The 58814-nt window shown below is 34.0% G+C and overlaps 2 protein-coding genes across 2 annotated transcripts; both read right to left on the reverse strand.

Moving 5' to 3' along the window:
• Positions 1 to 21945: 21945 nt before the first annotated feature.
• LOC108983813 (cyclin-D3-3-like) lies at positions 21946 to 23873 on the reverse strand. Its single transcript, XM_018955579.2, has 4 exons — positions 23196 to 23873; positions 22899 to 23100; positions 22636 to 22766; positions 21946 to 22537 (listed from the first exon to the last, which is right to left on the reverse strand). The coding sequence occupies exons 1-4, from the start codon at positions 23712 to 23714 to the stop codon at positions 22253 to 22255; spliced, it is 1137 nt and encodes a 378-aa protein (XP_018811124.2). The 5' UTR covers positions 23715 to 23873; the 3' UTR covers positions 21946 to 22252.
• Positions 23874 to 36010: 12137 nt separating this feature from the next.
• Positions 36011 to 46715, reverse strand: LOC108983815 (protein DCL homolog, chloroplastic-like). Its single transcript, XM_018955582.2, has 3 exons — positions 46311 to 46715; positions 38736 to 38850; positions 36011 to 36451 (listed from the first exon to the last, which is right to left on the reverse strand). Exons 1-3 carry the CDS (start codon positions 46619 to 46621, stop codon positions 36281 to 36283), a joined length of 597 nt encoding a protein of 198 aa, XP_018811127.2. The 5' UTR covers positions 46622 to 46715; the 3' UTR covers positions 36011 to 36280.
• Between the last annotated feature and the right edge of the window lie 12099 nt (positions 46716 to 58814).

A 58814-nucleotide genomic window follows, 5' to 3' on the forward strand; every position in this document is an offset into this window, starting at 1 on the left:
AGATGTAATTTTGAAGATACATATACAGAAACCAATGCTAGTGCTTGACCGTGGTTGGCATCCCCTTGCTTTGACAAAATCATTATTTTTTGAGTAAAAAATTTTAAAAATAAATTTATAAATTTACTTAATATTATATAACATGTTATAATAATTTTACAATCTAACGTAATACATCAAACTATATATGTTAATTTGTAAGCTTATTTTTATAAAATTCCGTTCTAATCAAAGCATCTTAAAAAAAAAACACTTATATGGTTAATTCAATAATTAAAAAAGTCAAATAATCTAAGTCATGAAATTCAACACGTGAGTAATTAAAGCTGCAATCACAGCAAACAAGACACTTGAATTTTGTTTGATCACATATCGTTTATGGCTGGTCATTATTTTCTCAATTTCTCCCAAGTTTCAATACCAATTAATAGAAAATAATTTATTTATAAACTTTATTTTTTACACCCCAACATATTGTTGATGCAGAAACTTTCTATTTCAACTATAATAAAGAATAATTAGTGTTAGGATTTTTTTAAAATTACAATAAATCTCACTATAAGTAACGTGTTAACGTGACATTTATATGTAGCAAAATTCTGAACAATATTAATAAACAAAATTAATACGTTTTTATTCAACATCTTACTTAGGGGTGTAAATTTAAACCGAGAAACCGGAAAACCGGACCGGACCGGACCGAACCGGACCGGTTGGTCCGGTTTTGAACCGGTCCGGTCCGGAACCGGTTCCTATTTTATGAAAACCGGCCGGTTCCGGTCCGATTCCGGTTCCGTAGTTTTTGGGACCGGACCGGACCGAACCGGACCGGTTGGAAAAAAAATATAAAAATTAATTTATATATTATACAAAATATTTATATATATAATATATAATTATATGTTAAATTTTTATATATAATATATATAATTATATATCATATATGAAAAAATTTTATATTATAATTTATAAATAATAACATAAAATGTTAATCTTAAATATGAACATTTGTAATTTATTTGATCCTATGTTATTAATATAATTATATATAAGATAATGTTGTTATAATTTATAAAATAAAAGTTTAATCTTAAAGATAAAAATTTAATTGATCATATGCTTTAAGCATAATATATATATTAAATTTTTAATAATATTTTATAATAAGAATTAACACTTTATTATATGTTTTTTACATTTAAAAAAAACCGGAAAATCGGACCGGACCGGACCGGAAACCGGTAAAACCGGAAGTACCGGTTTAGGAGGGTAATCGGGGCGTAATCGGTTTTGAAAAATACAAAACCGGTACATACCGGTTCGGTCCTAAATTTTGTCCAAAACCGGACCGGACCGGACCGGTTACACCCCTAATCTTACTATAGAAACCAGAAATTCAAAAATAATGTATTTTAATTATTATATTATAAAGTTGAATGAGCGGTGCTACCATCGAGATGTAGCCCGAGAATGAATCTTGACAAGGGCATTTGGTTTTTTTTATTTATTTTGATTTATTTTTTTATATCCTTAAAAAAAGAATTATCTTGAATACCAATAATTGTCTTGAAGAGAGGAAAATGAATTCATTGGAAATAATGATGATGTGAATTGAGATGGATGGCACGTCGGAATGGACCTATCAAAGGTTAGGTACGAGTACGAATGGGCGTTAGGGTTCTCCTACTTCTCCTTCTTTCTCAGTGATTGCTGCCCCCACTCTTGCGAGTCCCCCCCACCCCGGGTAGCCCATCCCCATATTATGTTGATTTTTCCATATTTATTTCCAAAAGGTCAGGTTCTTAGCAAATATTTATAGTCTTAAGAGTATATATATCTTGCCTTTTAAAAAAAAAAAAAGTAAGTAAATATAGAACATATATAAAAATATTAATTATTTAATTATCGACCCACACTTTTTTAAAGGGAGTGCGTGATGCTTATACACTCTAAAATTATATTTATCATTACTATTAAAATTATCTTGGATGGCATAAAAACCACTCTTGAGATGACCCTTTGCTTGACCTAAAAAATCACAGAGATTGGAACCATTTCTCAAATTTCAAATTCTCCTCCCTGCATATTATTTTTCACATTATTTTGAATATTTTGGATTATAATTAGCAGATGTTTTGAGGCGACTCTAGATCTAGAAGTCTTCAAGTCCCATTTTTTTGTATTCTATCCAATATAAAGTCATCTTGGTAGGAGAAAATCTAAGATCAGGAAACATAAATCACTACAAGAAAAACGAGCTTTTGTGGTTATTTAATTGCAGCGAAAAGAGTATTTGTGATCAAAACAGACTCATTTTAACTGTATATAGTGATTTCGCTGGAATTAACTGGTCAAATATAAGCAATTTTCTTGTAATGAATGACTCCATACGATAGTGTATGGATGATGATTAGAAAACATCAATTAATTGCTAGCTATCTCCCATGTTGAGAAAAATTTATTTGAGACGATTTACAAATTAAATAGAGCTCCATACGATCGAAGGTACGTAGTGGCCAGTTAAGTCAAGTTATGAATTAATGACTCAAAAGTACTCAATTCAACACATGCAGTTCACGAGACATTTAATTAGATTAATTGATCATTTTTTGTTAGAACCAAACATACTTGACAAGAACCTAAGATCCAAGAATTAATTAATATGACTCAACCGGCCATTTTCTTACAATTACTAATTCATCTCAAATTGATGTTGTAATTGATCTCATCTGATCACATATCTAGATTTTTTTTTTTTTATATAAAAAATAGACTTCATTTCATTCATTAAAAAAAATTATATCTATGATTCAAAATTATAAGTCAAACTGTAAGCATCTTTCGTACACAAAGACTTTGCAATGAGCATTGTCTAGCTATATATTTCTCTAGTTCAGACTTTTGGGAATTTGAGTCTCACTTACTAAAGTTTATTTTATTGTGTTTCTTTATAATTAATCATAAATGAGTATTTAATTATACGAGTGTTAAATGACATCATGTAATAATTCAGTCAATTAAAACTGGAAAATCGGGATAAATAAAGCAATTAGTGAAAATCTTTTACTTTTAATTCTGTCCAGATTTAAACGCCTTACGTTACAATGCAGTCATAGTATACATAATCGTCATGTAATCATTTTAAAAAATAATAGAGTTTATTATTAAAAAATTAATTTTTTTATATGAGCCTCTAACTCGTATATATTCATTTTTTTAAAAAATAATTGTGCGGCACTTACACACTTACAACTGTAATTATCAATTTTCTAAATCAAATGTCCATTTTTTAAACTTCAAAGAATGATAAAATAACCAATTACGGAAAGAAACATATATATATATATATATATATATATATATTATCCTTTTCTAGCTCTTATCCACACACGCACATATATAACTACGATTTGGAACGTCGGCTAGGATTTCTTTTTTTGGCAATTAATGTGGTTTGCTTTGTAGTTGTAGAAGGGTTTGCCGATCTGGCAATACTGTATATTATAAGAAAAATTTTACTGATCATTCTCACACCACATATGAAAGAAGTCCTCCTTCTGCAACTTCACGTTGTTCTCCCGCTTATTAATCAATTCTCTATTTATCTGTCACAAATTATACCATCTATTTCAGCAGAAACATGACAAACTTTCCCTACGTAGGTGCCTTAATATGAACAACAATTTAATATGATTTTTTATATAATAATTTTTGTGTGAAATAATCTTTTTTATGAATACATTGCATGTTCAAGATGCCATAAATATTGAGATTCTCGCACTATGATTAAATATTTGGATAAGCATGGCATTTTCATTATTCTACACATGATAATACATATAGCTAGCGGGGGACATGACCATGATGCATGCATGCTTAGCTAGCTGGCTTCTCATGCATGCATGCATGCATGCATGTTGATCTTCATCTCAATCCCTTTTATTTAAGTTTTCGATTTCTGTACACGTAAGTTGCGTTTGGATCGTAAAATACTCTTAACTCATCTCAACTCATCATTATAATTTTTTTAAATCCCAACACAAAATATAATAAATAATTTAATTTTTTCAAATTTTAAAATATTAATAATATTAAAAAATAATATTCTAATAATATTTTATCATCTCAATTCAACTCACTTCAACATCTAAACTCACCCGTACTGTCTTTGTTTGCCGGGATAAACCTTAACCATAAACGAGTATCATACGGATCATACACCTTAATTTTTATTTTTTTTATTTTGGGGAAATTATTAGCTGGTTGGGTGATCACTGGAAAAAACATATATCTGAGATAAGAATTGTCGTGCAAGTTCGCAACACTTCACATCCCATTAATCTTTGAAAACGAAACAAAACAAAACCTCATAAAAAAAGAATCTATATATCAAGTATATATAGAGATAATGAAAACCACAAAATAAAATGGAAAATGGTCTTGTGAATTTTTTTTAAATATTTAAAATTATTAAAAAAATACATATAAAATAATATAAAATAAAATATACTAAATAAAATAAAAGAACTCCCAGCAGTAACCGCATAATCATCCAAATAAAATAAGAAAAATATTTGCATCAGCCCCACCCCAGCACACACTCAACCTATTAAGTGTAAAAAAAAAAAAAAAAAATTGATGTAATGTGTGTGCCGGTGTGGAGTTGATGCATAGCATTTTCCCAGACGGCAAATGCTGCTAACGAGAAGCAGAAGATCAGCCCCTGGCTGCATGGTTCAGGTGGGCTCTTGAGTCTTCGCAGCTATATATGCTTGCGTCAGTCAAGGCAGCTAGGAGGCGGGAACAAAAATGGTAGGTAAAAGCTGGCCGTGGGTCCGACTCCGACACTCTTATGGGTCCCAGAGTCGCTGCATTCTGGGGAGAAATATATATATATATATAAATGAAGATTAGCGTGCATTTTAAAAATGAGGATGATAAGAAGGTTGATTGGCTGGATAAGGCATTGTTTGTTTTTTAAAAACATCTCATCTCATCTCATCTCATTTCATATTATTATTATAATTTTTTTAAATTCTCACACATAATAAAATAAATAATTTAACTTTTTTAAATCTTAAAATAATAATAATATTAAAAAATATATTTTAATAATATTTTATTCAATTTTTTAACTTTAATCTCAATTCATTTCATCTTATCTCATCTCTGAAAACAAACGAACCCTAGTTGACATGAGGTGTTGGCGATGAGCATGCTTTTAGATGTGCATTAAAGCGATATTAAAAGTATTCACGTGATATCTAATTATTATTTATTATTTTATTTATTTATTATTATTATTTAATATTCTATTATTATTTCTTTTATTATTATTCATAAAATACTTAAAAATACATTCTTATCCAAATACACAATTTAAAGCTAGCTGCTCCAAATGTTTTTTCATATAATATATATATATATATATATATATGATATTTGAGTCATTGAGTGTGTAAATATTATATAATTATTTTTTAAGAAAAGTAAAACATCTAAAATTTATATAAAAATAATAATATTTTAATAATAAATTTTATTTAAAAAAAATTAATTTATGATGGTATAAATCATTACTCGTATTAATATATGTATTTAAGTAAAGGAAAATAATTTATCTACAACACATTAAACAATATATTGTATAACAATGTGTTAAATGAGGAGTATATTTATAAAATCATATTATTTTTTATAAGATGATTTTATAAATATATCCTTCATTTAACACATTGTTATATAATATGTTGTATAAAATGTTATAGGTGCATCATTACTCGTAAGTAAAATCAAAATAGGAGTGTAGAAGCTGCATGCAATTAATATATATATAGCGCACTCCCAAAATTGAGGTAGTTGAAGATGAGTCATATACATTAGCTAGAATGCGACAACAATATCGATCGGTTTGTGTCCATTGTATCTTTCCCACTCCCATTGATTTCCACTTCCACTTCGTCTTTATGCTCTTTCCTTTGGCCTCCACTGATGCGACTTGATGAACAGACTCTTGAAACCTCGTGTTTTTTGGTTCCTAAGCTAACAGTGAACCTGGGATTCGTATCTCTTTTACTATTTTTATTTTTATTTTTTTTAAATAAAGAATGACACTATGTGACACGTTATGTTAACTCAACATAAACACGACACGATAATAACGAGTTTGGATTTAGTATTAACAGGAACGGATAAAACGGATTAAAGACACGATTGCTTAACGAGTTGATAACGGGTCAACCCGTTTTGACCCATTATGATCCGTTAAGAAAGTTCAAATTATAATTATACCCTTATACCTAAAAGTAAAATTGTTGGAATTTTAATTTCAATATTTTTATTGTTTAGATTGTAATTTTGGACTTGTAGTTAGTTTTATATTTTTTTATAGATATTGTAATTTTAACATTTATATAAAATTATGTTAAACTTAATCTGGTTAAACGTGTTAATTTCATGTTTGTTCAACCCATTTACATAAACGGATTGAAACGGATCGAGTCGGGACGTGTTAACATATTTCGTAGTATTCACTAACGAGTTGTGTTAGGGTTTGAGATTTTGATACAATAAACCTAATGGGTAGTGTTCGAGTTGACCCATATAGTATAATATATATGTCCTGACGCGACATGACACTACAAGAAAAACGGTCTATTGTGGCAATTTTTATCTGCTGCAAATAATATCGCCGCAATAACCAATTATTCACGGCGATTTTGTGGGTCGACGCTGCTTCGAAGGGGCGTTATTTAGATTTACCTTTTACACCATAAAATTCACAGTTATAAAGATAATCAGAAGTTAATTGACTAATTGATAATAAATTTTTTGCCAAGTCAGGACCGAGTAAAACATCTTTTAGTTTTATAAACGAGTTACCAGATTTAATAAAAGTGTCACCAATGCGTGTAATTGTGTGAAGACTACAATCACCAATGAGTACAGCATCATTACCAAGGTATTGACGAAGATTCGAAAGCATACCTGAATTACCTGTCATATGGGCAGAAGCACCTGTATCAGCTGTCCACTCAGTATCATGAATATTATTTTCGAGGGTCATGGCAGCCAATGCTTGAGGAATATCATTGGGTTGAACAGCATGATCGAACCGGTGCCAACATTTAATTGCGGTATGCCCTTGCTTCCCACATATTTAACAGTTCGGAATACGATTATTTTCTTTAATATTTTCATGGACCGTTCCAGAATGTGGTCCGTGATTTTTGTGCCCACTGTGTTGATTGTGTTGATACCCTAGACGTCCCACTTGTGTGGCTTGGGAAAAACCACGTCCACGGAAAGACCAAGGTCTCCCTTTGCTTTTGCTTTTGCGCATTGTACATGTCGTGCAATTGGCTTCTCGTTTCAAAGCCCTGCAGCAGCGGCACCACCTTGGAATAGGAAGGCATCGGTGGCTTGAGCATGGTGGTGGTAAAGGGCTCATATTTGGGGTCGAGTCCATTGAGGAGAGCAAACACCTTGAGTTTATCACATACGGGTCGTCCGATTGCTGCAAGATTATCACAAATAGACTTAAAATTTTTGAGATGTACCTGAAGAGAAACCGAGTCCGCCTTCCGCATGTAGGTTAATTGCTGAGTAAGTTGAAACTCCATTTCTTGAGAATCCTGGGCATAGGCTTCTTGAAGAGCATGCCACACTTGATAGGAGCTGTCGAGGCCAACAACTAGACCGAGGGACTTCTCGGATAGAGTACCTATGATCCATCCACGAAGCAACCTGTCTTCCTTCCGCCATTTGAGGTAAGTAGAGCTAATTTGAGATTGTGTGGTATTTGTTGGGTCATCGTTGGGTTCATATTGGGGTGGAGGAACAAAGGTCGTGAGGTGATGCATGAGGTCTTGGCTCTCAGCCAATGCCATGACTTGTTCTCTCCATAAGGGATAATTTCTCTGGTTAAAACGAAGAGTGACAAAATTGTTCACTGAGAGAGAAAGGGCTGCCATGGGAGTAAGACTCTCTTGCTCTCACATGGCTCTAGATACCATAAAGACAATTAAACACAAGCTGCTTGACACAATGTCTCACAAAGCGTGAAAGCATATTTGAGAGCCTTTCACTATATATATTTATCGTACAAATGTGTGTATGAAAAATAGAAATTATAGTGAAACGTTACAATTGAGGAAGAATTGGAAGGTAGATGAGATTCAACCCTTTGTTTCCATATTTGTATTTTAGCCGTTGGGTATCTTTGTTTCCATGTATAGCTTTGTCGCCGTTGGGTGACTTGGGGCCGTGTATGGCTGTGTTTCCATGTAAGGCTTAGTAGCCGTTGGGGTGATTTCCTGAGTATCTTTAATATATACTACTATTTATCTCAAAAATTCAAACGGATCAGAATGGAGAAATTTCAAGATAGTAATAAATTAAGAAAAAAAACTACAATAGATAACAATGATCAAGGAAAAAGCCTTGGTGATTGCTTAATCCGAAAAAGTTATTAACGTATATACAAGTCTTTGTCGTGCATAGCTGTCAATAAAATAATAATAAAAAGAGTTTTCATACGTACAATCATTTTTGTATATTTTATTAATGTGAATGGTCAAATCAATTATTTTATATTAAAAAAATGATACAGTTAATCATATTAGTGGAATGCACAAAGAATACACAAAAGTAACTGCACATAGAATTTTTGTAAAAAATAAAATCTGATGAAAATTGTAATGATATGAAAATTGTAATGATATATATATATATGAATATATATATATATATATATATATATATATATATATATATATTAGGAATAATATGGATTTGCACATGAACTTCTAGGTTTTATCATTGAAATTGATCAGAGGCGGACACAATATAAGATTAATATATAAAATTTTAAATATCTTTAAATATTTTGCGACGAGAAATACATTTTACAAAATATATTATTTCCACATATTGATCAGGTCATAATAATGATAAAAATATTATGTATTGTATTATGTAGTTGAACCTGAAATTACTTGGCCCATCTCTGCTTTGAGAAGTGGTCATGATCAATTGAATTAATGTATGCTAACGAATTAGTCTAAAAGCTGAACTTATAGTAGTACTTACAAAAAAAAATCTTTAAAATTTTTGGAAAGAAAATGTCATATCAATCCTGTGAAAAAATTGACACAATTTGAAACTATGAAAAACATGACCACTTTCTATATCTTTTCTTCTTTTTTTTCTTTTTCTTTTTAAGTGTGTGGTGTGCAAAACGTTCGCAATATCTAATGGGTGAGCAATGGCGTGTGATGGATTGGAAAAGTCTCTGAAATTTCTCCAACCCCCACTTTCTGTCACAACAACGATGTGTGCACTGTGCTTTCCACATTAGAATAGAAGAGGACACAATATTTAATTATATTGGTGGTTAATCTGATTTCCCATCTTAATAATTAAAGAAAATTTCTTTCAATTTCAGGTTCTTTTCACCAAGTGCCTTTTTCCAAAGCTAGTAGAGCAAGAAGTGATCTAGAACTTTATAGCAGCTTGTTGCGGATAGTAATGTTAATCTGGGTTGGATTTTTTTTCGACTTATCCGAAATTCAGAAAACTATATTCAGATTCTAGATTGATATCTGGGTACCCGAATTTTTGTTTTTCTTTGTGATCAGCATGCTTCAAACTTCACTTTGAACTTCAAAGTGAAACCCAACTGAAAGACAATTCATGAGACAAAAACTTGGCCAAGAAATCGGACAAGTGAAATCAGGGACAGGGACATAATTGATCATACATTGCCTTTTGGATTTCCAATCCGTATGCTACAATCTCAACATGGAGTGTTCCTATCTATCTGCTCACGTGATGTATATAATGAGATTTCTCTCAAAGACGCATTCCAAATTAGTGAAACTTATGCAGACATACACATCGCTCTCCTAATTGAAAATTTGCCATGTATTTCCCGTTTTGTATTTACAAACTGTACACCACAATCTGGGTTAGTTAAAAAAAACTTATGCTGAAGAAGAAGGAGATGCAAGCTTATAAAATAATAATAATAATAATAATAAATAAATAAAACCTGGTTCATCCCTAAACCTGGATGAATGGTCCTAGTTGCGTAATCCCCAAACCCAACACCACGGAGTACAAAAGAAAGTCCAAGCTATATGTGCATCCACATGATCAAGCTTTGCAATTCATGTACTCTTCCCTAGCTAAAGCCAAGTTTTGATTCTCCTGCCAGATATTTAGCTACCATATATATATACATAATTAGCACCATCCATGAACTCTAATCACAAGTTATTTTAGCATGAATTTCAAGATCCATGCACTAGCTAGTAGTATGTGCAAAATATTTTCTTTTCCCCTTAGCAAATGGTAGTTGTGTGTGTGTATATGAGATGTATCATTTCAATATGTGCAACTAAAATAACAAAATTTTAGACCAAGAAAAACATCAGTCATGTAACTAATCTCTCACTTGCCATTATAGAGTGGATGCTGGAATGGCTGCGCTGAAAACAATTTTGAAGGACAGGGTAACTGTGGGTAGTACTAGTACTAATGTTTTGAATACCGTATCGGATGCCGTACATGTAACGCCCCGTCCTCAAGAATCCGGAGAGTTAACTCATATTACCTGATAATCAACTCCAACATTGCTAATATTCTTCCAAAAGCTTCAAATCAAACGTAAACACTTTAAATTTAATTAACCACACATACTCGTATATAAAATCATCAATACAGTAACCCCAAAAATTACCAACTTCTCTACATGTCACTTAAACTCACATTTCAACAATATAATTATCAAAAATCACCAATACTCATCGAAAACTTTCTATTCTTAATTCACTATTCTTAAGTCATCTTACCAAATTCTTCATAGTCTTGATCCTCAGCTGAAATATCCAAAAATCATCTGAAAATATTGGAGATAAGAGGGGGTGAGTCATCAACAACTCAGTAAGCAGAGAACATATACTAGTATGCAAACATGAGCATTTACAGATTTCAGAATGCAGAACAAAATACTTTATTTTTAGAATGCAGAGTCAGAACATGTTATCAAAAATATCAGAGCGAAATTTCAAAAATATTCTTATTCAAATTCTTTTGGTATAGCATAACTGACCACTATCGTACTAGAGCATCATATCACATCAGAGGCCATGTTTAACCCTCGTGGAGGGTTGTGGAAATCTCCATAGCTAACCGAGCAGAAACAGAATGTGAATCTTCCCCTTATTTATTCTCGGAGCCCCGAGTGTGCACACAGGAAAGACCATCAGAAAATCACTTTGTTTCCAAAGTGGGTGCACCAAAAACAGAACAGTTGGTACCAACCCAAAAAGAAGCCACTATTAGTACCCGTGGTAGGTCAAATAGGTCACCATCCACAAACCACATCCCGATTCAGAATGTCATCCCAAAAGTTTTCAGAAATTACATCATATCAGAATACAGAACATCTTCAGAGCATAATAGAGTTTTCAAAAATCACATCATATCAGAGTACAGAACATCTTCAGAGCAGAACAGAGTTTTCAGAAATTACATCATATCATAGTACAGAACGTCTTCAGAGTAGAACAGAGTTTTCAGAAATCACAAAATATAATTTTATGTACAAACTTTCATATCCGCTCTTTTTTGCACAGTTCTTAAGTAAAATGTAAAATAGCTCATGTCTACACCAGTCATGCTGGAAAATACTTTATTCTTAAACAGAATCTCATGAGTAATGCAGAACAAATAACTAAGATAGTTCAAATCTCTTTTCATAACAAAACATGCATATTTTTAAAAATCAACCTCAACCCATTTTATTTTTATGCAAATCTGGCATAGAAACCCCGCTTATCTGGACTTCTTAGCTTTTCAAAAATTTCCACAACAATGTCGAACCAGATTAATCGTTACCTATAAGATAATCACGTAAATTTCCAATCAATCTTGTTTTTCTATATTCAAGCCTAAACTTCTAAAATAATCTATTTTTAATTCCTCAAAATTCGAAATTCTCATTATTTCTAAAGTACCAACATCACTTTCTAAACTCATTAATATCCAACTTACTAACTCCAATTAAAACATTAAATTCTAACTTATTTACGATTGAGGTCTTACTGTTATTTATAAAACCAAATAACATAACTATATTGAAATCTTCATAAGTAAAAAATCATACTTTTGTTTAAATCAAAAATATTCTTTTAAAAGGATTCAAAAATAAGATTCGCACTTACCAATCACTTCAAGAATTCATCAGTATTTCCATAAAAATATTCCATTAAAAAAAATATCAGTCTCTTACAAAACTAACTTAACAATATAAATACACACTCCTACGTTCAAATAAAAACATACTCTGCCACCCACGAAATAAACTCATGATTTCAAACCCAAAGTACATGATATAAACTCTTTAAACTAAATGTCCGAAACAAATAAATCTGGAGCCATATTTTAAGGGGTTAAAAAAAGTAAAAACCAAAAACCTTCGTTCTACTGGATTCACCGATATAAATATATATATATACCATCTGATTCCTTTTTAAACAACTAATAACAACTAACAACAATAAACACACGGAGGCTCAAATGGGAGTGGCGACAGAAGCTCACCCACGAAGAACCGAGACGGTGGCACTGTGGAAGTGCGACGGAAACTAGGCTGAGGTAGTGGTGATGTCTTCGACGGCGTCGCACGGGGAGAGAGAGAGAGTAAAGTTGAAAGAAGAGGCGGAGGGGGAGGGGGAGAGTAAAACCGAAAGGGGGAGATACGGCGAGGGAGTTTCCGTGGCTTACCGAGGGGTAGAGGTGGCACGCGGTAGACCGAGGGTGGTGCGACGACAGCTTGCGGCGTGGGTTGGCAGGCTGGCGGCACACGGGATGGAGGAAAACTCCTCTGTTTCTTGGTGCGGGAACAGAGCTTTACATGAGATGGGGGGCGTTTGGTTTCGTGGGGATGCGCAGGGGTTGAGGGTGCTGTGGTGCACTCTGACGGGCGCCTGTGAGCCGCAGCAGGTGGTACCGAGGAGTTGGGGTTGCTGCAGGCGTGGCTCTGTTTCGGGTGTCTAAAACTCGTTGGCTTGGCTGTGGGGGTGGCGGGTCTGATGGACACCACCGAGGCTTGCGGTTTTACAAAGGCTGGACAAGGCCAGCGACGACGGGGAGAGGAAGAGCTAGAGCTTCCGTGCTTGGAGTTGCAGTGGCTGGGTGTGGCTACTTGAAGGTGGTGAGGCGGTTGGAGTGGAGGTCTCAGTTTGATATTCTGAGAAGAGGAGGACGAGCGGCACAAATTTAGGGTTGAGGCTGCTTAACATATATAAGAGCTATAAGAGGAAACAAATAAAACCTAAAGAAGAGGAAGGGAGGGACATTGCATGAAAATGGAAACGGCTTGAAGCTGTGTGACGTGAAGTTTGGACAACGCTTCAAAGGGCTGGGCTCTTAAGTCTAAAAAAAATACTTGGCCTATGTATGAGATTATTGCAGGCTTTTACCTTAAGTTTTGGGACTCGATTCAACCTAAAAAATATGCTTTTATCCCATAAATTTTTCGACTGAATATCCACTTAATCCAATAGAAGATTTTAAATCTAATTATCAATTCTATTGGAAAAGTTGTTATTCTGCCAAAAATATCTTAGGCTCAAACTCTCTTTTAAAAAATTTTATTCGTAATCCCAAATGATTTTTCCATAACTATAAATCTCAAAAATTTTGTAAAGCAGCTTGGTTGGGCTCGGGTCTTACAGTACCAACCAAGGCACTGAAACGAAATATTTCGGTACCGATACCATTTCATGTACCGTTTCGAGATAGTTGATATATGAATAAATTATATATAAATACATATATATAAAAATTATAAATAGCCTAATCTAAATTGGAGGTCAAAAAATAAACTTTTAGTTTGAAAAAATGAAAATAAATAAATAAAGGCCGAAATATCGGCCGATACATGCCGGTACAAGCCGAAATATAGACCGGTACAGTTGGTACCGGCTGGTATGACCGGTATTTGAGCCGGTAAAAAACACATATGATACTTGTACCGGCCACTGGGCCGGTACAGAAAATTTCGATCGTACCAATCGGTACGGTACGAAATTAAAAACACTGAGTAGTACTGCTACATGTATCTCACCGAGCTTTGTTGTATGGATCGTGCTAGCACGAGAAAACTCGTCGAGAAAGCTATTTGGTCTCCTTTTTCATGCATTTTTTTTATACTCTTAAATATTCTTTTAAAAAATACAACACCATTAATAAATATTTACTTAATCATCAAGTAAAAAAAAAATTATCCGATTTCATTCTTGGGATCCCAAGCATTTCCCTTGTTTTCTCGAGGAAAATGATAGGATTACAATGGGCCATGGCCCAAGATTGGGCAGATAAAACCTCAAATATTTGAGGCTGTCTTGTTAATGGATCCAAATATTTGATGGTCCAACAGTACAAACCTTCAAAAGAAACTTATAACAGAAAGGCCAGAAATGTCTTGGTGTCCTGGACCTTTTAAGTTTCATAATCGATGCCCTTGTTAAAAGAGTTTGTACCCAACTTGGGCTTGCTTTTTTATCAGCAAAGAGACTTGGGCTTGGTTTCTGTAGCAAGTTGTAGCTTTGCTTCAAAGACTCTTTCATTTGAATATTCGTACATGCATGTTTAGTACTTCGTCGGAATTGTCTGATTTTGAGTTACCAATTTGCTTAAAACTACAGTGTTATATAGATTAAGAGACACACTCAAATCTTTGACGACATTGCATGTTCTAATACAATTCCTCCTTTATGATAATGTTCCCGTGACCCAAATTCATGACCTCTGTTCGATACCCAACAAGATATAATCTTGTAAGCGTATGTATTTACCATGCCAGTATTGTGCCCATTTTCATTTATGAAGAATTTGGATCTTTGTAAGCTCTTATCCTGGTTGACAAGCAGCCACGATGCAATTCTGCATGTAGCCTTTCCTTAAATCCTAGAGCAATCCAAATCTCTGAAAAAAAAAGAATAAGGTAGGGCTAGACCAATATCTATGCTTGCCAAAAGAGACCATGAGATTCGGCATGCCTTTACTTAAACCTGGACACACCCTAAATTACAGCAATATCATGATCTTCCTTCCTCCCCCACAAAAAGTGACACTTGAGGCTCAAAAATCATCTGCAGCGTCTATATTAACTGCAACTCTTATCTCCTACAAGATCCATGCACGACCCACACTGATCAGAAGATATCAGGTTGCAGTTTCGTGAAGAGGCCGATCTACCCCACGTCTGGACCACAATATTTCCCCACAACATTAATAAGTCACAACATCGATCGTCCATAATTGAATTGAATGTCTGTCATATGCTTTTGATCTATGGAGGTTTCCCCCTAAAGCTGGTTATCATATGAATCTCAGAAAGGAAAAAAAAAAAAAACCTGTTAGAATCAATGTTTGAGCACTAAAGAATTAGAATTATACATTGCAGGAATCATGAACAAATAATACAAAGTAGTCGGTGTACTGGGCATTTTCCTTAGAGACGTCCCTACAGTTTTAGGGCGGGCATATGAGTAAGAAAAGAGAGATAAAAACAATGATTGGACCACTTGTACGGCATTTCCCCACATGGTTTGGCTTATAATAGGGCTTGTTTTAACAGATAATTGTTCCCATTGTCCATACATGAGGAGTTATGCAGATGAGGTTAGATGAGATGCTGGCCTTGTCTTTAGCTGCAAAGCTGTGTGTGGTAAGTTTGGCATAACCTGAGATGTTGACACCTAATATCAGGCAGAAGGAGTCCAGCCCATTGGATGCTGTTTCTGTGGTGCATCTTTTACAACTCGCTCAGCATCAAAAACCTGCAAACACAATATCAATAAGAATAGATATATTGGAAGCGGGTCCTCGACAATTACACCATTTCACGAAGGGAATGTGCATCTGCAGAAAAATTGACCCATCCCTCTGCTGTGTTTCCAGTCTGATCAGTATGATCTCCTCAGAGTGGCCCTACTCCATCAAACTTTGAGCCCATTATCTGTTCTCTTCTTTGAGGTACTAAAAACTTGAATTCAGATCTAAAGTGACATTATAAAGAGAATCCCATAATATTTATAGATGTCAATGTAAACTTAGACAACAAATATCCAATAAATACTTTAAGGTTAGGCCATGGTCTACCTCTCTTTTACTTCAAACACTAAACTTTAAAACCTTTTTTTGTTATACACAGATGAGATGAGATGAGATGAGAGTTGAATAAAATAAATTAATTAAATTTTTTATTGTATTTTGTAATTTGGAAGTCTGAAAAAATTGTAACGATGAGATAAGATAATTTGTGAAAACAAACAGGCCTAAACATATTGATCTAACTTGTGTATATACTCTAAAGCACTCAAAGCTAGTTCCCCCATCTACAAATTAGTCAGCTCTTTTGGTATAACAACATGGAAAAGTTGTTCGAGAGTCCCTGATTCCCAAGCCTCCTAGGGCTATTAATTTCTGATCCAACCATGCCTTTTATCTTAGGGTTTAGTTAGTGTACTAGGGTTTATTAATTAAATTAAGATAATAATTTTGCATGTAAGATTTGAATAATTAGGTGGATGGCTATTCTGAGTACGTACGGGCACAATGATGGCAAATATCAAGTGATCTCCCAGAAAAATAAAGCGAGTTTGCCTTTGTACGAGTTTCTAATTAAAGACATTAATTAAACGATTATAGGTCATAGACTCAAAGAAAATTATGGCAAAACCTCCTTAATTATAAGATCTAGCAACAATACAGTCTGGCAAAGAAACATTATTCTCATGTCTCATAAAAGGGTAAACTTTTTGTGTTATATATGTTGAAATAATGAAGCCTAAGAAGTAATTATGTTGAGTGTAAAGCCATCCGTACTCATTGTCAATATTCCATGCATGGGAATAGAACATCATGCATTAGATGTCCAAAAACTCCATAATTAGTAGAAGTTAGGGAGGAACAAGATTTTAATTTAGATCATTTCCAACTTAACCAGAACATATGAATAGTTAATTTCAAGATTTTTTTGTTGTGATTATAGTAGTTGTATGACAAGAGGAGATGGTCGGTTTATCCAATCAAGGAAGCCATTTTTTTTTATTATTATTTGCAAGTCGGTGTAGAAGAATTTGATTTGTAATAGCACTACTAGCGCTAGTAGTGGACTCAACAAAGTTATATTTCGGCCAAAGTTTAACTAGATTGCATACAAATTCACTGTAGTGGACTCAACAAAACTACATTACTTTTAACTTTGATCGTTTTCAGTAGACAAATCTGTTGAGTCCAAATTGCTGGCCAAATATTATTTTGGCATAAAAAATTCCCTTCTGCGTGCTATTTGTTTCGTCCGAGCTCACACTCCAGAAAATTCATTTTAGTCTCAAAAGCACGAAGCGTCCAAATCTCAAACTCAACCACAGAAGGTGGCCAATCTCTATCAGTCATCATTTCAATGACATGTCATCATCTTGCTGAAGTGCTTCAAGTTTTAGTTATGTAATATTATTATTAGTTGATGCCAATTCTTTCTTTTAAAATCGAATACCAACGTTAGAAAATTAATGTGTATTTTTTTATTAATGAATAAATATTCAAATTACAATTAAAATTAAAATAAATAAAAAGTGGCTAGCTAAATTTATAAAAGTGAATTCTCTAACTAAATTTTGACCAAACTTTGATGAGTCCACTACTAATGCTCCATCCATACCACTGTCTTCTTCTACGCCAATCAAGCATGGGGATAAATCAAGGTCCTTTTTTTTCAATTTAGAGGCTACAACGTTAATTTCACATTAGTTCATAATTAGGGCGCTAATCTTCTTATTGTATTAGGCCTTGTTGGCTTGCTTCTATTACACCCCAAAAAAATTTAGACACCCACATTCATATGTCAGGTATGATGGGAATCAAACTTTTGTATTATTGTTTCTGCTATTATAAAGTACTATGATTGTTTAAGAAAAAAGTACATCGCATTGTCTAATGTTTGAACTTTAATGCCCACTAGGTTCAAAGACTAGGTTTTGAGGAGTTTTAAAGATGGTAGTAGTGCATGTCCCTAAAAGAAGAGAAGATGTTCTCTGGAACCAACTACTCTCTCTCTCTCTCTCTCTCTCTCACACACACACAAACGCATACACTTGCGATCCATAATCCATATCATCTTATCATTTGTCCTTTTCTCTTTTTCTTTTATGGGTTGAAATACACTACATTCTACATTCCTAACTACTAAAGGCAGAGAACAAAGGAACATTAACAAAGAAGTCTCAGACAAAAATCAAAAGATATTGTCCTCCAGATTTCAACATTCCACACCTTTAACCTTTTCTTTCCTTTTTGTGGATTAGTGCTTTTGGTGGTGTATCTAATTGCCCCCAAATTCTCCTTTTAATCTTCTCTTACGGCTCCTTTATGGGATTAATGGGGCTTATTCTTTGTACTTAATTACCTTTTGGAGACTCTCTCTTAACCTCTGACCCCCCCACCCCCAAAAAAAATTGCGTTCTCATTATCCACAAAAGAATCGCACAAAAACAATCTTACAAATTGATGTGATTTCATATGATTCATTAGATCTACTTTATAATAAAAATAACTTTACAATCTGATGAATCACATCAAGCCACGTCGATTTGTGCAATTACTTTTTTGTGTAATCACTTTGTAACTAGAGTATTTCTCTTAAAGTTTTGATATGCTATGTGACAACAAATTGAAAACTTTTCTCATTTTCTCCCACAAAATTCCATAAAAGATTGCCAATTTGCCCCTAAATAGAGCAAACGAATAAGCAAGGTTTCGAAGCAAGCAAGCGGGGGACGTCTAATATTATAGCACGAAAGCCATTGTGTTATGGCTTTAGTTTTCTCTTAGCAAGCTTATAGTGATTCATAAAATGCCTACAAAAGGGACAAAGCAAGCTTTTCTTTTCACGGGAATTAGAGTGGAGTTGCGTATTATAAATGAGTAATTACTTTTTCTTTTTTTTGTTTTGCACAAATAAATGAGTAATTACTTAATTGTCTCGGCATACACAAAATAATACTCTGAGTCTATTATAAGATGTCATATCGTTAAAAAGTGCGACACCTAAGTGATTTTAATGATAAAAGACGTCTTGTGACAAAATGAGAGTGCACTCAACCATACTCCGTAAGTCATAGGGACGTGAGTTTAATTTGTTAATCATACTAATAGTTAAAGATTTATTATATATATATATATATATATATATATATACACTCTATTATAAGAAGTAGTTATCTAATTGTGAATTGTAACTTTTGTTATTTTTCCGTAAACTTTTCTTATTTTTTCGTTAAGTCCTTTAAGTCCTATTTTACCAAAAGGCTTTTAAAATCCTTAATTATTTGACGTGTAGCTCTCTTGTAAAATTTAATAAAAGATCCTATTTTACCAAAAGGTCCTTAAGACCCTTGACCATTTGACGTGTAACTCTCTTATAGAATTTAATGAAAAATCATATTTTACCAAAAGACCCTTAATAGCCCCGCGGCGCATATGAATTAACGTCTTTTTTTCATGTCCTTTTTGTTCTGACAGTGTACTCATTTTCCATTCTTTTTATTTCAATTTTTTTAAGCTCCCTTATAGAATTTAATGAAAGATCATATTTTACCAAAAGGCTCTTAATAGCCCCACAGCGCACATAAATTGACATATCTTTTTCATGTCCTTTCTGTTATGACAGTTTACTCATTTTTCATTCTTTTTTTTTTCAATTTTTTAAAAATAAAAAAAATTAAAATAACTTTACTCTTAGAACAGAAACGCTTTAGAGCATTCTCATTGTAAAATTCAACTTTTAAGTAAATTTAACGAATAAAATACTTAAAACACTCAATATATAATATTAATTATTAATTTAATTAGAATATAATTATTATTATTGATATTAATATTAATATTAGTAGAACTATAAAATGTGGTAAAAATAAAAATTATAAAAATTATTAAATTAATAATATTGTATTATTATATGAAGAGTAAATAAATAAGCCAATATGAATGTAGACCAATGATCATACTTTGCTGAAGTTTAGATTTTTTTTTTAATCTTTATTTTTTGTCTTTCTTTAATCTTGTATTTTCTTTTTCTAGACAAATAAGCTACTGATTTTTTTATTTATTTTTTATTTAAATCATTATGTCAGATGCACTTCAGGACTAACGCACTCAGGATCATTCCCTAGTATATATATAAATTTCAATCCATTGACATGCCAAATACCAATTAAATCCACTCGAGCAAGAACCTGTCTTATACAATTCCGACTTTCACGGTACAGTGAATATGATATGCATAGGGGTAATACCCATTAGCCCAACGACAAAGTGAGTTTATTAGAGAAAGCTTTTCTCTCGAAGTTTTGTTACTTATCATCTACATATATTATATATTATATTTTTTTTTTAAAAAATTAAAATTTTATTTTTCTTAAACTTATTGAATTTTTTTACTCATCATCCATATACCACACCTTTAATAAGAAAAAAAATATATTTTATATGTAATGTGCGGGAATAATGAATATAATTTTTCTTTCGTAAGAAATCTTGAGATTTGTTTTATTTAGGGATGGAGAATATATAAAGCTCAGTCATGATTCCCTTTAGTTTTATAAAAGTGGTAGAAAGCACATGCAAACCAACCTTCTTCTTGTTGCGTGCCTTTTATGCATCATCAACAACTGTAAGAAAAAATCGACATGCCCAATTGTTTACTCATTTGCAAGTGGTCTGGTCAGATTTTTATGCTCACCAACAAAAAAAAAAAAATCAGGTTTTTATGACCCATATGATCTAACTAGTCAGTTCACGTGAAATATTCAAATCTATATATTGATAATAATATTAGGTAAGTGGCCCACATGTTTGATAATTTGCCTGACTTTCACCATCAAATACTAATTCTCCCATCTTGTTTGGTTGAAGATCATCCTATTTATTTCAAGGTCAAAAATCGTGTCTATATCTTCAAATGCACCATGAATAATGTCCCTCTCTGTTTAGCTCTTCTTGACTTGGCCCTACTGTGTGCAGTGTACCAACATTTCCATCTGTTTAACTTAGCAGTGCTATATTAGCACGGTAAATATTCAAACAGTGCACTTTGAGAATGCCTAAAATATTCATTTTTGTGGTGTAGAAGATGGCCAAGGCCCAAGGGCATAAACAGTTGCATTTGGATAATGAGATACTCTCATGTATTATGTGAATAGTAGTAAAAAATACCTGAGTACCCAAACCAGGAACAGATCAGATGTGAGAATTGAGTATTCTGGATTTGTCATACTTTCCTATTCTTTAAAACCTTTTTAGATACTTGGGTAGACCTCTATATTGTAGTTCCTTCTTCCTTTGCTATTTTTATTGGTGGAGCTCTCTTTTTGTGTTTGTAGAAGCAAGAAAAACAGGAGCATATAGGCGAGTGTGAAGAATATGTATAGAAAATGTAAATGGACGGTGGTAACAGCTGGTTTAGATTACTCCACACCCAGAAATTAGGCCAAATTTCAGAACACAATAGTCATTCAAAATGCAGCTCTTGCAACGAGGTCAACCGAATTTAAGAGTTCCAAAAAATAAAGCCAAAAATACTAGTGACCGACAGCACATTCCTCCTCTTCACATGCAAAACAACGAAACCCTTTGGTTTTTCCCAATCTTTCCCCCTCTTTTCTGCTTTACCTTGTAAGGAGATGGGGTTAATATATGGACTTCAGTTTCTTTATAATTCAGAGAGAGAGACCAATGTATAAACCTTTAGTACTTTCTGACAACATTAAATACCATAAAACTACTTCAATATCTCTTCAAAATTACCATCTTTTTTACTCTGAAGTCTAAGATCATCAATTATGATTCAGTAGAAATTTGTAGTCGTGAAAATGAGAGAAACAGAGAATGTATTACTTCGAATAGAACTATTCATTACTATGTTCAGGTTCTTTTCTTTCCTCCGGATAAAATGCCAACAATCTCTGCTCCTAGACATCCCAACCAATCCAATCCTCCAAGGGACTGTGCTCGGAGCCATATATGTACGACCCACCAATTGGATTTGGGTAGCAATGCAGAGATGGTTGGCAATTTAACTTGCACATAAAGAGAACATATATATATTATTAAACATACAGAACTATGTATATAGCCCGGTAGAAGGAAAAAAAAAAAAAGATGGAATTTAGGTGACTAGCTAGCGTGGGATGCTGAAAAAATCTGCACTTGACTTGTTCAGCGTCTGCAGAAGCTGGTCCTGAGCTCTGCTTTTCTTGGACAGAGGCTGGGGCGAGGAAGAGACCAACGGCAGCACTGCCAAGGCCCACGAATCGTTTGAGCTATCGGAGCTGAACGTCACGTCAGTCACACCCTTTGGGCTGCCTGGTATGGAGCAAAACTTGCGCTTGGTGGGAAGATTGCGGCCGCCGTGGCCTTCTGACGCCCATTCCGCGATGAGCTTGGAGCAGTCGTCTACCCTGTCCTGCAATACATGAGGAACGTGATCGGACTTGCATATTCAATAATGGGAAAGATTAATTTTTGTTTTTGAGATTAACATTTAAGGGAAAGGATAGCTACCTTCTCGATTCCGAGAATACCCAATAGCTGGTTTTGGTGTTCGACAACAAGACAGGGTTCTAGAGTACTAACAACGTGCAGCATTGTAGCAGTAGCAACAACAGAAGGGAGATAAGACATGAACCTGTAATCTGCAATTGTGAATTCAAAGTATAAGCATTAGGTACATAAAAAAGTTGAAGAATTTAAGGTCTTCTAAGTAGTTCCGAATATTAATGCACAACAATCTAAAGATCAATAAAGGAGAGTTATGGATGGCATACCTGCGAGGACACAGAGAAGGACACGCTCACACCTCCTTAGAAATTCCCAACAGAGATGGTCCTTTGACCCGAGCCTCCTTATGATGTAATCAAGAAACGAAAATGGAGTTACGGGATTCATCTTCCACTGAAGTGTTGAGAGCACCAGAATCTCCATTCTCTTGATGGCTTTGGCCTCAAACACGTACTTGCAATCCTCCACCTAAAGCAAAACAAAGACGCCCATATTGATGAACGAATCTGGGAAAAGAAGTAGGAGCATTTCACAGACACCCAACAAGATTTACTCAGAATTACCTGAAGGTCAAGCAAAAGGGGCACTTGGGTCTCCTCCACCTTGGCCGCGAGAGAAAGACAGCCCACAGCAGCAAGTTGGGGCATCCATGGCTTCTCTCCGTGAAAGTGGAAGCTCAATAGGAACCTATCGAAGTAGTTGACAGCCAGAACCGCAGTGAGAGCAGAGAAGGAGTAATGGGCATTGACCTTCATCATCCACTCCACAGCCTCCCGACGAGCCTCTGCTAGACATGAATCAGTCTTGAGGTTCTCGTAGAGTTCATTTTGCTGTTCTTTCGAGAATAGAGAGTTAAGCTCACCGTCATCCCAGAATAGATCCTGTTCTAGAAAGACTGAAAAATGGCTCGGTTCATTACTATTGCCGTAAGAGTTGTCTTCCACTTCATCTTCTTCATGGAAATAGTCCTCTCCGAGTTCTTCCTCCCAATGCTCTTCGGAGCAGTAAAGAACGTCCAACAAGTTTTGTTGCTGATGTTGCTGTGCAATGGATTCTTGATGATGATGATGATGCTGAGCCATCTTCTTCTGAGAAGAAGAGGTTTGGGTCTGAGTTCATTATAGGTAAGCAGAGAAAATGAAGAAGATACAGAAGCCTAGAGACCCATACAGATTCATAGCTCTCTCTGTGAAAGAGCAGAGGTAGAGAGGGGTCGACTGACCAGTACATAAAAAGGATGTAATTTTATTTGTGTGTTTCCCACTCTTTTTTTTCTTTTATTTTATTTTTATTGGGAATGTCTCGCTCATAGTATTATCACCAGACCTCAATCATGGGCCAAGCCACTGAACACATGACACCTGTACCCTGTACCTCAAGGTCCCACCTAGTTAGTGGGCCCGACTAGATGAATTATCCCAACTACTTTCACTTAGCAATGATATATACTAGATCTATGTATAAATGTGGCGCATATACAAGTATGGTGCATCCCATCTATATAAAAATAAAATAAAAAAATAATAATAGTATTTGTAGTTGTGAAATATGTCAGGTCGTGTAGTTATTTTAAAAAAGAAAAAATTTTATTATTAAAAAATTAATTTTTTTCATATTAATTATTTATTTATTTATTTTTTAAAAATAATTGTGTAACGTTTATGCATTCATAACTATAATTATCATTTTTTAAAAAAAAAATAATCTTACTATAAAAGAAAATAAAAAATTCACATATTTTTATAAAATTTACGTTTTTATAAAAGATTTGTATAAATCTTGTGTATTTAGAATATGCATAAAAGCTTAAATAAAGATAAAAACTTAGCTAAATGTTAGGGGTTGTAATCTATTACACGGTTCGTGAAGTCGATTCAAAATAATCAGATTTTGATTTGATATAAATAGATATAGGTCAAAATAAATTGACCCAATAATACACGATTAATAAACAGGTCATTTGGGGGCCAATACATATAACACAAAAAAATTTTATTTTTAAATTTTATAAATGTTCAGTCTTATATATATATATATATATTTGTTATTGAAAATATATAATATTAATACTAGTATTTAACTACGTTATATCTCAAACTATTAAACATTTTTTGTTAATATGTAATTTTATTTATGGAAATATTATTTTTCTTATAAATTATTCGTTTGGATTTTGATAATAAAATATTATATAATGAATTCAATTGTAATTATGAATTATTTATATAGTTATCATTGTATTATATATGAAATTATATTAATTTGGTTAAAAATATATATACGGGTTAAACCAGTTGAAAGGGTTAAATGAATTGTGTCCAGATTAATTCAATAAAAATTAATTACTAAACGAGTTAAGCGAGTCATGTCGTGTTATCCGTTAATTAAACAGATCGTATTTTAGTTGTTCGTATAGTCTAGTATTCATAACTTCGACATAATAAAAACATGATCCAAAAATACGAATCGCCACCCTAGCTCAATATATGAATGTTTAGTTCTTTTCCGCATGGGCACGAGTGTCGAGTGAGTCACATGCATAAGATAGTTCATCTGCATTTCATTGAGTTTTTGTGGTTTTGCTTTTGTTTCTTCGATTCTTTTTTTTTTTTTTAATTTTGACATTTATGGTTGGCAACAGGGATGGAGAAAGGTGAATTGGGAAACAGAGGGCCCAACACAGAAAATAACTTCTGGTGCAGGTGCTAGACAGAAAGCATAGAAATTTATCTTTTCCAAACCTTCATATGAGATAAAAGTCCAAGCACAGGTGAGCTGTCACTTGATTCCGGGAAAATTTCCTGATCCACATGGTTAGTCTTTTAAACAAAATGTATGGTTAGTTAAAATTTAGTTAAACATCTAACCACTTTGTTAGTGTAAAATTCTTATAAATTATGAGAAAACTTAATCTAATTGAGCTATAAATTTGTTGAGTAGAGTGTAGGTTATAATTGGAATAAAAAGTGTAAAGATTGTAGATTTGCAAGACTGAGATCGATTTAATCGGAGTAAATCAGTCATAACTTTTGATTATATTGGATTTAGGTGATAATGGCGTCGTTGGAATGCTAATTCAATTATATACAAAGTTATGTTTTTTCAAGAATCTTCAAATTTCAACATTTGCGAGATCAAAACTTGGACAAAGTGTTCACTCTACAGTTGCTTGACAGTTTGCTTGAGGGAGAATTTTGATACACTTTTTCATTAGGTTTGGATTTTTTAAATAGTCTACTCAAAACTTAAGTATACATAGAACAATATGCACAACCTCTAAGTTGTAGAGAAAGGTCAAAGTTGCTATATTCATTATATTCTTGAGAAAAAACTCTAAGGAGATTCATTGCACATTAAAGACCGATTTTCTCTTGATAAATAGACCTCTATCATATTGTACTCATGTTTGAATATTGTTAAGTCCATTGGTGTAGACGTGTTCGTTGGCCAGAATTTTGGAGCTACTTGGGTGCAAGGATCAAGTTGGTGCTCGTGGTAAAATTATAGAAAGGTCGGTGGTCCTAAGCTACCAAGGAGCAGAGATTGAGTAGAATCCTCGTTGTATTGCAAGCCATGTTTAGTTACTTGAAACGTCTTGTAAGTGTTTCTAAATTTTTTTAAATTAATTATAACGAACTCAATTTCTATAGTAGACTTTAGGTAGTGACTTGCACCTAAAATGGTTTTAGATTTTGAAACGTTTTTCAAATGAATATCTACTTTATTACCAAAATTGATGTATTGATTATTTGTTGTGAACAGATTCATTGTTTGATTAATTGTTAATTTAAATAGTCCATAAGATTTGGAAAACACCTAGTCACCTAGGTGTATTTGGGATTTGAAAACACTGGGGCAAATTGCTCATACGCCAAGCGAGCATTACGGGAGTTAAAGTGCTTGGAACCTCTATGAGCAATGGAGAAATGGAAAGTGCTCGTACCTGAGGCGAGCACTACAGGTGTTAAAGTGCTCGTCACCTCGGTGAGCAACAGGGAAATGGAAAGTGCTCGTACCTAAGCAAGCATCGTGAGAGACAAGTGGCACCAAGGGAAGCAGATTGCTTGTACCCTAGGCGAACACCTCAGGAGTAATGTGAAAAGGAGAAGTGCTCGTACCCCCAAGCAAGTAGCATAGGAACAAAGTGCTTGGAACCTCAATGAGGCTCGTGCCCTAAGAGAGCATGACCCCCGAGGGGGGGAGGGCGGCAAACTGCTCAAGATCTCAGCGAGCATTATAGGTTGATACGGACACACAGTGGCGTCATGGTCCCTCCCTAGGTCGATTTGACCCACACCAACGCCTTGGTCCTTCCTTGGGTCGATTGGGACTAACAATGCTATGGTCCATCTATGGGTCCCACCCAATTTTGTAATCCATCCCTTGGTCGATTTGGACACACAACGACGTCATCCATCTTTGGGTAGATGTGAACCCTTGGGGGTGCCATGGATCTATCAGTGGGTCAATATCGACACACAATGCTGCCAATGTCATGGGTCTCCACACTAAGGGTAGTAATGTGTGACACGACCCGTTAATCCAATATGAACACGACACTATAAACGCAAGTTAAAGTTTAGCCTTAACGAGTTCGGGTCAAAACGGGTTGACCCGTTAAGACACGATTGCTTAACGGGTCAACCCGTTATGACCCGTTAAGAAAATTAAATTTACCTTTATACCCTTAGACCTAAAGGGCAAGGAGGATGCTCCACTTCTTTCTTCAAGTTCTAAATTTATTTAGATCTGTGTTTTTAATTTTTTATTATATTTGAGATTATAACATTAATATATTTACATTGTATACTTTGTTTATTATATTTAGGATGTAATTTTAATAATGAATATTATTAGAAATTGTGTAGATCATATTTGTTTGGATTGTAATTTTAGGCTTGTAGTTAGTTTTTTATTTTTTATAGATATTATTTATATTTATATAAAATCAATCAAATCAAACGGGTCGTGTCGTGTCTTATCATGTCTGTTCAACTCATTAATGTAAACAGGTTGAAACGGAATAGGTCGTGTCGTATCGTGTCATGTCAATTTATTTCTTATTCATTAACGGGTCATAACGGGTCATGTCGTGTCAATCCGTTATCTTACCGTATCGTGTTCGGGTTTGAAATTTTGACACGAAATCCTTAACGGATCGTGTTCTTGTTGACCCATTAAGTGTAATGCACATACCTTGACACAACACGAACACGACCCGTTAACACGATTTAACACCCCTACTCCACATTGTCAAATACTCCATCTTCACGTGCATATAGGTAAAATGCAAAACTCGATGCACAAACCACTCTTTTATCATAAGTATAGAAATCCATTTGTGAAGGATTCATATGTAAACCAATTAATTCTATTCTCTCTCTCTCCTCTTGCCTTGAGAAGTTCTAGCCAAACTCTTATCATCCTCCTTTTACTTTACCTCTCTACCTCATACAAGTCTCCAAAAAAAGGAACAACATCTAGTGAGCAATATCAACCTCTAAAGCAATGATAATGACAACGATGATGAGTGTGCATGTGACTGCTTTTGGACGACCTCATCACAACGAACTCCCTCTTCTACATTGGTTTCTTCATGGAGCTTTCCTTCACCAATATTGGCTAGCATGGTTTCAAGAACAAAGCAGTCTATGAAGACGACATCAACATTGCCAAGAAGATTAGAATAGCCAGTGAGAATAGGCATCGTGTGAAATCTTCACTTCCACTAAGGTGGCATGTTTGGATCACACGTTTGCAAGTTAGATTACACACATTAGACCTACTACTCACCGATATATAGGTAGGTAGCTAACCTTCCCATTCCCCACCCTTGCAACCATGGTGCCTTGTCTAGACCCACCTAGCTATGGATCGGGTAGTTGGACCTAATATTCACGTAAGCCCTAAGCATTTCGAGTCGGTTATAGGAAGAATTCTGTTATGCACAAAGAAATAGAAGGAGTATATATTATACATATTTGAATGATGAAAAGGATTTTCAAATGTGGGCTGGAGTCGTTGGAGATGGTGACGGGAAGGAGACGAGCAAATAAAGCCAATGAGGGGTGATTATTTCCTTCTTGGGGTGGGTGTTGATGTGTAGTTAATTTGTGAGAGTGGCGGTCTAAGTTGATGGAGAAGAAATGATCATAAAATTAGAGGGGATTTGTTTAGGTTGGAGTTTGTAGTTCTTAGATTTTCTTTTTTGTATAAATGTGTGTGTATAACAGGAGTGTGCGATATTCACTATACCTCACTCATCCACTTAAACAAATTTACAACCTATTCACTAGTCTTGTAGTAATAAGCAAATTCCTATTGGCTACCACAGGCCAATCGCCACCCACCCCTTGCAAGGATAGATAGAAAGGTGGAGCATGACATAAGTATTTTGTTGATAGGGTGCATGTGGACTATATTTTATGTGATATATTAGATCTATTTTATTATGAAAATAAGCTCTTTTGTGAGTTTACTATTGTGAAACCTGACGTACTACATTAAGCCACGTCAGTTTCTAAGTTTATTTTTATAAAATCTATTTGTAGCTAAAATATTTCTCTTAGAGAAAGCCGGATGTAACTTCATTTTATTATGTATAAACAAGATTAAATTCTTGGATTAAAATGTACAAATGAGATAAAAAGAGGTTGTTAATCTAGTGGAAAGGAAAAAGGGAGGAGCACTCCGTTTTCAACCTATGCATTCACCAAATTTAATGAGGGCCATGCAGTTGAAAGTAGGGCTGCTACCTGCACAACCTAGACGGGGGATAACCTTGCCCGGCATTGCCCTTTGCCCTCGTATGCACGAGAGGAAGTTTGGGCTCTGGCCCCACCTCCGTGAGCAGGGCCTCCTATCCAGATGCTGGGGGGCAGATTGGCTTCCACATCCATTTGCCTATCCCCAACGACAAGCGAACAACAAGCACAAGTAATCCACAACAACAATCTCAACCAACCCACACACACACACACACACACATATACATGCTAGAAGTGACGGCGAGAAGAAATTTAAACAAAGAAGAAAGAGAGAGAGACGCGATGAGGAAGAGGGCATTGGGTTTTAAAACAAACCCTATAATAAAACGTGGTTTTATTAAAAAAAATTTATTATATATATATGTCTGTGTGTATGTATGTATAAACTGGGCTGGCCGGACGGGATAAATGACGGGCTGGCTTGGGCCTAACCCAGGTCCCGTCCCCTAAGGCCTAGCTACCTGCAAGCATGCGCCCGCATGCCCCCTAGTCTAAAGAAAGAAATTAGAAAATGGTTGTGCCCCAAAACTCAAATGAAGAAAACCTGTAGTTTTATAGAAATGTAAACTTCCGATGATGAAAGATATGATGGTCTTGAGATTTATCTAAAGTCTCTTAGTCTTATTAATAATTAAAAGTATTTGAAAGTTAAAAACATTACTGTTATTTGGCAAAAATCTTTACCATTCACCACACTGTTTATGTATAAGGCGACCAAGCAAGCCTGCCAAATTGTGCATTGTATCTAGGGGTGTAAATTTCAATCAAAAAATCGGCCCGGACTAGATCGAATGGGACCCGTTGATCCGGTCCGAAACCGGTTCCTATATTATGAAAACCGGCCAAATCTAGTCTGGTTTCAGTTCTATAGTTTCCGGGATTGGACCAGACTGAACCAGACCGGTTGGAAAAAAATATATATATAAATTAATTTTATATATTATACAAAATATTTATATATATAAGTTCTATATATAATATATAATTATATATTAAATTTTTATATATAATGTATATAATTATATATCATATATGAAATAATTTCATATTATAATTTATAAATTATAACATAAAATACTAATCTTAAATATGAACATTTGTAATTTATTTGATCATATGTTATTAATATAATTATATATAAAATAATATTATTATAATTTATAAAATAAAAATTTAATCTTAAAGATGAAAATTTAATTGATCATATACTTTAAACATAATATATGTATATATAAAATTATTAATAATATTTTATCATAAGAGGTAACACTTTATTATATATTTTTTACATTTTAAAAGAATTGAAAAACCGGATCGGACTGGATCGGAAACCGATAAAATTGGAAGTACCGGTTTATGAGAATAACATGAGCGTAATCGATTTTGAAAAATGTAAAATTGATACATACCGATTTGATCCTAAATTTTGTCCAAAAATAAATCAAACCAGATCAATTACAACCATAATTGTATCATATTGTGTGTTTCAGTTTCATAGATTTTATAAAAGAGATGTTCGAAGTGGCGACTATTCTCCTTCGCAATGAATGAGATTCTTTGATACAGTAATTTGACTTTCTTCTTATAAAAGATGACAGTCTAGTTTTATTAAAACTTATTAACGATAAAGTGACACGTGTCAAATTTGCATAAGTATTAGAAATATTAAAATATCATTCATAAGTTTGGTTTGATTTTACGGAAGTTTTATTTGTTTTTAGAAAATTTTTTATCTCATTATTATAATTTTTTTAAATTTTTACATAAAATAAAATTAATAATTTAATTTTTTTAAATCTCTAAATAAAAATAATATTAAAAAATATATTCTAATAATATTTTATTCAACTTTTTAACTTTAATCTCGCTTCACCTTATCTTATCTCTGAAAACAATCGAGCGAAACTATCTCATCTTTTTTATCTCAATATTTAAATACCATTTAAATATAAATATTTTTTAATTTTTTCATCTAATCATTACTTATTCATTATAAATTTTTTAAATTTTCAAACAAAACATAAAAAATAATTCAATTTTTTCAATTTTCAAAATAAAATTATATTCTAATACTTTTTTAACTTATAATTTTTTTATTCAATTTTTTTCTCTTATTTTTTAAAATTTTATAAAAATTTTAATTCAAATTATTTTATTATTATTATTATAAATTTCTCATATCATCCTCTAATATATATAATTAAACGAGACCTAATTTGATCAAAATGCAAATTATAAAAATATAAATAATATTTACAACAAAATGCATATTCGTCGTACTTTTTAAAAAAGTTAAATAAATAAATAAATAAGATATTTATATAAAAATAAATAAAATTTTTTAATAATAAATTTCACTTTTTTATTTTAAAGTATGCTACAGTTGTACGTACCAAATTTCAGCCATTATAGAGTTACAGCCCTTCGAACTCTGGAAAGAACGTCTACCTAGAGTTATAGTACTGTTTACAAGGAAAATCTCAAGTTTCCGCCAAGAAATAAAAGCAAGCAAGTTGGTGAAGTCATCATCAGAAACGTCGCAGTAGACGTTCTTTTTCGTGGACTGCTTGCTACTGCTCTCTCCATTCTCCATTAACACGCGTGGAAGACACTCCATGCATGCAGGGCGCGCAGTAACGCACAAAACTGCATTTTCACCGGGAGGGAGTCCAAGCAAAAGATTTTAACTTTAATCACCTTTTCTTTATTTATTTTTAATTATTTACTCTTCTTTTTGCTTTTTCTGTGCAACAATTTATCTTCTTTTAAAAAATCGTAGAAGATTTTTCTTTTTTTTCTTTTCTTTTTTTCAGTAGAAGTAGATATTAGTGAAGTTGGTGTTTTTCGAACAAAGTCCAAGAAGACTTCTCTGCTTGATAATGGCGGAGTATATTCTTTTAACTTTCGGTTCATTGCTATATATATTGTAGACAGGCTAAAAACAAAACAAAAGAACAACTGTAACATACCATGAGCAAGCAAATTAGGAAGCTCGGCTAGACAACTGAATCCCTCTTTTGTACGAAAAGAGAGCTCTCTGAGTCTCTGCACTCACCATTAATGCTATTACAGTAGTGTAAATTGCAGAAGAAAATCAGAGAAAGAGAGAGAGAGAGAATAATGTCTTGAAGTTTTTAAATTTATTTCCTTTGCGCCATGCAAGAAAGAAAAAAAAGAGATGTAAAGCTGTATCGATCATGCAATGTAAAATGCTGTACTGTACGTACGTATAGTCTTTAGGCTACCAGCAGAGACGCGTGTTGTAGGGATTCTGCTCTGATACGTTGCTTTCTCTTTCTTTTTCTTTTATTTTTCTCTTTTCTTCGTGATCATCTTTATAGGGCTCAATCTCCAAGAAAAATTAGAGTACTGAGACTGAGAGGCCACAAAAGGGTTAGTGCAAGCAGGTGAGACAGCATCAATAAAGATGGTGAATGAGAGAAAGACATGGGCTGTAGCTGAAAGTGGTGGTGGTTGTGGTGCCTGGTGGTCGTGACTTCCAACTCAGCCCCATAGCTTGCACGACACCAAGTACATCAAACCTCTGAAACTCAAACCCAAAAACCCAGACGTTTTTTTTTTTTTTTCCTTTTCATTTTACATGGTTCATCTTCAATAATTCTTTCTCCCTAGTTCCCAAACCAAGAACAGCTGTTTCATCATTCTGGTCAAATTCAGATAAAGTCCCCCACTCTCCCAAAAGTGGATCATTTTCTTGCATTTCAATTCAATCACACCAATCAGAAAGCAAAAAACAAATAAAAAATAAAAAGAACCCTTTATTGGGAGTCATCAACCCTAAATATGGACCCTACAATGCAGTGATGGGACCTAAAAAGGGATCGCAGCCCTTCAAATGTGTAGGAGATCTTTGATCATCTTTTTTGATGCTACACAGGTTATTCCAGCCATGTGCTGTAAGACTCATTATGAAATTGTGGGGCTAATGGAGTGAAGGACCCACATGGATCTTCTTCCAGTTGGGTGGAGGACCTCTCAGTCATGGCTCCCCCACCTACAAACAGTCTTAGCTTAATGATCATGTTTATCCCGTAATTACAGCAAAAACTTAACAGAGAAAAGAAATTTTCATTATTGATTTTGTAACTACTTGTGAGGGTATGAACATGATGATGACGAGAGTGGAGTTGACTTTGAGGCTTCAACTGCAGCATTTTTCCTCATTCAACTTTTTTAAGGAAAACATTGATATTTCTTTTTCTTTGTATTGAACTGATGCTTGATTAGGACTGGTAATGATACACATAATTTCTTTAAATAAAAATATTTATGTAAAATGATGTTATTTTTATAAATTATTTTAAAAAAACATTTCATAATTATATAAATATTTATAAAAATAATTGTATATTTATCATTTTCCATATTATATCGCTTAATCAGTTATTTGACCTTTGCCCATTTACTTCAAATGCACTAGGATTGTTTTTAATACAACCACAACATATAATTCCAATTGAGGTGTCATCTAGATAATGAATTGAGATGAAATGAGTTAAAATAAAAGTTGAAAATTTGAATAAAATATTATTAGAATATTATTTTTAATATTATTATTGTTTTAAAATTTAAAAAGTTGAATTATTTATTATATTTTGTGTGAATTTGTAAAAGTTGTAATAATAAGATGAGATGAGATGAAATACTTTCAATATCCAAACGGAGTAAATGTTCTATTCCAATTAAACCCATACAGCATGCATTGTGGGGGCAGGTATTGATATATATGTTCATTTGCCTTGTAACTTGGTAAGTCTTTACATAGAATTTTGTATGTATCTCAAGAACTATGGAATCCAATCCCTGCTTTGGTGCTTGCATTTTAGTCAGGTAAAGATACTTTCCTTCCCTAATCAACCAAGAGTACATCTTTGATAACAACAAAGCTAAGGGGGAATCAGGTAAAGACACTTGGACACAGACAAAATCTTGTGCATATTATTAAGGTAAAAGACACTTGGACACAAACAAAAACCCTTGGCATTTTAGAAAGTAAAGACACTCGAACACAAACAAAAACCCTCTCCCAACAGAGACTCTAGCCCTAGGTCAATGAAATCACCAAAATGAAGGATCATTACCAAGAAGAAACTCTCGAAAAGATTACAATTTTTATATGTTCGAATATCAATGTCAAAGAAGTGTTTAGGGGTTGATGAATTTGGTAATAATCTAATAATTGACTGATCAGTAGAATAGCTCTAAGAAGCTTAAGAGGCATGCCCTTTTGCAAATGGATATAGGAATAATTTATCAAGAATAATTCTTCTAATCAACTACTATTCACCACCCCCACCTTATGAAAAAGCTATAGATGTAAAGTCTGAAAATGAATAGCAGTTGATGCATAGCATTCCTCAATTTATCAAAAGATCATTGATCGCTGCTATTTGATCTACAAAGTAACATACCAACTGAATTGACAGCTTTCTCGGATAGAAATTTGACCTCCCCAAAACTCAAAAAGATAGCCTTAGCTACTTGTGGATGGTCTTTTCTGTTCTAACAGGCATGGATTGACCAATTGAAACCAACATGCTGAAAAGAAATGTGTTTTTTTTTTTTTTTGTTCAAAAACTAACCACATTTGTGTGGACATTTCATTGTCGACGAATGATACTTTCCCACCGTTTTGACTTATCAAAGCCTAGAAATCGATACTCGACAGTAGTACAACCAGCTGCCCTTGACTCTCTTGAATTACAGTAGTTCACCCTCAACTACTCTTCAGAATTTCTGATTGTCTGGGACCACGCTATAACTCTATCATTTTAACTAAATCAGAGAGCTAAGCTTTGTAAAAAAGGAAATCATGAATTTGTATTACTTTTAAGCTATTAAATTTTCAACCCAGTAGCATTTGTCACAATTAGATGTGGGCCATATTCACAGGTCATACAAGAGGACAAAGATCACATGAGCACGGGGATATGGGGCATGCCAAGCCCCTGCTGGGTTAAATCCTAAAGATAGATAGATCATATGTTCTGAATTTAGATCCCTTAAAATTCCTACCCGAACTCTAGGACCTAGAGTTGCTACTAGGTTGGATCGGATGTCAACTTGTGGAGACACCATTTGTGACTATTGGACAGATTTTTCCCTTTGTTTTCTTCTCTCTTTTTCATAACGCCCATTCTAGGACGAGTTAAAAGCCTGCGAGCGGATGATGAAGCCCATCTTAGGAAATTGAGCATTTACATAGTCTCACCTGATTTGCTCTGAACTTCTGATGGGCTCCCATCCTTATTTTTATAGTAATAATGCATCATTAAAAAGGTATGAATCCAAGTAGAAGTATATGGTAAACACACCTATCTAGAATGAGAAGAAGATACAAGGATCCGATCCTTGTAAACTGCACAATAGCTAATGTATGGTTCCCACGTGGGAAAGATAGCCAAAACTAACAAAACAGGTTTAAGGTCTAATCGAATAGAAACGAATTTCAAACATGCTTTATGGACATATTTGGTTCTGATTAGTTGAGTAATTTCTCTATCAATGCAACTGCTTAACAAGACAGGTCCTGGGACACATGAAAAAAGCTTATTCCTACCAACAAGCAAAGTTCAAAGCCAAATAGAGATGTAAGTCAACAATCAGTTCCCTTCAATCATTTTCTGTGTCTTGGCATATAAAACAAACTTTTTAAGTCCCAGTCAAGGATTATCTACTATGTTGACAATTTGTAGATCTAAGCTACAAATACACACATTTATATTGGTCATTGAAAGCAAAATGTTCTCTGCCCGCACCCCACGCCATTCCATAAAGGAAAGAAAAAAAAAAATCCAAGTAAACATATCATGACCATCTCTAGTGATCCCAGAAATCATCAGTCCCAGGACTAGCACACATTAACCACTACCACGTTTAAAATGTTCACGAATGAACCTTTCTGCATGGGATGGGTACTTATCTCGAATGTATGCTTGAATACACTTTAGATAGGAGAAGTCTATCCATCCGCCATCAGTTCTTATGACAAAGAGGCATCTTGAGCTTTTAAATGTGGGATGCCGATCAACCTTAAGAACAGAAGTTAATTAACCGGTTAGAAAGTTCGTACTGATGAATAACACAAGCTACTTTAGTAGTATTTATATGAAGGTCAACTTGGGAAAGGAGAGAGACAGGATCAGTTCATGTACTATTGTACATACAAGTCCGCAGCTAACTCTCTCCGCATCAAATTCAATGGAACAACTGTTTGTATGGAGACCAAAAAAGGATAGACCATTCCCTAGACAGAGGTAATAGATTGAAAAAAGTTGTTACCAGTTAAAGGTAATATACACCAACCAACACGACAACTGTGTTGACCAAACATCCATCAGTTCCCCGAAGCAAATTGTGCATAAGAAAATAAAACCATCAAGAGACAATTAGACAGAAGTATCCATCAATTACTTTCTCCGCTATCAATTTCCAATGAAAGAGAAATAAAGAATAACAGATTATTTTTGCAAAGACTCAAAAGTAAAGTGAACCCCTAGAGTCAAGGATGAAGACCCAAACTGAGGTAGACCACAGAGCCTACCTGTTCCTCAATTAATCATATGGACTTGGGAATATCACACAGTTAATTCAAGTTCTACCGCCATTTTCACTTCCCTAATGTGTTTGATAAGGCTACATATACAGGTGGTTTCCATAACGAAATCTGCCTGTAGAATTTTGAGATGCTGAATGTAAAAATTACAAAGACGGGAACTGCAATGTAGATTGCTTGAAATAGCATTAGAAAAATTACGATTCATCATTTAAACAGACCAGAAAAGAACCCTCAAAATTGTTTGAAATCATGTTCATGACAAGACTGCTTTGGCAGCCATTGACAGATGAGATATCAAAGAGGTGCAACAGAGTGCAAGCACAAGCACCTAATGCATGGCTTCCAGCCTCCAAGCACTTTTGCTTTTACTTCTTATTCATGCATATGCAGCAGGAAGACAAGGCACTAATCTGATTGAAGTTGTAACTTTGCGAGAAGAAAAGTTGTACTTATCATCCCCTACACCATATATTAACATGTGATTTATCATTTTTGTCATTCTATTTAGAGAAATGCTACTTATTATCTCTACACCACACACCAACATGTGATAAGTAGAATTTTTCTTCTATTTAAACACACATATTAATGTGTAAATATGTGTGTTTAAATAGAAGGGCAAAAATGACAAATCACATGGTAGTATGGGGATGATATATCATGAGAGAATTATACTAAACGGTTGCTTCATTTTTTTCTTTTCTGAAAAGTAGTTGTTTCAAAAATATTATGAATCTGTTTTCAAGGAACATCACTTCTACCTCAAGCCTTGATGGATCACCATACAACTCAAGAGGCAAGAGACAGGTGATCTACTTAGAAAACAAGTGAGAATTTTTATTCAAAAAGTCCATTATGATTTCTTGGTGTGGAATAGCGGGAAAAGTGCCAATATTTACATAAAGAACCAATTATTCGTATGAATGATTGTACCTGACAAATCAGTCCTGCTTTAAAATTCATTTTCTCAAGAAGTTCAAAACTTTTGTGCTTCCCCAAATTTTGGCTGAATTATATTAAAAAGCCTGTCATTTCCACTTCCTCCTTTTTTTTCTTTTCTTTCTTTTTCCATTTTCTTTTTGAAGTAAACGCAACAAAATAACGCTGAGAATAAATATATGCATGGAACTCCCAATACCAATGCATTTTGGGGAGGATTTTCTTTCTTTTTTGAATCAGTTTTAATGAATCTCATGTTGCGGTTATTTATTTATTTATTTATTTATTTATGAGTTATGAACAAAGTTAATCAAATAACAAGTATGACCCATATAATGGAAAAGCTTGTCCTTATTAAATGTTAACGCTACCAATATATGACAAACAACAACCAAATGCTTACAACACCCAATCATAACACCATTATGTCCCTCCCTGGCAATGAAAGAGAGGGTTGGGTTAAGCCATCAGGTGGACAGCACATTTATGGTTTAGATTTTCATTTTTTCATTGCAAAAAGTGGATAGTTTTGATTTTATGGTATACAGATCGATGGCATAATTTATTACTTTTACTAATACTAGAGAACAGAAATAAATATTGTTTTTCACCAAGTTTTTAGTACAACTTCCTGATACCTTAGTTCATAATTCAATCACCTGTCTTGCCTTCCTCAGGCTATGGTTATCCAACAATGCTTGAGGGAGCAACGACTCTTTAAAAAGCCTGCCTCATGAACAAGTTGGTAACCATTCAACAACCCAAGCTTAGGTGGATATACTTAAAAATTCTGTGACATTATGCAAATTAAAGCTTACCATAATAGAGTCAAGTCCACTACCAATTTTATCTTCAGAATGTGGATGATAAGCAAGAAGCTTATCTACCACAATTTTCTTATCTTCGGCTGTTAGATGTTCCCCATCTATGTACCTAGCAACAGCAAGGCAGTCATAGGGTCAGAGCCAATTTCATACACAGACCACAGACTAAGCATTGAAATTCACAATATGGCTTTTACAGCAGATACGAAAATTTAAATGAGGCAAGGATAATAGACAGGACAACAACATATCTAATGTTGCGTTATGGCATGGTCAGCATTTCTTAGGTTCTGCATTATCAGTTTTCATGGCTTGATAGTTGCAACCTTATATGCATTTTGAATTACCATCAACAAAATTTAGACATAAAGGTAAGACTTAGACTGAAAAATTTTTGTTCCTATCCACAGTCCTGAAAATGGAAAGAAGAAAAGAAAAGCTTGTCAATCAATGTTAAGATGGTTTTTTTTTTTTTTTTGGTCAGTTAAGATGGTTAATCATGGATTCTTATTGGTTAGGAGGATGTAGCCTTAAAGCAAAACTACCTTAGGGCCAAGGTGGAACTAACATCATGTACCCAGAATGAAGGTTTTGAAGACAAATTGCAAGGTGGTGTTGCACTACACCATGTCAAAAACTCCACCACTGTGTGCAAAAGTGATTGAAAATCTCAATTTTGTACTTCTGAAGATGGGAGAACCAGGATTTTAATACCGGGAGGCAAAACTGTTTAAAATACAAATGGAACTTAAAAAGCTAAAATGAAGAGATCGTTTACATTATGGATTCTGCCCCAATGAATTGGACACAAGGTGTGACCCAGTTGTGCCAATAGGCTCCGCGCTTGCTCTGGCTTAGTTGCAGGGACACATAACTTAAGAGGGTCATGCTCTTGCAATTAGATAGTTGAAAGTATGGGTTGGATCTCAAAATCATTATGCATTAATGATAGTATATCGTACCTGAATCAGTACCTTACTTAGCAGTATTCAAGTTCATATTTTTGCAACTTAGCTGTAGCTTAGATGAGCATAACATCCCAACCTCCGCTGAAGGGGGACTGTGTAGTTCTGCCCCTCCACATTAGCTTTTAGTTACTTGCCACTAATTCCAGGACTCTATGATTCAACTCAATTTCAAAACTTTTTTTTTATTAGTAATCGAAGGTTTTATTAAAAAGAGAGAGAGTAAAATACATAGCCTAAGGTACACTAGAAGTATACAAAAAGAACACCTCATTTAAAACTAGGAAAACAGACAAGAGATCATGGAAACTCAGTCTATTAAAATACATAAAAGCAGTTCAAAGGAACAAAATTTTGATAAAGAGACTTGAACTCCCCCCTCATCCACTTGTGATCCTCAAAATTTCTATCATTTATTTCCCTCCAAATACATCACAATGGACAAATATAGACCATCTTCCAAACTGCAATTTGAGAACTGCTATATAATCCCTAGAATTGGCAAAAATGTCTACTTTCTTATAGGCATAATCGAAGCCAACACAACTCAACTAGAAAGGTAATTCCACGAGGTACTAGCATCTTACAATGGAGTAAAGGTTGATCTACAAATAATCCACTTTTTGTGCACATATAGCTCCAATTGTCACAATAATATGATATTTCCTTCAGTTTTCCATGATAAGGATCTTCTCTAACAAGCCTGTCCAAGCTAAAAAACAAAAGAAGCTACTCTCAGAGGCACCTTGTTTGTCAAATATTCCTCCAAGGGAAGGGGTTACTATCTTAAGGCATAAGACCTTATAGACATATTGGACAATGAACTTCCCTTTCTTGTTATAGGCATAAAGAATTTATTTGGATCTCCAAGACAAAATCTAGGAGAGTAAAAGAGATTGAGAAACTATATCAAGCCATCAACCTCCCAGTGATGAGCTGCTTTGGAAATAAGTGACTTTCCCTTGAGGTAGCCACTTGAGAACTCAAATAAATCTGCCACTAAAGCCTACTACGCATGCACAATGCTATAAGTTTCTGGGTAAACTTCATTGAAGGCCCTACACCTCGAGTCTAATATGACCACAAAACACTCCCTCATCCTCTCTTGATATCCTTCCATAACCTTAACTTTAACTCTTGCAGCCCATGTAGCTCATTAGAATGCAGCCCACCCCAAGCACAATCAAATTTAAAACCCACCGTTTTCCGCTTATGTTGGTAACGCCAAAGCCATTTCCCCAGATGGGAACCACAACACCATTAAACAAAAGCAAATTTCAAACTCTAAAACCACTCATTAAAAATTGTAGAGCACACGTTGGCCTTATTTACTTGGTAAAATTTGAACTCTTCACCTAGCCCCTGTTGTAGCTTCTCTATTAGATTGGCCACACTAATGGGAAAAAAATACCAAGAAAGAAATAACAGGCAAGTTATTTAAGTTACTCCAAAGTGATCTTAGCACCTTTGGAAAAATAGATCCTCTTCCAACCAACCAATTGGCGCTCAATCATCTCAATTCTACTAAAGATTTGCCCTTGACAAAGGTGCCTAAAGGGAGGCCGATGGCCAAGATATTTCATATGCAAGGAAGAAACCTTGCACCCCTTTTATTTTCTCCCCAAAATTGCATTTCCAATAAAATAATAATAAGAAACTCCCAATTAACATGATATAGGCCTTCAAGGAAGAAACCTTGCACCCCTTTTATTTTCTCCCCAAAATTGCATTTCCAATAAAATAATAATAAGAAACTCCCAATTAACATGATATAGGCCTTCTCAATCTTAAAGAAACTCCCAATTAAATTTCCAGGCTCAAATAAGCTTCGCCTACTATCTGGGAGGCAGAAATCAAGAGCCCTATGGTTAAAAGAGGGAGATAGGCGTACAAAGTTAATATAATACATGGATAAATTGAGCAAATTTGATCAGACACAGCTCCCAAATACCATTAAAAAAATAAATCCTGCAAACTATTTAAAAGATAAGATTGAAGTCTTCTTCTTCTTCTTCTTCTCTCTCTCTCTCTCTCTCTCTCTCTCTCTCTCTCTCTCTCTCTCTCTCTCTCTCGATAAGTACAATAAATTTTATTAGAACAAGTGAATAGGCATACACAAGTACGCAAGAAGTATACAAAAGAGAATACCTAGTAGGCTAGTTACAAGTTAGGAGCTAGAAATGGATGAGAGAAAATCATGAAACCTAATCCCATTGAAAACAGGTAGCACAAGCCCATAGGAATAAAGTATGGAAAAAGAAACGTCTAAGATCCAACGAGTGTTCCTGGCCTTCAAAACTCTAGCCATTCTTCTCTTGCAAGAGGTCTCAAATCTCAATCAACTATAACTTAGAAGTTCAAGTACTTTTCAAAGTTAAACTCCAAGATTATATCATATCCGTATTATCAATAGTTTATAGTGTAAATTCCTATGTTAATTGAAAATGCAAATTAAAACCATCATGATCTGAACTATTACAAGTTAGGAGCTAGAAATGGATGAGAGAAAATCATGAAAGCTAATCCCATTGAAAGCTATAGCACAAGCCCATAGGAATAAAGTACGGAAAAATTAACGTCTAAGATCCAAAGAGCGTTCCTGGCCTTCAAAACTCTGGCCATTCTTCTCTTGTAAGAGGTCTCAAATCTCAATCAACTATAACTTAGAAGTTCAAGTACTTTTTAAAGTTAAACTCAAAGATTATATCATATCCGTATTTATGAATAGTTTGTTTAAATTCCTATGTTAATTAGAAATTCAAATTAAAACTATCGTGATCAGAACTAGAGTTTCAAGCCAATATATGGGATCTTAATCTGGGCTAGATGGTTACAACTTGAGTTATTGCATGGGGTTCAGAATGTATAAGGTTCACTTTTGATAGTAACAGCCAAACTTTTTCCGATTTCAGAACATGTATGACAGTTCATTTAATGTATTTGCATGCCTTACTAACTTTTACTGATATTTTTCTTTTGAAACAATACATTCTTCTGTAAAAATGTATACAGCACGTGGTATGCTAGTGTAAAGCAACTTGAAATTTTTATTTTGATAAGTTAAAATATTATATATATATATATATATATATATCAGTAGGAGTAACCAAGTACATTGGACGTATACAAGAAAACATCTAGCTCATACTAGAGAGCTCCTAATGACCCCAAGCCCGAATACAATGGAATACACCAAGCCCGAATTGGAATAGAACACACCTCCCCAACCCCTTGTTTCCCGTAAGACTAATACTCCACCCTAAACTCCCTCTACGAGGACGTCTTCATAATGCCCTCCCTTTAGTCTTCCCTTGACTTGAGCTACCTCCCTTAGCATCATAGTTGATTGCCAAGAAAGACGCTTTAACTCCCTGCTTTTCTTAAAACTTGATTTGATTTTAAGCGAGTGGTCCGCCTCAATCGCAGTGAGTAGTGCTTTGAATTGGTCTTCACATCCTCCATATGAAAGCCTCACAATATGTTGAATCTTGTTAACCTTATGCAGAACCCAATCTGATGGTAAACCCATTATATTGTTTATCAGAGGAAGAGAAACCAGGGGAACAACATTATCCCCAGACACAATTCCCAATTGCACTTCCGACCCTAGACATTCCTCCTCACAAGGCACCAACGACAAACCCATAATTTCCTCCCCGGCATGTCCTGCATTCAAATCTCAAACCTCCTCAACAGCTATATTGTTGTTGTCACCATTAAGGGTTCCTTCACCTTCGACATAGGTGTCATCGTTCCATCGACAAGGACATTGCTTGTAGGTGCTCCAGCCCCCAATGATCCTTTATGTGCCACTTTGTCAAACCTTACTGCTTGTTACCCCATTTTCATCTCCTGAAAGAGGCTCGTCTGCTTCTTCCAAATTACTCAAAACCCTGGAAGTACCCCCATCTACAATTGAAAATGAACCCTGGAAAAATGTACCAACCTCATTCGCAACTGGTGACTGAGGGCAGTCAGACGGCAATCTGCTAATGTCTTGAGTGATATCAGTGTGAACAATGATGCCGACGTCCGAGGACCCTATCTGTGACTCGTCGAGATGCCTTGAGCTGGCGCACTTGAGGCCTTCAAACCCGTAGGATCTACCCCCCCTCCCCTCGTCCGTTTTCGATCCACCACCCAAACCTATGACCAGGTCCAACCCCTTATCCACTTTAATCATAAGATCTCTTACATACTCCATAACGCCCATCAAATGAGCTCTGACAGCCCACAAGACCCCCTCCACTTCTCCCACCCTCAAACACCGACAGAGGCAACTATTCCACCCTGCAACACATGATACTTACCTTCCACTTCTCCCAATGTCACCTAATAGCCTTTGTCTCCTACAAGTATCTTACCCTTTCCTTTCGCAGCAGAGCTATTCTCTGCCGAACTACCCGCCAATTACCTCAACACCGAGGCGTACGGGGCACCTTTGACCAAGGGAGGCCTTTCCACTATCTTTCCATCAACAAATTCCCCTCTATTTGCTTGCTTCAAAACAACGACTTTGGTCCTAGTGACACTTCGAATGGAATGCAAAAAACCTTTCCATCCAATGCCATTTGCACCTTCCGAGATCACCAACAAACATTTCCTCCTTCCATTCCAGAAATCTGAGAGTTGCAGAAAACTGTCCCTTATGTTAATATGATGTTGAATGATGAGAACTCCATTACCCATCCTTAGCTCCCTGAAGAATCCTTCATGACAGATGAGTTCTAAATAATCCTCTATCCCCTTAGTTACCCATGAAGCTGTCGTCCCACATAGACACATGAACTTAACCATCCTTTTACTCCATTCTGAGATGCGAGAACTATGAGTGACATCTCAAGAGGATACTTATTGCTCAAAGATCACTTTTTTACGTAAAGATACAAAATTTTATTATAGAACTGTGGCAGCACAACCCAAATACATTGAGAGTATAAGAAGGATAACACCTATTAAGGAAATGAAAGAGAATGAATATTCAAAAGATCTACAAAAGAAGGAAAGGGAGTGTCGTTGTGGGCGGTTGTCCAATCATACAAAAATTTGAGCATAGAGGGTTTTAACTCCAACAAAGTTGCGAGCATTACATTTATATTGCTAACAAACTCCACATTAAGCACAGAGGAGCCATCCTCCGTACCTCTATACTAAAGCTACTTGTCGGCTTACCAGACAACAATAACTCCACCACTCGTTGTGGCATCACTCATTTAGCTAGCACATTGTCATAATTTTTGTCATAATTTTTGGTACCAATCGGGATTAGTCGGGACGTTGTTCCGGACACCCGGTGCCAATCAAAAAAAAAAATGGTACCAATCACGTCCATCATACAAGATGCTTGGAGATTACGAACCATCTCATCTATAAGTTGCTCAGTTTTTAAGGTTTTTATGATACACTGAACCCAGGAACCAATTGATAAGAAATTTGGTGTGATCTGTAAACGTGGAGAGTGATCTAACAATAGGATGAACAAAATATTGATATAATGCAAAGGGGATGTAATTTAAAAAAAAAATTAGGCCCAGTGTGGCTTGGCCTCATGCGTATTTTTGTACATGCATGTGTGCTTGTGTGAAGACCATCACAACAGTCCCCCCAATATCGAACTTACTGAGAAGTTACAAACTCATACCTCACAACCCAGCAACCAACTGCCGAAACATGGGAGGGAAAAAGAAGAGAAAATCATTGTCGAAGCTTAATCCACAGAACCTATACAAGTGATTGACAAGATTACAGCAATTTTAAAATGTAACGGCTATATCCCAAAATTAAATAATTAAATGATAGATGGATAGATACAGAACTAGAGCTGAACATTACGATTGTTCTTGTCAGTCGTGATTGCTGCATGATGATTAATACCAAGTTGGCCAAACACTCTCTCCCACTACCAAGGTACAAGTCTAGGTGCTACCACTGGTCAAATACAAGGAGCGCTGGTCCTACAAAGTTCAAATGAGGGATGGAAAAGAAAATAGAAGCATAATTTAATGCTTCGTTTACTTGCCGCAAAGCAGGGATATCACAGAATTCGAAAACGTAAAAAACTCTATTTCCTATTATTTAACTCAAAGCTAAGCAATTAAATTGAAGTCAGGTATATCCTGTGGCAATAACATTACTCACTTGGACCCTTGGTATAAGTGTTACGTTTGGATGGTAAGAGTATCTCAAATTATTTGAATTTATCTTGAATAATAGTGAATTAAGATATTTGAGTGGATTTTGTGAGTGTCCTTGAGATGTATTTGGATGAATAAAGTAGGTTAAATACGTTTAACAATTATCTCATCAATTATTGATTTGTTGTTTTTGTGATAGAATAATTATTTTATTTATATGTTTTACAAATAAAAGTCTCTTCAATTAAATGCTGAGCTAAGGTTATTTCAGTTGAAATAAATTGTGCGGGTTTAGATGGAGAGTATCTCATGTGATTGAGATAGTCTTTCTGTCTTCCGTACAAACGCAACCTTACTTTCGTCTCTTTTCCTACATTTTCTCCGCAACCAACGCAATAACAGAAAATATTACACTACCAAGTTTTGGGGCGTATTTGCGAGCAAGCAGAGAGAGAGAGAGAGAGAAAGACCTGCCGGAGTGGAGAATATCTTTGGCGAGAGAAGTAATGGGTTCGATGTCTCTGAGGATCTCGACTTTCCACTTGCGGTAGTCGGTGTCCTCGCACCGAGCGTTCTTGGGAAGGTCCGCGGCGCTCCAATCTACGGTGGCGCTGTCCGTAGGAGATAAATTCTCGTGGGACCCAGTCGGTGCGGCAGCAGTGCACCAGAGTCGGCAAGGAGTCGCGAATAAACTACCGGATATCCGGTGCTGGTCCTGGTGCTGGTGGTGGAGTCGGAGGCGGAGGTATGGAATGCTCCTTAGAAGCAGAGGAGCTGCCATAGAATGCTGGCGATAGCAATGTGCGTGTTGCTTGTTGGCAAGCTGGAACGGAACAGAGGTTTCCACTCGATTTTTCAAAGCTTGCGAAATGAGCGTTGATAATTTTCAATTTGATATATCTGTTTACTTTACTGTTTTACTTATATTTTTATTTATAAAACTTATTTTATTATGTTTTTTTTAAATTTTAAATTTTAAGATTTTACACACAAATTTTTTATATTTTTTTTAAATACATTTAATATTTTTCTTACAAAATTAATTCAAAGATTAAACAATTTACAACAATTAACGACACATCATCTGTTAGAAATAATAGACCATGTGATAATAAGTACACATGCCAGCTAAGACTGTTCATCTGGGCCGGATTTTTTTCCAACCCGGTCCGGAACCCGGTTATCCAAATTCTGGTTACGGATTTCGGACCGGATCAAATCCGGGCCGAAACCCGCATGGTGAAAACCGAATATAGCCTGCCCGGATCCGGGTATGAAATCCGAATTCAAGCCGGTACCCGAGTTTGTATAAATGAGAAAAAATATTCTTCAGACTCGTCTTGATTTCGTCGCTCATCACTCCCCCAACCTCTCTCTCTCTCTCTATCACGCGAAACCCTAGCAGCCGCCGTATCTCTCTTTCATTCTTCACTCCCTACCAGTGACCACGAAGTGTCTCGCCGTCGGCCTCAAAGATTTTCCCGATTTCCTCATCCGTTTCTTTTTCTTTTCTGAGATGCCGAAACCCTCTCTGTTTGTTTTCTTCATCCTCGTGCTGTCGTCTTCATCCTTGGTATGCTTTCTTCTCTCTGTTTGTTTTGTTCTCTCTTTGTTGATTTTGAGTTTGTTCTGATGAGAATGTTTGAGGAGTATTTTTTATGGGTTAGATCCCCGTGCCGTCGTCTTCATCTGTGGTATGTTTTCTTCTCTTTGTTTGTTGATTTTGAGTTTGTTTTGTCAGAATGTTTGAGGAGTATTTTTATGGGTTAAAATGTCTGAGTATTTGAAAGATTATGATGGGCTTTGTTCAGCTGACGAGAAGTGTAAATCTTCTCGTTGGTGCTGTGATTTGGATCTTCGATTAGTTTCCTCTTTTAACGATTCTTAAGTTTTAAGGGTTTTTTCCCAGAAGGTTCCTTTTTTGACCCTTTCATTTGCTCCTGCAGATATATTACTTATGAGAAGATTGTCAATATGTAGTAAAAGTAATTGATGCATTCAGCTGTGACTATGCTTTTGATGCAGAGAACAGGGTGTGGTGCAGGATTTATATCATTTGTTGGTAACGCAACAATATATTTATATATATATATATATAAATATATATTTATAGACAGATTGCTTGATTGGTTGAGAAAATATTTAGAAATCTCTTTTTTGAAATGGTTGACAGTTATGCACCCTCGTGTCTGTAGCATGTGTATAGCTTTAGATAGCTAAGCATAGCCCTTTGTTTCTTTTACTTGCATTGCTGTGTCTGTTTTTGTGAATACGGTAGAATAAACTATAACTCTTTTGACATAACATGGAACTGACTTCTATTTCTGCTTATTGCTTGCAAGAATTGTAATTAATGATAATGTCATAAATTATAATGCTTCCTATGGTCTTCTAAAGATAGCATCATCTGCCATGACTCTCTGCCTATGTTCCCAAAGGTAAAAGTATTCCATTCCATTCCTCCATACCATATTGGTTTAGCAATGAGTTATGATATAAACAGATGCTTGATGTTTCTCTGTTTTGATGACAATGTTTGAGGAGTATTTTTATGAGTTAGACTGTAAACTTTTAAGTTTAAATAAGCTTTCTAGCTTTTACAGAGATTGGCTCTTTTCCTTGGCTCCATTGTCGATTCTCTTCTATTAATTTATATAACTCCTGCTTTGCTTTATGCTTTATGCTTGATAGCAATTTTGGTGTTACAATTTTGGTGTGAGATTAAAAGACTACATAGCTTTTCTAAGTATTCAAAACTTTTATTTTTTGCAGGATCTCTTTCAGTCAGTAGATCACTTGAAGTTTCTAAGTATTCTAATTGATAGAAGACCGTGCTAATGATTTTGTAATTCATATCTTGTAATTTTGTATTTTGTAATGTATTGTATAAATAACAAATAATGTAATATATATGTAGTGGATTGCATGCATTTTAGTTTTTCATTTTTATGTACTTTTATTATTCTTGACAATGTTAGTATTATGCTTTTTAACTTGACTTAGAAAATTTTTTCATAAACTATAGGCTTTTATAAAAAAAAAATTATGATTTTTAACATTATTTTTAATAAATATAGGCTTTTAGGCTTTTACATGAAGGGATTTCTTAAGTCTTTAATATAGGCATTTTAAAAAAAAAGGCTTTTAAACTGAAATATGGACTTCTATAAAGATTAAAAAAAAAACAGGTATAGTCCGGAACCTGGATTTGCGGGTTGTAAAAATCCAGATTAATCCGGGTTTCAGCCCGGGTTATAACCGGGTATATCCGGGCTGGAACCCGGTCCGGATTTGAAACCCGGGTTCTGGGCTGGGTATGCCCGGATACCCGATCCGGTACCCGGTTGAACACCCCTAATGTCAACTAATAAAAAGTAAAAATATGATAATTATTTTCTAAAAGTAAATAAATTGTGGAGATTAATGTGTTATGTCATGTTATAAAATTATTTTTATAAAATAGATCTAACATATTATATTAATTTTTAAATTTAATTTATAATTTTCTTTTATAATTATAACACTTTTCTAAAAATATAATTTACAAATAATTTTAGATTACATATTATCCGCACTATCAACATGCATGAATTTATTTATTTAAGAAATTAAGAATTTTGAATATTGTTAATCAAAATCATAGTAAATAGTATTTGCTAAAAGTTGAAGGATGGCTAAAATAAGCCTTCATTTTATATTTTTGTTTAATAATGATCTGAAATAAAATAGACTTTTCCCATATTACATATCAATAAGCAATAATGATTTTGCTATATTATAAAATGACTCTGTCTAAGTCCTAGTCTGCTTTATCTTTTGAGTTTTTCAAACATAGTTTCTCTGGTAACTTGGTTTCACAAACAGTTGCAGGAACATATATTCACAGGGTCTAACAAGTTGATCAAATCAATTCAAGTCGTCTTAAATGTCTTTAATGAACTACATTTATGTCACGTTATGGAAAAGTTTTATTCTCTACAAATGAAGAGAGAAAGCTCTAAGGTGAGTTTGTTGAACCATAGTTATAGTTTGTATTTGATGCTTATTCACTTTAATTTTCACAGATTGTTAAGTTTTAAGTTCGGTAATGGTTGGTAAATTTAATATCTTCCTTTCAGACACATATATCCATATTATAGTATGCCTTAGTTTTTGTATATAATTTTACTTTATTAAATTTTCTTTGATTTGTCAGAAATATATGGAGGAGAGATGTGTTATGGACTAAATTGATTGGGTCCAGTCCTTTGAAAAGCTATCATTAATAATAAGGGAAGAGATAAAGTCAATAAATAAGGTAGAGAAGTGATAAAGCAATGAAAAGATAAGACAAGAAAGTTGGCTAGACTTCTAAAAAGAAAAGATTTCACAAGATAAGTTAAATTCTATCACTCTAAGGAATAAAACAAATCTCTATAAAAGAAAGAAATCTCTACAGATGAAGGAGGGACTCTCCACAGGCTGGGGGACGACTTCTCTACACCTAAACTAAATTCATTCATTGTATTGAGTGATATGTGAGGTCATGAAAGATTGTAAAATTACCGATCATAGTAAATTTTACCCCTCAAACAATCTGTAGATGCATGCTTTTATGCCCAACCACATAAATCTCTATATCTTTTTATTTATTTATATTTACTTATTTACTATTTATTTTATGAATAAATGTAAAGAATACTGTATCGAAATCCAAATCACCATTCTAAGTCGAGAATAATTCTTTCTTCCGTTCTGATCTGTTATACAATTTTAGGAATTAACAAGATGTTTGGTTGTTGGAGATTTTTTGGGGGTGGGGGTAAGTAATGATTCATGAATAGCCAAGCCCGTATTCTCTTCATCTGCTTAAAAAGTCGAAAAAAATGTCAATTTTTTTGCTTCCCAGTTGGGCCGCTTCGGAAGCATTCCCATTTCTCCCATTCACCCACCCCTATCCTAAACCCCATGAACTAATTCACCACTTCTCTCTTTTACACAAAAAAACAAATGGGATTTGTACTTATTTATTATTGATTATGAAAAACTCTATTTATCATCTCCTATTTAAATACATAATTTATGTAAATATATATAATATATATTTAAATAGAGTGATAAAAATGATAAATAACATTTTTCATTGATTATACATTCATTTGGAGATACTATAAAGAAAAAGGATCCCTTGCGCCTAATAAGGATAAGGCCGTTTTGCATACTTAGAATATTTTAATATATTTGTGAATAATAGTAAAATTATTGGACTTAAAATATTTTATTAAATTTTGAGAAATAAAATATAAAAAATTGAATAAAAATATTATAAAGTTAAAAAATTATTTGAATAAGTAGTATTATGTTTTATGTTTTGTTTAAGAGTTTTAAAAAGTTGTAATAATTAGATAAAAAAATTAAAATATTTAAAATTAAAAAGTATTTTATGTTTATGACATTTGAGAATAAAATATCTATAATATTTGAAAATATCTATAATATTTGAAATTATCTAAAAATACTTCAAAACAATTGTATCACCGGACTGAGTCTTAGTTCACATGGTAAGAATACATAAAAACAAGCCATTGAAGTTTTTCCTTTCCTTGTGCCTAACGTTACTCATAAAAATACAAACAAAATAGAACATAATCGAATCAATAATCATTGGAAGTTTATAAATAGGATCGATTAATCTCTATGAAGTGCCGTTCAAGACAATCTAAAGTTGGATGAAGATGAGAGAGAGAAATGGAAATCTTAAGGCTCCGTTTAGATGTTGAGATGATTTCAAATTATTTGAATTGATACGTGAATAGTAATATTTTATAGATCTTATTAAAATATATTTAAATGTAAATAAATTAAAATATGTGTTTATATATGTAAAGTGAGTTGAGATGATTTTAAAAAAATAATAGATCTCATTAATAATTAGTTTAACATCGATTGAGATGATTTATCTTTCAAATACAGCCAAGTCGTGGTGGGTACTATGATGAAGATGAAATCTCAATTGCCAATGATTTTATGTTCAGTGGCTGATTAGGATCTTATCTATTTTTTTCAAATAAAACGGAGCAGTGGAGCCTATCCTATTTATATCAATCATTCAACTTTTTATTAGTTGAAAAAAATAATAATATTATATATAATCTTAGAGTACATAAATGTCGTGTAATTATTTTAAAAAATAATAAAATCTATTATTAAAAAAATAATTTCATTTTATATAAATATTAAATTTTTTTTTAAAATAATTATACAGCACTCACACACGATTACAACTTTATGAGTAATGATGCACAATCCTTTTTATAACCCTTTGTGCATAAATTAAGGTGAACTCAAATTCTTGCCTGAATTTAAAGACCGACATATTTTTTCAGTAGGATATCTCGCCTTAAGGACTCTTTAGCTACATGCGACTCCATTGAGAATGCTTTAAGAGTAACTCATTCCATCATTATAATTTTTTTAAATTTATATATAAAATATAATAAATAATTTAATTTTTTAAAATTTTAAAATAATAATAATATTAAAAAATAATATTCTAATAATATTTTAATAATATTTTGTTCAACTTTTAATTTTTATTTAAAATTATCTCATATCATCTCACTATCCAACCAACTTCTAAAACAAACATGTTTTCATATTTTGAGTTAAAATAATGATTAAATATTAAAATAGTCTCTGTTGTTTGACTTTTAGACCTATCAATGGTTAAAAGTGAACTAGGTTCGATTTAGATTTAAGAATCACTTTATCTCATCTCATTTTATTATTATAATTTTTTTAAATTTTTACACAAAATATAATAAATAATTCAACTTTGTCAAATATTAAAACAATAATAATATTCTAAAAATATTTTATTTAATTTTTATCTAAACTATATAATTTTTCCTTATCTCACTATTCAAACTCCACCTTCAAGTTTTAAGCAAATTTCTTGATATAGGCTGAAAAACAAGACAACAAGACATCGCGCTATCTTCGCAATATATCCTAACCGAAGTTTTGTAGAAGAGATGATAAGACACCGTATACGCTAATAAAGAGAGAACAATTACAACAAGCAAATGAAAGACAATATAGTCATTTTGGATTGGGATGACATGTGAATGGTAAAAAAATAATTTATAAATAATAATAAAATAATTTAAATTAAGATATTTTATAAGATTTTACAAAATAAAAGAAAAAAAATTAAATAAAAATATTATAAAATTAAAGTATTATTAGAATCTTATTTTTTAATCTTATTTTTGTTTTGAAATTTAAAAAACTAATTTTTTTTTTATATTTAGTTTGAAAGTTTGGAAAAGTACTAATAATTAAGTAATAATTAGATTAAAGAATTAAAAATTAAAAATTAAAAAGTGTTTTTGATATTTAGATATTGAGATGAGATAAAATGAGAATATCTTACTATTCAAATGGAGACTTAGCTTTACAACTCTTAATTAGTAAATCTTATATCTTCTTCAGTCTTTTATTTTATTTTGTAATAGGGAGAAAAAGAGACCAAAGCTTATAATATATAAAAATGTTTGTATTAGAGAAACATTATATACGGATTTAGTTTGTGCAGGTATTGTACAGATCCTTTAAACAAAATAAAGCCAATCATATAAAATAGAAAATACATAGTATGCGATAGTGAGATTTTCAGTTCAAATTCAAAGAGCAAATAATAATAATAACAAAAAAAAGATAATTGTGGAAGGAGATGCTTTGATAATTATTGATGCAATCAATAGTATTGAAGGAGGGTACTTTCCTTAATGGGTAAGGTGCGAGTCCTTTCCCCTTGAATGGTAAGGTAGTGGAGTAGGGTTTGGGCTGATAACAGACTTGTTCTTTAGTTTTCAAACTAGTAAACATGGCAAAAGAATTGACGAACTTGTGGGCACATTTTAACCTAATAGAGACTGAGAGAGATGAGGTAACTTTTATTGAAGAAGAGATTAAACATGCAGACATGAAAGCACACAAATGTCTTCTGTTATTCATCTTAATGAAAAATAAAAAAAACTCAAAAAATAAGCTTTCAAACCAACTATGTCTAAGATTTGGAATCTTGAAAGTAGTATAATTTTTCATGAGGTGAGATATCTATGATGTCTCACCTCATGAAAAATTATAGAACGTGTATTAAAGGGTAGACCTTGGCTTTTTTATAAGCACTTAATCTATATACAACCATTCGAAAGTAGCAACCCTCGCAGTGAAGTTCTTTTTACACATGAACCATTTTGGATTAATTATATAGACTGCCACTTGCAGCTATGACAACAGAAGGGTGAAAGAATTGGATCATCAATAGGAGAAGTTATAACTGTGGATGTGGATGAGGAAGGGGTAGGGTGGGAAAAATACCTTTAAATCAAGGTGAACACGGACATAACTCAACCTCTTCCAAGAGGGTAACTAATTCGAGTTGATGGTAAACAAAGTTAGATTGATTTCAAATATGAGAGGCTTCCTTTATTATGCTTTTAGTGTGGAGCAATTTCAGCATGTTCACAAAGATTGCTTAGTGGAAAAAAATAGATTGATAAACAAGGGTACTGTTACATCTCAATATGACCAGTGGTTGAGAGCTACTACTTTTATTTTAATGGGAACTGGTGATAAAAGAGAAGGAGGGAAAATGAAACAGAACAACAAATGATCAACAAGGCTATGTAGAGGGACAAAGTAGCAGGACTCCTATGTCTAAACAGATGACTTATATACACATTGAGGAAGTTCCTCTTGAATTCACTCCTAAGCATCAACCAAAGAGCCTGTCCCAAGTCACTGAACCAACAAACAAGGGGAAACGCATCATGCAAATGAAGTTGCTAGATCAATAAGATATTGATGATATACAGAGGCAACTCTCTCAAGAGGAAGGTTATCAAGAGGAAACCCATACTACAGGTAATGAGAACATAATCATTAATAACTTTGTGGAAAAGGTGGTCATACCATCTAAGTCATTGGGATGAAAAAGAAGAGCTAGAGCAATTAAACTGTCATGAGTTCAGGAGATGGATTGTGGAGAAACCAACGAAATTGTCTTTAGTACAAGAAAGAGAGATTATAACATAGAGGCAAATGGAGATCAGAAAAGAATTTAAAAAAAGGCTAAAGAGGGGCTCAATTCTGCAAAGAGCATAAATCAGGAAAATGAGATGGAGGCTGCTGTGCAGCCCCACCAACAATAATGAAATGCATGTCATAGAACTATCGAGGGTCAAGCAAAAGTGCCCACAAATCTTCTTTCTCATTGAAACTAAAAGCACAAGGGAAAGGGTTGAGAATATTAAGAATAAGTTAGGACATGATAGAAGTTTTGTTGTAAATAGTAAAGGAACTAGATGGGGTTGGCAATGATGTGAAAGTCTAATTTTGACATTTGAGGTGGAAAATTACACATGCTCCCATATTTCTGTCAAAGTTTTAGATCCTCAGTGGGGGAATACTTGGATACTTACAGGGTTTTATGGGGATCCAGTTACTGCAAAGAGAGAAGGGAGTTGGCAATTTTTGAGGATGCTAGAACCCAAGGATAATGGACCATGACTGTGCATGGGGGACTTCAATGAACTTCTCTATCAACATGAAAAGTATGGAGGAACACTAAGACCTTTATCTCAAATGGAAGCCTTTAGACAAGCTATGCAAGACACTGACTTAAATGACATGGGCTTTATTGATACTAAATATACGTGGTCAAACAATAGAGAAGGACCTGACTTTACAAAAGAAATGCTAGACAAGGTTTTCTGCATAAGGATGTTCCAAGCAATTTCAGTTTCAACTTTAGCAACACGTTCTTCTGATCACAGTTATTTGTTAATACAACTTAATACTCAAGCATTACCTGTTAAAAGAAGACAAAGAATGTTTAGATATGAGCTTAGTTCGAGACTTGACAACTCTTGAAAGTGTCAGATTAAAGAGACATGGAAAGAAAATGATACAGCTAACATATCCATGACTACACTAACCCACAAACTCAGCAGGTGCAAAGAATGTTTAATATATTGGAATAGAAATCAAGAGAGGAACAAAAATCAAGACATTGAAAACCTTATGAGCCACATTAAACAAATGAAAGAGGTGAATACAGGTGGTGCTCAGGAAGAAATAAAACAGTTCCAATAACAAGTTAATCTTAGATTGGAGCAAGAGGAAGTCAAATGGAAACAAAGATCAAAACAAAAATAGCTCACAGAAGGAGACATGAGCATAAGATATTTCTACAATTGTGCTACTCGAAGGAGGAAAAATAATGCTATAAACAAGATCATGAGGCAGGCTTAACACATACTTCTTTAGAAGGCATTAGTAAGGCCTTTCAGAATTTTTTCTCTCTTCTATACACTACTTCTCAGCCCTCGGGTCAACAACAATGTTTGTTATCCACTCCACACATAATTTTAAATGAGATGAATCTCAACTTAATTAAAGACTTTGAGCTGATAGAAGTTCATGAAGCATTACAACACATGAATCCCATGAGTTCACAAGGACCAGATGGTTTCTCAATTGGTTTTTATCAACATAATTGGGATTCAACAGGAAATGATCTTTGTGAAACTATCACACTGGCATTAAACACTAACAGGTGGGACAAAGTCATTAATGAGACTTTCATAGTCTTAATTCCAAAAACAAAAGATCCTAAAAACGTTACACAATTTCGACCCATCAGCTTGTGTAATATTTTATACAAAGTCATGGCAAAATTGTTAGCTAACATATTGAAGAAGATACTGCCTCACATCATATCTCCAACACAAATTGGTCTTGCTCAAGGGAGGCTTATAGCAGACAATTTTATAGTAGCTTTTGAAGCCTTGCACACTATGCAAAGTAAAATGAAAGGAAATAAGGGTTATATGGCCCTTAAGATAAATATGAGCAAGACCTATGATAGGTTAGAGTGGAGTTTTATCGAAAGGGTGATGAAGAAAATGGGTTTTCACAGAAGAGGGATGGACCTTATCATGAAATGTATAACCTCAGTTTCATATTCAATTCTAACCAATGGTATACCACAACCAAACATCACTCCAACTCGAGGCATTAGACAAGGTGACCTTATTGTCACCATACTTATTCATTCTATACTCAGAAGCACTAAATCAGACGCTTAACAAAACAACAAGTGAAAGTTAGATTATAGGTCTTCCATTAGCAAGGGATCAGCTTCACTTAAATCATCTATTTTTTTTTACAGATGATAGTCTGATCTTTTGCAAAGCCTCATCATTGGAAAGGAGCAGGCTACTTCACCTTTTAGGCCTCTATGAATCAACTTCTGGTCATAAATTGAATAAGGAAAAGTCATCCATATTTTTCAGCAAGAACACTCAAAGCTCAACTAAGGACATCATCACTTGTGTAGCAGGGGTCAAGATTACAAATTCATGCGAGAAATATCTTGGTCTTCCTAATCTAATAGGTAAATCAAGGAACTAAGTTTCTAGAGAAATCTTAGACAAAGTCAAAGCTAAAATTGCTATCTTAGGCAAGAATGAAAGTTTTGATTAAATCAGTGCTTCAAGCCATACCAACTTATGTAACGAGAGTTTTTAAATTTCCTAAAGGTTTGTTGCAACAATTTAACAGACTATTGGCAGGTTATTGGTGGGGTCAAACCAATCAAGAGAGAAAGATAAGTTGGTTAAGTTGGTCTTAAATGGGAAAGCCAAAAAATATAGGGGGATTAGGATTTCTTGGCTGAAAACTTTAACCTTGCTTTGCATGCAAAACAAGGTTGGAGGATTCTCAAATATCATAATTCCCTAACTTCTAAGGTTTTGCAAACAAAATACTTTCCTAGCTCAAATTGTTTGAAGGCAAAACTGGGCATTGCTCCTTCATTCATATGAAGGAGCATCCTATCTACTAGAGACTTATTGCAACAAGGTCTAATTTGGAGAATTGGTAATGGTAGCTCGGTTAGAATCTGGTCAGATCCTTGGCTTCCTCAACCTAATTTGTTTAAGCCTCAAAGTGGTATAAATCTATTGGGAAGAGATGCAAAAGTGAAAATACTAATACAAGATGATATCACATAGTGGAATGTCCCTCTAATCAAAGCTATCTTTAATAATCAAAAAGCTGATCTAATTACCTAGATTCCTATCAGTCATTGCAGACAATAAGACCAATTAATGTGGAGAGGCACTGCACATGGTGATTTTACGGTGAGGAGTGCATATCATCTCTAGGGGGAGTTGCAAGTTAGGAAGCAAGCTGAAATCTCATGTAAAATATTTCTAAGTGATGACTGGTCTAAACTATGGAAGCTACTTATTCCACCATCTTCGAAAAAATTTTTGTGAAGAGCCTGCAGGAATATCTTGCCAACTAGAGTTAATTTGTGCGAAAAGAAAATTTTGGAAGACTCAACATGTCCAATGTGTCTTCAACAACCAAAGACAGTAGAATATATTTTGTAAAACTATATTTCAGCTTTTGATGTATGGAGCGCCTCATCCAGGAAGATTCAGAAGAGTCAAATAGCATGAGCAACTTCAGGTTGATCATGCAGGATAAGCTTGACAGGGAGGAAATGGTGGAATTTTGATTAACTCTTTAGAATTTATAGTGGAGAATGAATGAACTGGTTTTTAGGAACATTTTCATTGAACCAAAGCAAGTGATACACATAGTAAATAGATTGAGGACTGACTTAGCTACTGCAAATTTCAAAGATCACAACTATAGCTCATCAACTAATACTAGCAGAATAATATGTGAATGTCCTCCACAAGGTTTTTGTAAGATAAATTGGGATGTTATAGTTGACTCAAAGTCGTGTAAAATAGGTATAGTAGTTGCTGTTAGAGATGAGCAAGTGAATTTTTTGGCTACAATGAGCAAGAAGCTGACTTCCATCCCAGACTCTCTAATAGCAGAAGCAATGGCTGCTCTTAAAGTAGTCATTTTTTGGAATTGAACTGGGTATGACAAATGTTGTAATGGAA

Source organism: Juglans regia, chromosome 6 (assembly GCF_001411555.2).
Source record: "Juglans regia cultivar Chandler chromosome 6, Walnut 2.0, whole genome shotgun sequence".
Classification (NCBI taxonomy): domain Eukaryota; kingdom Viridiplantae; phylum Streptophyta; class Magnoliopsida; order Fagales; family Juglandaceae; genus Juglans; species Juglans regia.

Bases quoted from the DNA above. Each gene is read 5' to 3' on its own strand.
- LOC108983815 (XM_018955582.2), bottom strand. From the start codon at position 46,621: ATGGCAGCTCCTCTGCTTCTAAGGAGCATTCCATACCTCCGCCTCCGA. The intron at 38,851-46,310 runs GTCTTTCTCTCT...TGCTGTTGCTAG, and splicing joins GATATTCTCCACTCCGGCAG to GTACATAGATGGGGAACATC. The intron at 36,452-38,735 runs GTAAGCTTTAAT...TCTGTTCTTAAG, and splicing joins GTGGACTTGACTCTATTATG to GTTGATCGGCATCCCACATT.
- LOC108983813 (XM_018955579.2), bottom strand. From the start codon at position 23,714: ATGGCTCAGCATCATCATCATCATCAAGAATCCATTGCACAGCAACAT. The intron at 22,767-22,898 runs GTATGCCATCCA...TCACAATTGCAG, and splicing joins CCTTCTCTGTGTCCTCGCAG to ATTACAGGTTCATGTCTTAT. The intron at 22,538-22,635 runs GTAGCTATCCTT...CATGTATTGCAG, and splicing joins GTATTCTCGGAATCGAGAAG to GACAGGGTAGACGACTGCTC.